Source organism: Oncorhynchus keta, chromosome 2 (assembly GCF_023373465.1).
Source record: "Oncorhynchus keta strain PuntledgeMale-10-30-2019 chromosome 2, Oket_V2, whole genome shotgun sequence".
NCBI lineage: Eukaryota > Metazoa > Chordata > Actinopteri > Salmoniformes > Salmonidae > Oncorhynchus > Oncorhynchus keta.
Genome location: NC_068422.1, coordinates 45,623,303 through 45,695,391, shown reverse-complemented (window position 1 = coordinate 45,695,391; position 72,089 = coordinate 45,623,303). Strand labels below are relative to the sequence as shown.

Sequence of the window (72,089 nt, the reverse complement as noted above, 5' to 3'; positions counted from 1 at the left end):
TTGTGTTTTTCTTCGTGTATTGGGTCAGGCCAGGGTGTGGCATGGAGTTTTTGTGTTGTGGTGTGTTTTGTCTTGGGGTTTTGGTGTGTATGTATTTGGGATTGTAGCTAGTGGGGTTATCTAGCAAAGTCTATGGCTGTCTGGAGTGGTTCTCAATCAGAGGCAGGTGCTTATCGTTGTCTCTGATTGGGAAACCTATTTAGGCAGCCATATTCTTTGAGTTTGTCGTGGGTGATTGTCCTGAGTGTCTTGATGTCCTTAGTCTGTGTTAGTTTGCACCAGTTAAGGCTGTTTCGGTTTTCACTACGTTTATTGTTTTGTAGAGTTTGTTTTGGATTCGTGTTACGTTGTGTGATTAAACATGGATCGCAATATACACGCTGCAGTTTGGTCCGACTCTCCTTCACCACATGAAAACCGTGACAGGTTGGTTGTATATGGGGCTTTGGTGACAAAACGGATGACACTGTGATAGATTGAATCCACTTTGCTGAGTAGAGTGTTGGAGGTTATTGTGTAAATGACATCGCCAAAGTCGAGGATCAGTAGGATAGTCAGTTTTACAAGGGTATGTTCAGCAGCATGAGTGAAGGAGGCTTTGTTGCGAAATAGGAAGCCAATTCTAGATTACATTTTGGATTGGAGATGCTTAATGTGAGTCTGGAAGGAGAGTTTAGTCTAGCCAGACACCTAGGTATTTGAAGATCTCCACATATTCTAAGTTAGAACCATCCAGAGTAGTGATGCTAGTCGGGCGGGCGGGTCTGGGCATCAATCGGTTGAAGAGCATGCATTTAGCTTTACAAGCATTTAAGAGCAGTTGGAGGCCACGGAAGGAGTGTTGTATGGCATTGAAGCTCGTTTGGAGGTTTGATAACACAGTGTCGAAAGAAGGGCCAGATGAATACAGAATAGTGTCGTCTGCATAGAGGTGGATCAAGGAATCACCCGCAGCAAGAGCGACATCGTTAATATATATATAGAGAAAAGTGTCGGCCCGGGAATGGAACCCTGTGGTACCCCCATAGAGACTGCCAGAGGTTCGGACAGCAGGTCCTCCAACTTCTATCTGGGAAGTAGTTGGTGAACCAGGCGAGGCAGTCATTTGAGAAACCAAGGCTGTTGAGTCTGCCAATAAGAATTTGGTGATTGACAGAGTCAAAAGCCTTGGCCAGGTTGATGGAGACGGCTGCACAATACTGTCAAGTTATTGATGGCAGGTATGATATCGTTTAATACCATGTGCATGGCTGAGGTGCACCCGTGATCACCTCGGAAACAGGATTGCACAGCGGAGAAGGTACGGTGGGATTCGAAATGGTCAGTGATCTGTTTGTTAACTTGGCTTTCAAAGACTTTAGGAAGGCAGGGCATGATGGATATAAGCCTGTAACAATTTGGGTCTAGAGTGTCACACCCTTTGAAGAAGGGGATGACCGCGGCAGCTTTCCAATCTTTAGGAATCTCGGACAATACAAAAGAGAGGTTGAACAGACTAGTAATAGGGGTTACCACACTGGCAGTGGATAATTTTAGAAAGATACTTCCTGCGCCGACAGAGATGGCCGCCTCGCTTCGCGTTCCTAGGAAACTATGCATTTTTTTTATTTTTTACGTGTTATTTCTTACATTAGTACCCCAGGTCATCTTAGGTTTCATTACATACAGTCGAGAAGAACTACTGAATATGAGATCAGCGTCAACTCACCATCAGTACGACCAAGAACATGTTTTTCGCAACGCGGATCCTGTGTTCTGCCTTTCAAACAGGACAACGGAATGGATCCCATGCTGCGACCCCAAAAAACGACTCTGAAAAAAGAGGGAAACGAGGCGGTCTCCTGGTCAGACTCTGGAGACGGGCACACCGTGCACCACTCCCTAGCATTCTTCTTGCCAATGTCCAGTCTCTTGACAACAAGGTTGATGAAATCCGAGCAAGGGTAGCATTCCAGAGGGACATCAGAGACTTTAACGTTCTTTGCTTCACGGAAACATGGCTCACTGGAGAGACGCTATCCGATGCGGTGCAGCCAACGGGTTTCTCCACGCATCGCGCCGACAGAAACAGACATCTTTCTGGTAAGAAGAGGGGCGGGGGCGTATGCCTTATGGCTAACGAGACATGGTGTGATGTAAGAAACATACAGGAACTCAAATCCTTCTGTTCACCTGATTTAGAATTCCTCACAATCAAATGTAGACCGCATTACCTACCAAGAGAATTCTCTTCGATTATAATCACAGCCGTATATATCCCCCCCAAGCAGACACATCGATAGCTCTGAACGAACTTTATTTAACTCTTTGCAAACTGGAAACCATTTATCCGGAGGCTGCATTCATTATTGCTGGGGATTTTAACAAGGCTAATCTGAAAACAAGACTCCCTAAATTTTATCAGCATATCGATTGCGCAACCAGGGGTGGAAACCTTGGATCATTGTTACTCTAACTTCCGCAACGCATATAAGGCCCTGCCCCCGCCCCCCTTTTGGAAAAGCTGACCACGACTCCATTTTGTTGATCCCTGCCTACAGACAGAAACTAAAACAAGAGGCTCCCACGCTGAGGTCTGTCCAACGCTGGTCCGACCAAGCTGACTCCACACTCCAAGACTGCTTCCATCACGTGGACTGGGATATGTTTCGTATTGCGTCAGTTAACAATATTGACGAATACGCTGATTCGGTGTGCGAGTTCATTAGAACGTGCGTTGAAGAGGTCGTTCCCATAGCAACGATTAAAACATTCCCTAACCAGAAACCGTGGATTGATGGCAGCATTCGCGTGAAACTGAAAGCGTGAACCACTGCTTTTAATCAGGGCAAGGTGTCTGGTAACATGACCGAATACAAACAGTGCACCTATTCCCTCCGCAAGGCTATCAAACAAGCTAAGCGTCAGTACAGAGACAAAGTAGAATCTCAATTCAACGGCTCAGACACAAGAGGCATGTGGCAGGGTCTACAGTCAATCACGGACTACAGGAAGAAATCCAGCCCCGTCACGGACCAGGATGTCTTGCTCCCAGGCAGACTAAATAACTTTTTTGCCCGCTTCGAGAACAATACAGTGCCACTGACACGGCCTGCAACGGAAATGTGCGGTCTCTCCTTCACTGCAGCAGAGGTGAGTAAGACATTTAAACGTGTTAACCCTCTCAAGGCTGCAGGCCCAGACGGCATCCCCAGCCGCGCCCTCAGAGCATGCGCAGACCAGCTGGCCGGTGTGTTTACGGACATATTCAATCAATCCCTATACCAGTCTGCTGTTCCCACATGCTTCAAGAGGGCCACCATTGTTCCTGTTCCCAAGAAAGCTAAGGTAACTGAGCTAAACGACTACCGCCCCGTAGCACTCACTTCCGTCATCATGAAGTGCTTTGAGAGACTAGTCAAGGACCATATCACCTCCACCCTACCTGACACCCTAGACCCACTCCAATTTGCTTACCGCCCAAATAGGTCCACAGACGATGCAATCTCAACCACACTGCACACTGCCCTAACCCACCTGGACAAGAGGAATGCTGTTCATCGACTACAGCTCGGCATTCAACACCATAGTACCCTCCAAGCTCGTCATCAAGCTCGAGACCCTGGGTCTCGACCCCGCCCTGTGCAACTGGGTACTGGACTTCCTGACGGGCCGCCCCCAGGTGGTGAGGGTAGGCAACAACATCTCCTCCCCGCTGATCCTCAACACTGGGGCCCCACAAGGGTGCGTTCTGAGCCCTCTCCTGTACTCCCTGTTCACCCATGACTGCGTGGCCACGCACGCCTCCAACTCAATCATCAAGTTTGCGGACGACACAACAGTGGTAGGTTTGATTACCAACAATGACGAGACGGCCTACAGGGAGGAGGTGAGGGCCCTCGGAGTGTGGTGTCAGGAAAATAACCTCACACTCAACGTCAACAAAACTAAGGAGATGATTGTGGACTTCAGGAAACAGCAGAGGGAACACCTCCCTATCCACATCGATGGAACAGTAGTAGAGAGGGTAGCAAGTTTTAAGTTCCTCGGCATACACATCACAGACAAAATGAATTGGTCCACTCACACAGACAGCATCGTGAAGAAGGCGCTGCAGCGCCTCTTCAACCTCAGGAGGCTGAAGAAATTTGGCTTGTCACTAAAAGCACTCACAAACTTCTACAGATGCACAATCGAGAGCATCCTGGCGGGCTGTATCACCGCCTGGTACGGCAACTGCTCCGCCCTCAACCGTAAGGCTCTCCAGAGGGTAGTGAGGTCTGCACAACGCATCACCGGGGGCAAACTACCTGCCCTCCAGGACACCTTCACCACCCGATGTTACAGGAAGGCCATAAAGATCATCAAGGACAACAACCACCCGAGCCACTGCCTGTTCACCCCGCTATCATCCAGAAGGCGAGGTCAGTACAGGTGCATCAAAGCTGGGACCGAGAGACTGAAAAACAGCTTCTATCTCAAGGCCATCAGACTGTTAAACAGCCACCAACATTGAGTGGCTGCTGCCAACACACTGACACTGACTCAACTCCAGCCACTTTAATAATGGGAATTGATGGGAATGATGTAAATATATCACTAGCCACTTTAAACAATGCTACCTTATATAATGTTACTTACCCTACATTATTAATCTCATATGCATACGTATATACTGTACTCTATATCATCGACTGCATCCTTATGTAATACATGTATCACTAGCCACTTTGTTTACATACCCATCTCATATGTATATACTGTACTCGACACCATCTACTGTATCTTGCCTATGCTTCTCTGTACCATCACTCATTCATATATCATTATGTACATATATCTTTATCCCCTTACACTGTGTATAAGACAGTAGTTTTGGAATTGTTAGTTAGATTACTTGTTGGTTATTACTGCATTGTCGGAACTAGAAGCACAAGCATTTCGCTACACTCGCATTAACATCTGCTAACCAAGTATGTGACAAATCAAATTTGATTTGATTTGAAAGAGAGGGTCCAGATTGTCTAGCCCAGCTGATTTGTACGGGTCCAGGTTTTGCAGCTCTTTCAGAACATCAGCTGTCTGGGTTTGGGTGAAAGAGAAGCTGGGGAGGCTTGGGCAAGTAGCTGTGTGTGTGTGTGTGGGGGGGGGCTGTTGGCCGGGGTTGGGGTATCCAGGAGGAAAGCATGGCCAGCCGTAGTGAAATGCTTTTTGAAATTCTCAATTATCGTGGATTTATCGGTGGTGACAGTATTTCCTAGCCTCTGTCCAGTGGCAGCTGGGAGGAGGTGCTCTTATTCACCATGGACTTCACAGTGTCCCAAAACTTTTTGGAGTTAGAGCTACATGATGCAAATTTCTGTTTGACAAATCTAGCCTTTGCTTTCCTAACTGACTGTGTGTATTGGTTCCTGACTTGCCTGAAAAGTTGCACATCGCAGGGGCTATTCGATGCTACTGTTGTACGCCACAGGATGTTTTTGTGCTGGTTGAGGGCAGTCAAGTCTGGAGTGAACCAAGGGCTTTATCTGTTCTTAGTTCTACGTTTTTTTAAAGGGCATGCTTATTTAAGATGGTGAGGAAATTACTTTTAAAGAACAACCAGGCATCCTCTACTGACGGGATGAGGTCAATATCCTTCCAGGGTACCTGGACCAGGTCGATTGGAAAGGCCTGATGCAGGCAATGAGGCAGTGATCGCTGAGATCCTGATTGAAAACAGCAGAGGTGTAGTCGGTGGGCAAGTTGGTCAGGATAATTTCCATGAGGGTACCCATGTTTACGGATTTAGGGTTGTACCCGGTGGGTTTCTTGATCATTTCGGTGCTATTGAGGGCATCTAGCTTAGATTGTAGGAAGGCCGGGGTGTTAAGCATATCCCAGTTTAGGTCACCTAACAGAACGAACTCTGAAGATTGATCGGGGTCAACCAATTTACATATGGTGTCCAGGGCACAGCTGGGAGCTGAAGGGGGTCTATAACAGGCAACAACAGTGAGAGACTTATTTCTGCAGAGATTCATTTCTTAAATTAGAAGGTCAAACTATTTTGGCATAGACCTGGAAAGTATGACAGAACTTTGCAGGCTATCTCTGCAGTATATTGCAACTCCTCCCCCCTTGGTAGTTCTATCTTGATGGAAAATGTTGTAGTTGGGGATGGAAATCTCAGAATATTTGGTGGCCTTCCTTAGCCAGGATTCAGACATGGCATGAACATCAGGGTTGGCAGAGTGTGCTAAAGTAGTGAGTAAAACAAACTTAGTGAGGAGGCTTCTGATGTTAGCATGCATGAAACCAAGGCTTTTATGGTTACAGAAGTCAACAAATGAGAGCGCCTGGGGACACACAGGGTCTGGGTTAACCTCTACATCACCCGAGGAACAGAGGAGGAGTAGGATGAGGTAGTGTGTGACGTATTACTATGACTCCATATTGCATTTGATGTAAGTAGAACAATAGTACCAATTCATGCATCTGAGGTGGAGAGACATACTTGACTTTTTAAGGTCATTGTTTAGTCATGCCTATTGCGTAATTCCATTAACCACTTACAATTTATTTGATTATTTAATTTTACCCCCTTTTTCTCCCAAATTGTGATCCAATTACGATCTTGTCTCATCGCTGCAACTCGCCAAGGGGCTCAGGAGAGGCGAAGGTCGAGTAATGACCCGCAAAATCGCGCTTCTTAACACCCGCCTGCTTAACCCAGCTGCACCAATGTGTCAGAGGAAACAGAGTTGAAATGACGACAGCCTGCAGGTGCCCAGCCCGGCACAAGGAGTCGCTAGAGCGCGATGAGTCATGTTCATCCCCCCTGGCCAAATCCAGGTGACTCTGGGCCAATTGTACGCCACCCTATGGCACTCCCAGTCACAGCTGGTTGTGACACAGCCTGGGAATGAACCCTGGTCTGTAGTGACACCTCAAGCACAGCAATGCAGTGCCTTAGACCGATGCGTCGCTCAGGAGGCCACAACTTACATTTTAAATATCAAAAAAGGCAATGAAGATCTCAAACATATCTAGGATCCTATTTTGAGCCAGTTTGCAACAGCAGGAAAAGAATCCTGCAGAAACAGGAAATGTGAGTTATTATGGGGTTTATAATTATTGGACATTTTTGTAGGTGTTGATATGTTTTTGGTAAGGAAATATGAAGTCTGAAATTTCAAAGCGTAAATTATCATCTTCAGAAGCATTTCTAAACCTTTCTAAACATCAAATACACATGTTTTAAATTACCTGCACTGTAGGAAAGTTCTCCTGCAACAGAGTGATCAAATTAAGATCCTACATCTGTTTCAGCTGCTGGATAATGCCCCATATCCTCCTTGGACAGACCCTTTGGCACCCTCTCTCCTACCCTCTTTGATTCTCTCTCTTCCTCTCCTTTCTCTCTCACACATCCCTTCTGTGGGGTGGTCAGTCTTGGCCCTCTGTTTCCTGGATTATGTGTATCATAGGAAGTCATGGACAGGCCTCCTCTCACTGTCAATTATAAATCACAGAGAGTACAAACTGGTTCAGTAATCACATTGTATTGCGATTACACTGCTGCCCTGTTCGGCGCTGATGCTAAATCTTGGAGCCATGAACTGAAGACTTGTTCTGTGAGAATTAGATGTTCAAAAGAAACACCAAACGTAGCACAATTGTTGGTAACCTTTTATTAATGAATTTGCATAGGAGCAAGAGACTATTGCTAGATTATTCCTCTATGGTATAAATGTACACACACATGAAAATGACTAAGAAACCAGCCAGTTGATCCAAAGCCCATTCACTCCGAGGTGAGTTGTGTTCTGCAGTCATCTGATCGAAGGCCTCCAGCAACTCACAAACACTCACAAAGAACTTCATTCACCATTGATTATCGCTGGCAGTGTTTTCACTGTTTAATGGGAATCCTCTTTCCTGATTATACCGGCTCCTGACTTCCTCTCTAAACCACATTTACATTACTCCAGTCACCCCTTCCCCTCTTTTCACTGCCCTATCCTCCTTCTAGCGAGAGCACCCTTCGTGCCAGCTAAGTCACCTGAATTGCACGAGACAGCAGACCTTATTAGTAAGCATGTAATCTTCTTCGTTGTCGTTGTCTTCTTCTTCTTCTTCTTTCTCTCCCTTTCACTCTCTCCTCCCCTTCTCGGACATATCATGTACACAATGATATCTCCCAACTTTAGTCACAAATCAACACACACCCATCCTCCTGGAGCAGGGCACACATTTAGACATGTATTCAGCAGCAGTCTCTGAATCGGGGAATCTGGATACGATGGGACAGTTGTGGCTGTTGTAGATGATACAATGTGTCTTTGTCAATATGTCTTTGATGCATTTTGAACAAAGACTTAGGTACATAAGGTAAAATGTAGAAAAATAGATTGTAACTCAATGGGACTAACCTGGATAAATAAACTCAACAAAATTGGCGCATACTGTATCATGCAGTGACATTTATTCATGATTCAGACAAATATACGTGTGGAGTTTACAATCACATAGCCTCTTTATGGGCAGTACCTTCCCTTTATTTAAATATATATGTTGAAAATGAGTAAACTGGTGATGGTTAAATTATGCCCTGAGTGCTGTGGTGCAGCTCTGAGCTGAGGACTTCATGTAGCTTTGAGCTCTGTGAAGGAGTGCTAAGCACTTTGTGTGACTTGGAGCTCTGTTTGAGCACTGGGGATTTTTCTGCTCTGTGAGAAACATGAAAATGTTTTGACTGGCAGAGGGTGGAGGGTTTTCTGCTTCGGGGTAATCCTGTGATTTTCTGAGACTAAAAAAAACTTCAAGATCTGCTCGGTATCTTAGCATCCACATGCCAACAACATCTCATTATGTTGTGAGGACTGGAGACATGAAGTGTGATAGTATGAAAGAAAGCGTGAGAGAGGTCTTGAGTCAATAATTTTAAATATACACTCACAATTGATACTGACCAGGGTTTGGGCGCTACAAGCTGAACAAGCATGTCCGCTAATTGAGCAAAAGCACCTTTTGTCAATCATTTGTTTATTTTAATAGGCAAGTCAGTTAAGAACACATTTTTATTTTCAATGACGGCCTAGGAACTTTCTTGTTCAGGGGCAGAAGGACAGATTTTCACCTTGTCAGTTCGGGGATTTGATCTTGCAACCTTTCGGTTACATTTCCAACACTCTAACCACTAGGCTAATTGCCACCCCATTCGCTAGCGCTTCATCATCTGAGGCGGTTCGTGATGTTTAACAAGAGGGAGGATTTTTTTATTGTTATGAGCATGGTTTTATTGCAGCATATTGAATGACTGTCATTCATATTCCATTCACCCAGTTCAATGTAACATTAATAGGTTTAGGCTAATATATGACACTCAAATTGTCCTTATACCCATCATGATGAATAGCCTATGCATTAAAGTTTACAATGTAGGTGCACAGGTCAAATTGTTTTTTTTTGTAATCAAGGTGACAGACATTGACACATTCAATACCACCTTGCACACTGTTGCTTGCATTTGCTGATCTAGGGTGTAATCATTAGTCCAACAGTTGCAAATGAGAGTTTCTATTGGATAAATGTAGGTATGTTAATCCCAGTTTCGTTATGTTGGCTTCCTTTTAAGAAACGTTTTTCAACAGAATCGGCAGAATGAATAGGGAAAGGGAAAGGGGGATACCTAGTCAGTTGTACAACTGAATGCATTCAATTGAAATGTGTCCTCTGAATCAGAGAGGTGCGGGGGGCTGCCATAATCAACATCCACGTCTTCGGCGCCTGGGGGACAGTGGGTTAGCTGCCTTGCTCAGGGGCAGAACTACACATTTTTACCTTGTCAGCTCGGGGATTTGATCCAGCAACCTTTCAGTTACTGGCCCAATGCTCTAACACCCCTGATCACATGCAAACACTGTTTACTTTCATAGCAGTCACATACAAACAGCATGATCATTTTGCTCTTTGTGGAATTCATTCTAGCATCTACACACTCTCCTCTTCTCACCTTTTCCCTATGCTTGTAGACTTCAGTGCACAACACATCAGATGTCTGTGACCAGGTGAAAAAACCTTTCCAAGCCAATCCTTCATATCATAACTGCTCACATCTACACACAGCCTACATTGTTGTCACCATATTAGCTAACCTCATAGCTGTCAACATAGCTACTAGAACTAATGTGTTAGTAAACCCACTACAATCATGCAGTACAGTGCAGAGTCAGCAAGTAGTTTAGCAGTTACATTAGTGGGCACGGGGGCAATAAATTAATAAAACCAAAAGCTTATGTCACATTCTCACAGGTGTGACTAATTACCTTGTTAATGCAGGAAGCAATCTCATTGGTTAAATTGTATGTTCCCTACTTGTATTTAACCTCTTGAAGCTAGGGGGCACTCTTTTTATTTTTGGAAAAATAACTTTCCCAAAGTAAACAGCTTATTGCTCAGGAGCAGATGCTAGAAGTTGCAAATAATTGACAGCTTAGGATAGAAAACACTCTAAAGTTTCCAAAACTGTAAGAATTATGTCTGTGAGTATAACATAACTGATATTGCAGGAGAAAGCCTGAGGAAACGCATCCCTATTGACCATCGAAAAGGGATATCATCCAGATTCCCTTTTCTATGTCTTCCCTAAGGTGTCTACAGTCTTTAGACGTAGTTTCACGCCTTTATGTTGAAGAATGAACGTAAACGACCACATTGCGTAAGTGGCCAGCTGATGGCTCTCAGAGTGATTCTTGCATAAAAAAGAGAGAGTTAGCCATTTTTCCTCCCGGTCCTACTGAAAAGCCAACTGTCCCGGTTGATATATTATCAAATAGATATTTGAAAAACACCTTGAGGATTGATTATAAAAAATGTTTGCCATGTTTCTGTCGATATTATGATATTATTAATTTAGATTTTTTTCGTTGTGACCGGTATTTCCGGAACATAACATGACAAACAAACAGAGGTATTTTGGGTATAAAAATAATCTTTATGGAACAAAAGGAACAAGCTCTGCCACCTTTCACCGCAGATGCGGAAGGGCACCATCGGTGGATGCAGTAGATTGCGATGCAGCCCAAGTGTAGCGATTGTCGTCAGGAGAAGAGGACCAAGTTGCAGCGTGGTAAGTATTCATAACTTTTAATAAATACGAATACTTGAACAAAACACGACAGACTAACGAACTGTTCTGCAAGGTGTAATACACACAAAACAGAAAACAACTACCCACAACCCATAGTGGGAAAACAGGCTGCCTAAGTGTGGTTCTCAATCAGAGACAACGACAGACAGCTGTCCCTGATTGAGAACCATACCCGGCCAAAAACACAGAAATACAAAAACATAGAAAAAAAGAACATAGAACGCCCACCCTAGTCACACCCTGGCCTAACCAAAATAGAGAATAAAAAGCCTCTTTATGGCCAGGGCGTGACACCAAGCTTAGATTTATGGATTTTGATCCGGATTATTTTATTATGCTATTTAATTTTCACTGGGCTGTGGACATTGACTGAAAGAGGTTAAATTATTTGATGATGTCACAGTAATGAGTGAAGAGGTGTGGAGTCAGGCGCAGAGAGCAAAGATGTGGGCAAAACAACACGCTTTAATGTCCCGGAAACACAACATGTACAAAGTGAAAACACAAATGAACAGAAATATAAACGGACAGCGTGAAACCCAAAATGCAAACAAAAAGCACTCAACCAACATAACAGACGAACAAGCCCGCACGAAACAGAAGCGGGCTAAACAGACTATATATACCCTATCCTAACAACCAAACTAGAAACAGGTGCTACCAATTAGACAAAACTAAACGAACACAGAACGGATCGGCGATAGCTAGTAGACCGGCGACGACGACCGCCGAGCGCCACCCGAACAAGAAGGGGAGTCACCTTCGGTAATATTCGTGACAGATGACGTAAATATATTTAGTATAGTTTTATCTAAAAAGGATAACTTTTTAAATGTTTCACTATTATTATCTTTATATTATTCACTGAGGATGGTCCTCCCTTTCCTCCACACACACTCATGGCGTTAGATATATTATTCCTGTGCTGTATATGTGGACTTTGTGTACATGCACTGCAGTAAGTTGAGCTGGGGGGGGTTAGTAATGCTGACTGTTTGACTGTACCTCCACTCTGTCCTGGTGAAGAATGGGCCTGTCACAGCCCCAGAACAGTTCCCAGCTGTGGGCCAGTGTGATTGAGACGCAGGGTTCTGGTAACTGGGCCTGACACACAGTAAGGAGAAAGCGTTCAGAGCCACATCTATCATGCTGTAGCCAGGATCTGCTAGCCCCCCAAATCAGGTCAGAAACGATCCACAGCCTGGCCTGCTAAGCCCACCGACACAGTGTTCAGTACCATTTAGACCAGGGGTGTGAAACTCATTTTGCCCCGGGGGCCTCATTTGGTATTCAATGCGTTCTGGAAGTCCGCACTGAATTTTTTTGTATATTTCTCCACTGTAAAGATTTGTAAAGAATGATCATCTTTCCATCGCTTTGGGAATTGTATATGTTCTGTGACTGTCTAGCTTTCATTTCAGTAAATATTAGAGAGCTGGACACAGTCAAGAAACTGCAGGAATGTCGGTCCATTATCATGTCTACGTAGTTTATATTTGGTTTAAGTAATTGTGTATATATACAATACCGTTCAAAAGTTTGGGGTCACTTAGAAATGTCCAGGTTTTTGAAATTAAAGCACATGTTTTGTTCATTACAATAACATAAAATTGATCAGAAATACAGTGTAGACATTGTTAATGTTGTGAATGACTATTGTAGCCGGAAAATCTACATAGGTGTAGAGGCCCATTATCAGCAACCATCACTCATCACGTTGTGTTAGTTAATCCAAGTTAGAAAACCCTTTTGCAATTATGTTAGCACAGCTGAAAACTGTCGTGCTAATTAAAGAAGCAATAAAACTGTCCTTCTTTAGACTCGTTGAGTATCTGGAGCATCAGCATTTGTGGTTTCGATTACAGGCTCAAAATGGCCAGAAACAAAGTCTTTCTTCTAAAACTCATCAGTCTATTCTTGTTCTGAGAAATGAAGGTTATTCCATGCGAGAAATTGCCAAGAAACTGAAGATCTCGTACACCGCTGTGTACTACTCCCTTCACAAAACAGCGCAACCAGAATAGAAAGAGGAGTGGGAGGCCCCGGTGCACAACAGAGGAAGAGGACAAGGACAGAGTGTCTAGTTTGAGAAACAGGCGCCTCACAGTCCTCAACTGGCAGCTTCATTAAATAGTACTCACAAAACACCAGTCTCGACGTCAACAGCAAAGAGGCGGCGCCGGGATGCTGGCCTTCTTTAATCAGCACAACTGTTTTCAGCTGTGCTAATGTAATTGAAAAATGATTTTCTAATGATCAATTAGCCTTTTAAAATTATACACTTGGATTAGCTAACACAACGTGCCATTGGAACACAGGAGTGATGGTTGGTGATAATGGGCCTCTACGCCGATGTAGATATTCCATAAAAAATCTGCCATTTCCAGCTACAATAGTGATTTACAACATAAACAATGTCTACACTGTATTTCTGATCAATTTGATGTTATTTTAATGGACAAAAAAATGTTTTTCTTTCAAAAACCTGGACATTCTAAGTGACCCCAAACTTTTAAGAGACACAGGGTTCTGGTAACTGGGCCTGACACAGTAAGGAGAAAGCGTTCAAAGCCACATCTATCATGCTGTAGCCAGGATCTGCTAGCCCCCAAATCAGGCCAGAAACGATCCACAGCCTGGCCTACTAAGCCCACCGACACAGTGTTCAGTACCATTTAGACCAGGTAGTGTATATATACAGTACCAGTCAAAATTTTGGACACATCTACTCATTCAAGGGGTTTTCTTTATTTGTACTATTTTATACATTGTAGAATAATAGTGAAGACTTCAAAACTATGACATAACACATATGGAATCATGTAATAACCAAAAAATCGTTAAACAAATCAATATATATTTTATGCGTGAGATTCTTCAAAGTAGCCACCATTTGCCTTGATGGCAGCTTTGTACACTCTTGGCATTATGGGTTATTGTGTGTAGGTGAATGAGGAAATATTTTTTTAATCCATTTATCAACGAGGACGTAATGTAACAAAACGTGGGAAAAGGGAAGGAGTCTGAATAGTTTCCCAATGCACTGTACACTACTTGAGGCCGAGGCTGTTATTCACCCAGACCCAGACCAGATTGGGATTAAACCAGACCTTCCAGCAGAAAAAGACTCTGGTTCCTGTGTTTGGTTTGTGTGTTTGGCAGGCGTCCTGAATAGGGAGGGCAGGGCAGGACGGGCGCCCATGGGAGAGATGAGACTTCCCAGTGAAAGAGCCGCAATAATGGGGAATTTCACGGCTGCTGGTTAGGATTGGAACCCCCTGAAAGGACCAGTCTGTGTGAACATCAGCCCCCGCCTGGGGGGGTCACCATTGTTGGGGTACGGAGTGGGGATATGGGAGTGACATCATCATCATTAATGCCAATGAGAACAACAGCTGTCTCATAGAGCTATTCATACTTTCTGATATTAAGTCTACAGAATCAGTTATGGTTCATGTATTACTGCTGTATTGTCAACTATCACAAACAATATCTAGCCCTTGGCAATAACTGAAATTGAGTCACCAAATGTTGGTTTGTGTGCTTGAATGGAGCTCTCTCTCCCTTTTTCGCTGTATCGCCCGCTTGGGCTCATCTCTCACTCTCTCTCTCGCTCTGAAAGGATGGGTTGTTGTACTCTGAAAAAAGCATGTGTCCCTCTTTTCTGAGCTAGAGATTCAAACAGACCTGGGGTTCTTTTAGGTCACTGCTGCCATTCTCTGTTCTGTGCACCAGCAGCCTCATCAGCCAATCAGATCCCTACATGATGTTTGAAGTTCTTTAACACAAAGAAGTTCTTTGAAGTTATTCATTGTGACAGTGCTCTGTTGAGTCAGCTGACATCGTCAAACCTTACGCACAGAAGCGGAGCTTATATTTGAGCCCCAAAGTAGGCTATGTCATGGTGGGTTTTCTACTTTTCCATCTTGGAATTGCTCTCAGACCATCTGGACAGTTTATTTTGAGACTTTTACCTTTATTTAACTAGGCCAGTCAGTTAAGAACAAATTCTTATTTATGATGACGGCCTACACCAGCCAAACCAGGACGACGCTGGGCCAATTGTGCGCTGCCCTATGGGACTCCCAATCACAGCCGGTTGTGATCCGTTGAATCTTTGTTTTTTTCCTCGTGTGAGCAGTGGGAGAAGTGGCGGAATGGGCTGATCAAACGTTGACTAGCCTGCATGATTTGTTCCGATTTGTTCCAATTTGTTCCGCTGGCTTGTACAAACACAGCCCCCTCTGGCTCCCTCAGAAAGCAGCAGAGGAAGAAAAGATGGTGTGAATATATATATATATATATATATATATATATATAAGGTGAAAGCATATACAGTACATTTCTAGGTATTTATTTGGACAGTGAAGCTAAAACGTTTAATTTGGCTCCATACTCCAGCATTTTGGATTTGACAGTACAGAATAATGTCAGCTTGTATTTGATGGTATGTTCATACATATCTTTTTTACCGTTTAGAAATGAAAGCACTTTATGTATCTTTTCCCAACCCATCTGAAGGTGTCCTAAGTATTTGGACAAATTCACTTATATGTGTATTAAAGTCTCATATTCCTAGCACGCAATGACCTTATCAAGTTTGTGACTCTACAAACTTGTTGGATGCATTTGCAGTTTGTTTTGGTTGTGTGTCAGATTACGCAATATAACTGAATGTTAGATAATGTACACTAAGTGTACAAAACATTTAAGAATACCTTCCTATTATTGAGTTGCGCTTCTGCCCTCAGAACCGCCTCAATTCGTCGGGGCATGGACTCTACAAGGTGTCAAAGCGTTCCACAGGGATGTTGGCCCACGTTGACTCCAATGCTTCCCACAGCTGTTTCAAGTTGGCTGGATGTCCTTTGGGTGGTGGACCATCTTTGATACACATGGGAAACTGTTGCGCGTGGAAAAACCTGGCACCTACTACCATACCCCATTCAAAGACACTTAAATCTTTTGTCTTTCCCATTCACCCTCTTAATGGCACACATACACAATCCACAATCCGTCTCATTTGTCTCAAGGCTTAACAATCCTTCTATAACAAGTCTCCTCCCCTTCATCTACACTGATTGAAGTGGATTTAACAAGTGACATCAACAAAGGATCATAGTTTTCCCCCGAAATTGACTTGGTCAGTCTGTCATTTTAGAGTCATTTTTATTGTAAATATGAATAGAATATGTTTCTGAACACTTCTAACGTTACTGTGAATGCTATCAAGATTACGGATATCAATGGATGAATTGTGAATAATGATGAGTGAGAATGTTACAGAGGCACAAATATCATACCAAACTCCGGTCTTGTGTCGGTAACATTATATACAATGCATTTCTTTGATCTCAGATGGTGATGCTCATTATCTGTATGGTGAATAAAGTGCTTAAATATAGTGAGTCTGTCGCCTTAGAGTTAAGGATGGCCGTCCTGCTGTAAGGTACATGTGCAAGAGGTCTTGTGTTGGCACACATTTTGTAGCAGCATGGTAAAGTGTGTCTAGAGTGTGCAGGTAACACCCTGGGCCATTCATGTACGGAACATCACCAAAGGAGACCAGAAAAAAGGCGACAACAAAGTCTTTACTTGCTTGAAATGAAAAAACAAGACTTGTTCCTAAATTAAAAGGGAGCTGTTGAGGGACATAGTTTAATCAAGGTGAAATCCCATGCACTTTTATGAGGGTCACCACCAATACTATCTCAAAGGTATTTGTCAATGGCCTTTTCTCATTTGCATTCTCCTCGTGTCCTCTGTCCTCATCTCCTTCTCAAAACTCATTGGATGAGAAAGCAAGAGGTCCCACCCCTCTGACCTTTTTCTCCAATGGGTTTTGAGAAGGAGACAAGGAAAGAGAAGAAAGGACGTGAGGAGTATACAATTGAGAAAAGGCCTGTGTGTCTGTCATTTGGCATATTCTGTATACATCAAAGGAGGTTGGTGGAACCTTAAATGGGGAGAACGGGCTCATGTTAATGACTGGAGCAGAATTAGTGGAATGGTATCAAATGCATCAAACAGGTGTTTGATGCTATCCCATTTGCTCTGATCCGGCCATTATTGTGAGCTGTTCTCCCTTCAGCAGCCTCCTGAGGTATGTGTGTGTGTGTGTGTGTGTGTGTCGAAAGTGTACATACACCTTAGCCAACTACATTTAAACTCAGTTTTTCTTCAACCAGCATGCCTACCACGTCATTCTGTAGAGATACGCCATCCCATCTGGTTTGCGCTTAGTGGGACTTATTTGTTTTTCAACAGGACAATGACCAAACACACCTCCAGACTGTGTAAGGGCTATCTGACCAAGAAGGAGAGTGATGGAGTGCTGCATGACCCTTTTCATAATCATCCAACCTCAACCCTGTTGAGATGGTTTGGGATGAGTTGGGCTGCAGAGATAAGGAAAAACAATCAACAAGTGCTCAGCATATGTGGGAACTCCTTCAATGCTGTTGGAAAAGCATTCCCCACGAAGCTGGTTGAGAGAATATCAAGCGAATGCCAAGCATTTCGCTACACTCGCATTAACATCTGCTAACCATGTGTATGTGACAAATAAAATTCTATTTGATTTGAAGCTGTCATCAAGTCAAAGGGTGGTTCCTTTGAAGAATCTCAAATCTCAAATATATTTTGATTTGTTTAACACTTTTTGGTCATTAAATGATTGCATCCTGTTTCCATTGATCATCTTTAAGATAATAATAATAATAATATGCCATTTAGCAGACGTTTCTACAACTTGATTGGAGTCCACCTGTGGTAAATTAAATTGATTGGACATGATTTGGAAAGGCACACACTTGTATATAAGGTCCCTAAGCCAAGGGGGCGGCAGGGTAGCCTAGTGGTTAGAGTGTTGGACTAGTAACCGAAAGGTTGCAAGTTCGAATCCCCGAGCTGACAAGGTACAAATCTGTCGTTCTGCCCCTGAACAGGCAGTTAACCCACTGTTCCTAGGCCGTCATTGAAAATAAGAATTTGTTCTTAAAAAAATTAAGGTAGAAGGAATTGTCCATAAAGCTCTGAGACAGGATTGTATCGAGGCAAAGATCTGAGGTAAGCTTCCAATTATTTTTTTTTGCAGCATTCAAGGTCCCCAAGAACACAGCGGCCTCCATCATTCTTAAATGGATGAAGTTTGGAAACACCAACACTCTTCCTAAAGCTGGCCGTCTGGCCAAACTGAGCAATCAGGGGAGAAGGGCCTTGGTCAGGGAGGTGAGTAAGAACCTGATGGTCACTCTGACACAACTCCAGAGTTCCTCTGTGGAGATGGGAGAACCTACCACAAGGACAACCATCTCTGCAGCGCTCCACCAATCAGTCCTTAACCTGTAGTGACACCCCATCCCGTGAACGGGACCGTTGTCATCATCTGACACTAATTAGCATAACGAAACAGACATAAATCTTCCTAGAAATTATTCCTATTCATGAAAATCACAAGTGAAATATATTGGAACACAGCTTAGCCTTTTGTTAATCACCCTGTCATCTTGTCTAGCGTTGCTTTACAGCCAACGCTAGACAAGCATTTGTGTAAGTTTATCATAGCCTAGCATAGCATTATGCCTTGCTAGCAGCAGGCAACATTGTCACGGTTTTCACTCACGAGACTCCCAGGTAGACAGCCAAAGTTCATTTTTCCCAAAATATTATTTTTGTAGGCGAAATAGCTCCGTTTGTTCTTCACGTTTGGCTGAGAAATCGCACGGAAATTGCGGTCACCACAACGGCAAAAAATATTCCAAATTAGCTCCATAATATCGACAGAAACATGGCAAACGTTGTTTAGAATCGATTCTCAAGGTGTTTTTCTAATATCTATTCGATAATATATCCGTCAGGACAATTCGTTTTTCACTAGGACCATTGGAGTAATGGCTACCTCTGTATTTTACGCGAGAGCAATGTGGCCGCCTACGGCTATTCTTCAACAGAAATGCGTAAAACTATGTCACAATGCTGTAGACACCTTGGGGAATTCGTAGAAAGTGTAAGCTCGTTGATGGTACATTCACAGCTGAATAGGGAGTCATTGGAACGCAGCGCTTTCAAAACCTGGGGCACTTCCGGATTGGATTTTTCTCAGGCTTTCGCCTGCAACATCAGTTCTGTTATACTCACAGACAATATCTGTACAGTTTTGGAAACGTTAGAGTGTTTTCTATCCAAAGCTGTCAATTATATGCATATTCTAGCATCTTTTCCAGACAAAATAACGTTTTTTTTCAAAAATGAAAATACTGCCCCCTAACACCAAGAGGTTTTAATGGTAGAGTGGTCAGACGTAAGCCACATCTCAGTAAAAGGCACATGACAACCCGCTTAGAATTTGCCAAAAGGCAACTAAAGGACTCTCAGACGATGAGAAACAAGATTCTCTGGTATAATGAAACCAAGATTGAACTCTTTGGCCTGATTACCAAGCTTCATGTCTGGAGGAAACATGGCACCTGTAACGTCGTTCTTCGTTTGTAGAAAGAGAGTCGGACCGAAATGCAGCGTGGTGGTTACTCATGACTTTAATGGAAAAAGTGAAACTACACAGAGACAGGAACAATCACTCACGAAATACACAGTGAAACCCAGGCTACCTAAATACGGTTCCCCATCAGAGACAACAAGAATCACCTGACTCTGATTGAGAACCGCCTCAGGCAGCAAAACAAAAGCAATAATCATTCACCAGGTATTGATAACGTTGTGTTTTATAAATTACAATGACAATAGTCATAATTGTATATACGTGGCACCTTTCACTCTAAAAGTCATTGTACAAATCAGTATTCCTGTGTATTAAAACCTGTTGGGGATAGGGCTGTCTACTGCCCCCGCTGGAGTAATTGCGTGCCCATAGTAAACCATTTTTTTTTTGTCAAAAGTTGCTAATATATGCAAATAAAAAATATTATTGAATAGAAAACACTCTAAAGCTTCTAAAACCGTTTAAATTATGTCTGTATGTAAAGCAGAACTCTCAGGGCAGTCATTCTCCCAAACTCTCTCTTGTCATCAGAAAAGTTGGCCCAACTTTGACGTCATCGCCCCCACCCTCCCCAAGCACCTACAGGTCTGGGAACAGTCTCTGTCTTCAGCGCGATCTCAGCTTTCAATGAGGATTCTCATTGTGAGAATCGCGCGCTCACGAGAGTTTTGGCGGGCCGAAACCTTTCGGTCACGCGAAAAAACAGGTCACTCTCATGCGCACTCTGCTCCGGTCCTGTCTTTTTTCCAAGATCGATTATACAATGCATGCGTTTCTGTTCGTCCTCACGATTGCTGTACACCTTTATAACATGTTAAAGCTTGATTATGAACTTAGTTTGATAAGTTTAGTCAACATATAATATGTAAGTTCAACGTTTTGGTGCGTATCCACTTGACTTTTGGCTACATTTCAACCGAAATGTGTCGTTTGAGAACCGAAAGACACAGACTGCAAAACTAAACGCTGTTTTTGGTAAGTATAATTCCTTCCAGGTCTTCTGATGGAAGAACAGCAAAGGTAAGGGAATATTTATGTGGTAAATGTGGGTTTATGTGGACTCCAAGATAGAGGAGCCATAATGCTACTTTTTGAGCGCCGACTCATAGTATAGCCTAGTGAACGAAACCTGTAACGTTAAAAATAAATGTAACACAGCGATTGCATTCAGAAGAAGTGTATCTAACTATATATATGTAGAACATGCATATTTAGTCAAAGATTATGATGTGTATTCCTTGTTAGCTGACGTTATCTGCCGGAGCTATCGTCATTTCTCAGGACATTTGAGTAGCATTTTTTTGAACGATGCATCATTGTAAACAGAGATTTATGGATATATATAGCATATTATTGAAAAAAACATAAATGTACTGTGTAACATGTTATATTACTGTCATCTGATGAAGATTTCAAAAGGTTAGTGCATTATTTTTCTTTTAATCCTGCGTTTGTTGATTGCATATTTTTTTCAACTTGGCTATGCAAATTAGCTGTGTCTTCGGTGGTGGTTTGACATAAATATGTGCTATGTTTTCACCGTAAAACATTTTAGAAATCTGACTTGCTGGGTAGATAAACAAGGTGTTTGTCTTTCATTTGAGCCATTGGACTTGTTAATGTGTGGAGGTTAAATATTTTTAGGAATACTTTTGCGTTCCATGCGCCACCTTCCAGCTGAACATGGGGGGTGTTCCAAAATTGGAACCCTAGTCCCCTTCTGGTTCAAGTGAATATGTTTGATGCCAGAAAGAAAACAGAAGAAGCTCTGATAATAGTAGTGCAATACTATCTCATACTAATTGTCTGGTGTCTTTATTTTAGAATGTGTATGCAGATGAACTCTGTGCAAAGTGCAACGTTTGTTATTTTCAGAGGAGAATGAAACAGAAAAAGCATGATATATTTATTGACTTTTTCCCAGTGTGTGTCTACACAGGTTGTTGTGTAAACAGAGATGAATAACCTTGCAGGTTTGATTGAATCTGACTGATAAACATTAACAACCCCAAATTCCCCTGAAATGACACTGATGACACAAGTGGAAGTTGTGTGTATATTATTCCCCATTGGTCAGTAATCATTACGCCCCTGCTAACCGTTGATTTAAAAAGAGGAAAACAGAGGAGGTTTCAGGTGAAACTGGTTTGCTTCCCTTCATCGGGATTCCCAAAAATATGGAGAGGTAATTTTCAATCCCGATGACTTCTGTGAACTCCACAGTCAATTCAGCATCATTTATACAGTTCTTTTTGCAAAGAACTCAGAATGGTTCTTGAAGGCTGATTTAATAATAGTAAGTGTGATACTGTCAGTGATTTGTTGTTCTCTTTCTACAGTGCACTCAATCTAACGGGGAAGCTGGTGTTTTTGCTGGTCCTGATCTATGGCTGTTATGGTGACCTTCAAGGTGAGAGTTTCTTTGAGAGAGATTTTATTCTTACCCTGGTAACAGTCTATGGGCAAGGTTTGACAGAAATCCATGCTTTGGTTTAGTTTACTTGGACACTGTGTTGTAGACCTGGAATAACGTTTAAACTATGTTTTGTGAATGCTACTATTTTTCAGGGGGAACAAATAGTTACTTTGGAGACGACTACAACTATTTGAATACAGATCTCAGAAAGTGACTACCTTTCAAAACTAGTTTAATACAGATCTCAGGAAGTGACTACCTTTCAAAACTAGTTTAATACAGATCTCAGGAAGTGACTACCTTTCAAAACTAGTTTAATACAGATCTCAGGAAGTGACTACCTTTCAAAACTAGTTTAATACAGATCTCAGGAAGTGACTACCTTTCAAAACTAGTTTAATACAGATCTCAGGAAGTGACTACCTTTCAAAACTAGTTTAATACAGATCTCAGAAAGTGACCACTTTTCTAAAACTATTGGATTGGCTGCCTTCAACTAATGGCGTAAATAAATAGAGCACACACAATCTCCTCTACTATTCCAATCTTCAATCTGACAGTCATTTTTGATCTACACAATACATTTCTATCTGAACATTTTGTAAAGGTCCATTCTCCTGAATGTCCATTTCCTCATGTGTACATAATACAATCAAACCAATTAACAAATGATGTTTTGTACAGATGCAGTAAGTATAAGTAAGTTGTTATACTCAACTACTTTACTGTTTGACTCTTTCAACATGCCACTGAAAAGGTTCAAGGTTCAATTCAAAGCCATTTGCAAACAGCAAGTTGGATGCTTAGCAAAAGCAACTTTGAACCCCTTTGTCATCTGAGGGTGTGCTCTTGTTTCAAACACACACTATACCAACTTTAAAGGGATAGTTTATTCAGAATACAAACTAACAGGATTGTCCACCTACCTTGGTTGTAGTCGATTCAAGAAGACAGTTTTGGGATATTTAGTTTCCTTTCGACACGTGATAGACATATTTGGTTACTGTTAGCATTCTCAATAACACTTAACATTAACCTGTTCTTGTGCCTGTGTAATAAAACTGTTACTACTTTTGGAGCAACCTGTATTATTAGCTTGTTGATACATAATACTTTGGCAATTGCATAGCAATGAGCTGAGAATTTTTGTAACTACTAGGAATAGTGACTGTTCCTTATTCCACTTATGTAATAATTACATTTTGAAATTCTGAAGCAATGTCCAATGTCCTATATAGCAACACTGTTGCTATTGTAACAATCAGAAATGTACTACACATGTATTGGAACTTGATGTCAAGTGATACTGAATTACCTTATGTCTCACTCTATGAAAATATAATTATTTGTCATTTTGAAGATGCATATCTAAAAGCTCTCCAAACCATGTGCTTATGATCATATATTTAGACTAGTTCAACTAACTGTTGTAGTTTTTTGGTTCTTCATCAAACATTTGGCAGCCATCAAATAATGTTTTATTTTGTTTTCATGTGACTTGCACATATTCAAATACCTTCAAATATTATTTGGATTTATGAGAGGTATTACAAAATAATTTATTTTTGCCTTTAGTTGAAACGCTATATAAATGATATTCGACTACCTCAAGTATGTGAAAAGTTTGTATTTACAAATAAACTACAAGATACAACTATTTTCTACCCAGGTCTGCAGTTACCAAATGCAAACTTTTTTAGTGTTGTGGCACAAATCCGATGCAAGTCAATAGTCCCGATATTAAAAATGTTTGGGCTTCATGTCCAAATTATCTAGAAGTAACTTCATCGAGCTACACAAAACATTTTAGATGATTTGGACGTAAAGTCTTAACATTTCTAATATTGTGACTATTAACTCGCATTGGACTGACTTGCAGGTTTGTTTTAACATTATTTAATGGTGAGTTTGACTCTCTCCATGTCCTACAGATCTCTCAGGTAAGGTGTTCGTAATCCCAATGACGACAACCACCTCACACGTAAAGCTCCATGCCAACGTCTCAAAGCCCATTTCTGCTATGACCATGTGTCAGAGGTTCAACTCTGAGCTAGAACGAGGCCAGTCCCTTTTTTCTCTAGCAACCCAGTCTCATGACAATGATTTGTTGTTGTACAAACGCTCCATGGGTGTGTACCGAGTGCATATCAGGGGATATATACTGGATTTCTTCAGTTTGCCAGATTCAAAAAATGAATGGATCTCCATCTGCTGGACCTGGGACTCTAAAACTGGTCTGACCCAGCTGTGGGTTAATGGCAAGCGTAGTGCACGGAGGATTCTTCAACCTGATACATCTGTAACTGGCACACCAAGTATAATGTTAGTCCAAGAGCAAGACAGTTATGGCGGAGGTTTTGATGCCTCACAATCCTTTGTGGGGGAAGTTACTGACGTCCACTTCTGGGACAGTGTCATCTCTCCCTGTGAAATACAAATGTATATGGAGGTGAATAGATTTACTCCAGGAAATATTCTCAACTGGAAAGACTTGCAGTTCAGTATTGAGGGGAAAGTGTTCATAGAGAAAAGTGAATTTAAAAATGAATGTCATAATTATTAGCAAAAAAAAAAATGCTCAGATGTGATCAGCATTCACAAGTAGATAATGTAACATAAGATGCATGTTTGTTGTTCTGCTGTGTCATACTGTTGTTTATGTCTTGAATCAAATCAATAAATCCTTGATTTTAGATGTTCTCTGCTCATGACTCATTGCTGACATAAAAAATAAATAAACAAAAATGATAATGCTGTTATTATGGATGACCAGTCCTTGCATCCATAGCTCTGCCTTCATGGCTCTGTCTATGAATTTGAGAGCGGTTACAGATCTCCAGGCCCATCCCTCAGCTTTTTACCAAATCAGAGGTGGGGTGACCGCTTTGTTAGTGTTAAAAGGATTCTAGCTTTAAAGACCTAAAGGTTGACTCAGAAATGCATGAAGTGAGGCTAGACTTCTCTGTTACGTTGGTACTGTAGCTACCACATTGTAGGTCGCTTTCCCCTGCTCAGACGTTGCATGCATCAAACATTAGTTTCGTGCCACGTAATTGACTGTGTCATAGGGCACCAGATTGCTGTAACATTTGATGTAAAATACCTATCAAGGCGTTTTAAGATGTGGCATGCGTCAGCAACGCCTGGACAGAGGAACGCGCTCCACATGTGACTGTGTGAGAGCCAAGTCTGGCATCTCTCTCATCTCATCAGTATCGATGTAGCTGTTGTTGGAGAGAAAGTCTGCCAGCCGCCTAGCTACAGTGCTGAAGAAGAGCTTCCCTTCGATACTGAGCAAGGAGATGATCCTGCACTGGTCTATTAGGGTTGCAAAGTTCTGGTAATGTTCCCAAAAGTCCCAGGGGTACCAGAAATCCTAGATCTCTCTAAATAATAAAGGATAATATCAAAAAATATACAGTGCTTTCGGAACGAATTCAGACCAGTTATTCTAAAATGTATTAAAAACAAACATCAGCAATCTACACAAAATACCCTATAATGACAAAGTGATAAAAGGTTTATAGAATTTGTTTGCACATTTATATATATATATATATATATATATATACTGTATATTTATATATATATATATATATATATATATATAATCTTATTTACATAAGTATTCAGACCCTTTTGCAATGAGACTCAAAATTGAGCTCAGGTGCATCCTGTTTCTATTGATCGTTGTTGAGATATTTCTACAACTTGATTGAAGTCCACCTGTGGTAAGTTAAAATGATTGCACATGATTTGGAAATGCACACACCTGTCTATATAAGGTTCCACAGTCGACACAGCATGTCTGAGTAAAAACCAAGCCATGAGGTCAAAGGAATTGTCTGTAGAGCTCCGAGAGAGGATTGTGTCAAGGCAAATATCTTGGGAAGGGTACCAAAACCGTTCTGCTGCACTCATTTTCCTCAAGAACACTGTGGCCTCAAGACTCTTCCTTGAGCTGGCCGTCCAGCCAAACTGAGAAATCCGGGGAGAAGGAGTTTGGTCAGGGAGGTGACCAAGAAACAGATGGTCACTCTGACAGAGCTCTATAATTCTTCTGTGGAGATGGGAGAACCTTCCAGAAGGCCAAACATCTTTGCAGCACTTCACCAATCAGCCCTTAATGTTAGAGTGGCCAGACGGAAGCCACTCCTCAGTAAAAGGCATATGACAGCCCATTTGGAGTTTGCCAAAAGGCACCTAAAGGACTCTCAGATCATGAGAAACAAGATTCTCTGATATAATGAAACCAAGATTTAACTATTTTTCCTGAATATCCAGAGTCACGTTTTGAGGAAACCTGGCACAATCCCTATTGTGAAGCATGGTGGTGACAGCATCGTGCTTTGGGGGTGTTTTTCAGCGGCAGGGTCTGGGAGACCAGAGGGAAAGATAAATGGAGCAAAGTACAGAAAGATCCTTGATGAAAACCTGCTGCAGAGCGCTCAGGACCTCAGACTGGGGTGAAGGTCCAAGTTCCAAAAGAACAACAACTCTAAGCACACAGCTAAGACAACACAGGAGTGGCTTCGGGAGAAGTCTCTGAATGTCCTTGAGTGGCCCAGCCAGAGCCCAGACTTGAACCCGATCGAACATCCCTGAAGAGACCTGAAAATAGCTGTGCAGCGATGCTCCCATCCAACGTGACAGAGCTTCAGAGGATCTACAGAGACGAATGGGAGAAACTCCCCAAATACAGATCTGCCACGCTTATAGCGTCATATCCACAAAGACTCGAGGCTGTTATCGCTGCCAAAGGTGCTTCTACAAAGTACTGAGTAAAGGGTCTGAATACTTATGTAAATGTACTATTTCAGTTTTTTATTTGTGATACATTTGCAAAAAAATACATAAACCTGGTTTTGCTTGGTCATTATGGGGTATTGTGTGTAGATTGATAGATTAGATTTGATTATAACAAGGTTGTAATAAAAAAATTTTGGGGAAAATTCAAGGGGTCTGAATACTTTACGAATGCACTGTATGATGCGACTATAGGCTATTGAGGATTTGAAAAAGTCACAATAAAAGTTTGCCTCAGGTTGCATACGCTGTTCCCTTATCAAGTGATCATATTTTCACCCATCAGCCTGCTCTCAAAAAGTACAGAAACGACACACGTCAAATAAGCAGCTTGCTCAACTAAATCTTTAGTTTTAGTGGAAATTGGATCACAAAAATCTACCTGTCTATATTTGCAGACAGATCTTTGAAACCTCGAATTTGATCATCCAACTCATGAAACAACATGATTTCTCTTGGATCTGTTACATCTGTCTATTGAATCCTTTGTCATACCAGACTGATATGTTAAGGGTGGTTCAGACATTCAAATGACAATTTCTTATTTTACTGGCCACAGTCTGCTTGGTGGTTGGTTATAGTTGGCCTATAACTACACAATCAAAGAATGAGGGTTGGGAAAGCTTTCTCTGGAACTTGACAGTGAAGCTGACCTTTTAGCAGTAATGCCATTTAATTATTTGGGCTCCATGAAAAACACAAAACACGCCAAGTAACGAAACACGGATTCACTGATAGACAAGAGCAGTCACACAAATTCTAAATACAACCATATACAAACAATGCAACAAAAAACACAATAATCATAGGAACAACACAACTTAACCAGTAACGTGTGTGTTACCTAGGGCTGTGGTGGTGATCATATTACCGCCATATCGGCGGTCATGAGTCACGACCACGGTCAAATTCCACGTGACCGTTGAGTCACGGTAATCTCCTATTATGCACTCTGGATATGCGTTGGGAATACCCAACTCGCTAACGACCGGCTAATGGCCTGGGAATCCGTTTTCTGTTGTCCCTCTAACCATGATGACTAATTCAAAGCATTTAAGACATTGCATGTAGACCACCCATACACATATTAAAGGTTATGCATAAGCATAGGCCTATACTGTATACGAGCACAAGCCTGACAAAAAAAAACTGAATTCAAATATTGATCGTGCCGTTTATACAATACACTGTCTAATAGCCTACTGGATATTACGCATGGCAGAAAAACATAAACAATATACAGATTTAAGATGTCTTTGGTACATCATTTGTCTATCCTATACTCTAAAATGAATCACCGTTGAGTGTGGACTGCATTATTATTCATACTTCTATCCATGAGTTTGGGAGAGAAAGTATAGCCCTAGGCGATGCTGTTGGTTCACTGATTGTGCAGGGTGCCTTACAGAGTTAGCTTACAATTATAATGAATTCGTAGTTGATTTTGAATAGCCTAGTAATAGGGCATTATTATATTTTCATAATTATTAGGCTGACACATTACCTCATCAGTGTATGTTTCCATCTTCTCCTCTCGCTCCTCCATTCCTTTCTTGAGCACACAGAGATATGGGCTGTCACAGTTTAATTAAACATGTTTCGTTGTATAAACATGTCGCTATCGATGTTCCCTGAACAAATTTCACTTGGTTTGCCAAATGAAGCTTTGGGTAGCTGCAGGGACACTGTTTGAGAGCCCACAGCATACAGAGTTTGGGCAGAATATCACCTGTCACGAAGCGAGAGTTTGCTCCTCAAACAGCGGTTGATGTATGAAGTGAAACCAGTGTTCTTATAAGCCCAGACATTTCTATTTATAAAGCATTTCTATAAGTAAAGTATTCAGACTCCTTGGATTTCTCCCACCAATAAATTGCTTCACAGCCTTATTCTAAAATGGATGAAATTGTTTTTCACTTATCAATCTACACACAGTACCCCATAATGACAAATCAAAATCAGGTTTTTAGAAATGTTTGCAAATGTATTACAAATAAAAAACTGTATTCAGGCCCTTTTTTCAGTAATTTGTTGAAGCACCTTTGGCAGCGATTACAGCCTTGAGTCTCCTCGGGTATGACACTATGAGCGTGGCAGATCTGTTTTTGGGGAGTTTCTCCCATTCGTCTCTGCAGATCCTCTCAAGATCTGTCACGTTGGATTTGAGCGTCGCTGCACAGCTATTTTCAGATCTCTCCAGAGGTTTTCGATTTGGTTCAAGTCTGGGCTCTGTCTGGACCACTCAAGGACATTCATAGACTTGTCCTGTGTTGTCTTAGCTGTGTGCTTAGAGTTGTTGTTCTGTTGGAACACCATCACCTTCACCTTACATTACATTTACATTTAAGTCATTTAGCAGACGCTCTTATCCAGAGCGACTTACAAATTGGTGCATTCACCTTATGACATCCAGTGGAACAGTCACTTTACAATAGTGCATCTAAATCTTAAAAGAGGGGGGGGTGAGAAGCATTACTTATCCTATCCTAGGTATTCCTTAAAGAGGTGGGGTTTCAGGTGTCTCCGGAAGGTGGTGATTGACTCCGCTGTCCTGGCATCGTGAGGGAGTGTGTTCCACCATTGGGGGCCAGAGCAGCGAACAGTTTTGACTGGGCTGAGCGGGAACTGTACTTCATCAGTGGTAGGGAGGCGAGCAGGCCAGAGGTGGATGAACGCAGTGCCCTTGTTTGGGTGTAGGGCCTGATCAGAGCCTGGAGGTACTGAGGTGCCGTTCCCCTCACAGCTCCGTAGGCAAGCACCATGGTCTTGTAGTGGATGCGAGCTTCAACTGGAAGCCAGTGGAGAGAGCGGAGGAACGGGGTGACGTGAGAGAACTTGGGAAGGTTGAACACCAGACGGGCTGCGGCGTTCTGGATGAGTTGTAGGGGTTTAATGGCACAGGCAGGGAACCCAGCCAACAGCGAGTTGCAGTAATCCAGACGGGAGATGACAAGTGCCTGGATTAGGACCTGCGCCGCTTCCTGTGTGAGGCAGGGTCGTACTCTGCGGATGTTGTAGAGCATGAACCTACAGGAACGGGCCACCGCCTTGATGTTAGTTGAGAACGACAGGGTGTTGTCCAGGATCACGCCAAGGTTCTTAGCGCTCTGGGAGGAGGACACAATGGAGTTGTCAACCGTGATGGCGAGATCATGGAACGGGCAGTCCTTCCCCGGAGGAAGAGCAGCTCCGTCTTGCCGAGGTTCAGCTTGAGGTGGTGATCCGTCATCCACACTGATATGTCTGCCAGACATGCAGAGATGCGATTCGCCACCTGGTCATCAGAAGGGGGAAATGAGAAGATTAATTGTGTGTCGTCTGCATAGCAATGATAGGAGAGACCATGTGAGGTTATGACAGAGCCAAGTGACTTGGTGTATAGCGAGAATAGGAGAGGGCCTAGAACAGAGCCCTGGGGGACACCAGTGGTGAGAGCGCGTGGTGAGGAGACAGATTCTCGCCACGCCACCTGGTAGGAGCGACCTGTCAGGTAGGACGCAATCCAAGCGTGGGCCGCGCTGGAGATGCCCAACTCGGAGAGGGTGGAGAGGAGGATCTGATGGTTCACAGTATCGAAGGCAGCCGATAGGTCTAGAAGGATGAGAGCAGAGGAGAGAGAGTTAGCTTTAGCGGTGCGGAGCGCCTCCGTGATACAGAGAAGAGCAGTCTCAGTTGAATGACTAGTCTTGAAACCTGACTGATTTGGATCAAGAAGGTCATTCTGAGAGAGATAGCGGGAGAGCTGGCCAAGGACGGCACGTTCAAGAGTTTTGGAGAGAAAAGAAAGAAGGGATACTGGTCTGTAGTTGTTGACATCGGAGGGATCGAGTGTAGGTTTTTTCAGAAGGGGTGCAACTCTCGCTCTCTTGAAGACGGAAGGGACGTAGCCAGCGGTCAGGGATGAGTTGATAAGCGAGGTGAGGTAAGGGAGAAGGTCTCCGGAAATGGTCTGGAGAAGAGAGGAGGGGATAGGGTCAAGCGGGCAGGTTGTTGGGCGGCCGGCCGTCACAAGACGCGAGATTTCATCTGGAGAGAGAGGGGAGAAAGAGGTCAGAGCACAGGGTAGGGCAGTGTGAGCAGAACCAGCGGTGTCGTTTGACTTAGCAAACGAGGATCGGATGTCATCGACCTTCTTTTCAAAATGGTTGACAAAGTCATCTGCAGAGAGGGAGGAGGGGGGGGGGGAGGAGGATTCAGGAGGGAGGACAAGGTGGCAAAGAGCTTCCTAGGGTTAGAGGCAGAAGCTTGGAATTTAGAGTGGTAGAAAGTGGCTTTAGCAGCAGAGACAGAAGAGGAAAATGTAGAGAGGAGGGAGCGAAAGGATGCCAGGTCCGCAGGGAGGCGAGTTTTCCTCCATTTCCGCTCGGCTGCCCGGAGCCCTGTTCTGTGAGCTCGCAATGAGTCGTCGAGCCACGGAGCGGGAGGGGAGGACCGAGCCGGCCTGGAGGATAGGGGGCATAGAGAGTCAAAGGATGCAGAAAGGGAGGAGAGGAGGGTTGAGGAGGCAGAATCAGGAGATAGGTTGGAGAAGGTTTGAGCAGAGGGAAGAGATGATAGGATGGAAGAGGAGAGAGTAGCGGGGAGAGAGAGAGCGAAGGTTGGGACGGCGCGATACCATCCGAGTAGGGGCAGTGTGGGAAGTGTTGGATGAGAGCGAGAGGGAAAAGGATACAAGGTAGTGGTCGGAGACTTGGAGGGGAGTTGCAATGAGGTTAGTGGAAGAACAGCATCTAGTAAAGATGAGGTCGAGCGTATTGCCTGCCTTGTGAGTAGGGGGAAGGTGAGAGGGTGAGGTCAAAAGAGGAGAGGAGTGGAAAGAAGGAGGCAGAGAGGAATGAGTCAAAGGTAGACGTGGGGAGGTTAAAGTCTCCCAGAACTGTGAGAGGTGAGCCGTCCTCAGGAAAGGAGCTTATCAAGGCATCGAGCTCATTGATGAACTCTCCGAGGGAACCTGGAGGGCGATAAATGATAAGGATGTTAAGCTTGAAAGGGCTGGTAACTGTGACAGCATGGAATTCAAAGGAGGCGATAGACAGATGGGTAAGGGGAGAAAGAGAGAATGACCACTTGGGAGAGATGAGGATCCCGGTGCCACCACCCCGCTGACCAGAAGCTCTCAGGGTGTGCGAGAACACGTGGGCGGACGAAGAGAGAGCAGTAGGAGTGGCAGTGTTATCTGTGGTGATCCATGTTTCCGTCAGTGCCAAGAAGCCGAGGGACTGGAGGGAGGCATAGGCTGAGATGAACTCTGCCTTGTTGGCCGCAGATCGGCAGTTCCAGAGGCTACCGGAGACCTGGAACTCCACGTGGGTCGTGCGCGCTGGGACCACCAGATTAGGGTGGAGCGTTTGTATGGTCTGTGCAGAGAGGAGAGAACAGGGATAGACAGACACATAGTTGACAGGCTACAGAAGAGGCTACGCTAATGCAAAGGAGATTGGAATGACAAGTGGACTACACATCTCGAATGTTCAGAAAGTTAAGCTTACGTAGCAAGAATCTTATTGACTAAAATGATTCAAATGATACAGTACTGCTGAAGTAGGCTAGCTGGCAGTGGCTGCATTGTTGACTTTGTAGGCTAGCTGGCAGTGGCTGCGTTGTTGACACTACACTAATCAAGTCGTTCCGTTGAGTGTAATAGTTTCTACAGTGCTGCTATTCGGGGGCTAGCTGGCTAGCTAGCAGTGTTGATTACGTTACGTTGCGTTAAAAGAACGACAATAGCTGGCTAGCTAACCTAGAAAATCGCTCTAGACTACACAATTATCTTTGATACAAAGACTGCTATGTAGCTAGCTATGTAGCTAGCTACGATCAAACAAATCAAACCGTTGTACTGTAATGAAATGTGATACTACCTGTGGAGCGAAGCGGAATGCGACCGGGTTGTTGAGTTCTATCCGGAAGACGTTGGCTAGCTGTTGGCTAGCTAGCAGTGTCTCCTACGTTAAGGACGACAAATAGCTGGCTAGCTAACCTCGGTAAATTAAGATAATCACTCTAAGACTACACAATTATCTTGGATACGAAGACAGCAAAGACAGCTATGTAGCTAGCTAACACTACACTAATCAAGTCGTTCAGTTGAGTGTAATAGTTTCTACAGTGCTGCTAATCGGTGGACGTTTGCTAGCTGGCTAGCTGCTGGGCAGAGCAGTGAAGACTACGTTAGGACGACGAAATACGATAATTACGCAATTATCTTTGATTCAAAGACGGCTATGTAGCTAGCTAAGAAGACATTGCTAAGATTAGACAAATCAAACCGTTGTACTATAATGAAATGTAATGAAAAAGTTATACTACCTGCGGAGCGAAATGCGGATGCGACCGCTCGCTCCAACCCGGAAGTACTACCTTCACCCAGTCTGAGGTCCTGAGCACTCTGGAGCAGGTTTTCATCAAGGATCTTTCTGTACTTTGCTCCATTTATCTTTCCCTCTATCCTGACTGGTCTCCCAGTCCCTGCCACTGAAAAACGTCCCCACAGCACGATGCTGCCACCACCATGCTTCACCATAGGGATGGTGCCAGGTTTCCTTCAGACGTGACTCTTAGCATTCTGGCCAAATAGTTAAATCTTGGTTTCATCAGACCAGAGAATATTGTTTCTTATGATCTGAGAGTCCTTTAGGTGCCTTTTGACAAACTCCAAGCAGGCTGTCATGTGCCTTTTACTGAGGAGTGGTTTCCGTCTGGCCAATTTATCATAAAGGCCTGATTGGTGCAGTGCTGCAGAGATTGTTGTCCTTCTGGAAGGTTCTTCCATCTCCATAGAGGAAATCTAGAGCACTGTCAGAGTGACCTTCTGGTCCTTGGTCACTTCCCTGACAAAGGCCCTTCTCCCCGGATTTCTCAGTTTGGATGGGCGGCCAGCTCAAGGAAGAGTCTTGAGGCCACTGTGTTCTTGAGGACCTTCAATGCTGCAGCAAGTTTTTGGTACCCTTCCCCAGATCTTTGCGTTGACACAATCCTCTCTCGGAGCTCTAAAGACAATTCCTTCAACCTCATTGTCACGCCTTGGTCTTAGTATTTTGTGTTTTCTTTAATTATTTGTTCAGGCCAGGGTGTGACATGGATTTATTGTGTTGTCGTATTGGGGTTTTTGTAGGCATTGGGATTGTGGTTGATTAGGGGTGTGTCTAGTATAGGCTTGGCTGCCTGAGGCGGTTCTCAATCAGAGTCAGGTGATTCTTGTTGTCTCTGATTGGGAACCATATTTAGGTAGCCTGGGTTTCACTGTGTATTTCGTGGGTGATTGTTCCTGTCTCCGTGTTAATGTTCACCAGACAGGCTGTATAGGTTTTCACGTTCCGTTTGTTGTTTTGTATATTTATAAGTTATTTCATGTATCGCGATCATTCATTAAAGAACATGAGTAACAACCACGCTGCATTTTGGTCCGACTCTCTTTCGACAAACGAACGCCGTTACACTCATGGCTTGGTTTTTGCTCTGACATGCACTGTCAACTGTGGGATCTTATATAGACATGTGTGTGCCTTTCCAAATCATGTCCAATCAATTAAATTTACCACAGGTGGACTCAAGTCGTAGAAATATCTCAAGATCGATCCATGGAAACAGGATGCACCTGAGCTCATTTTCAAGTCTCATAGCAAAGGGTCTGAATAGTACTTTTTGTCTGATTCTCTGTATGGTAATAACATTTGATAAAAAAATAAAAATAAATGAATTGTAAAGTGCTTTCTTGCATCATATAACACAACACACTTTTCACCTATTTGGTATAATAGATCTTATTTTCTTGTTTAAAAATCTGTGTGTGGGTGGGGGGATTTGTGTTTTCAGGGACATATACCAAACCCAAACAAACACCAAATGAGGGTTAGGACATTTGAGCAATATTTGCTGGTCAACAATGCAATGAGATAATGTTGAAATCATTGAGCAATTTCAAGGATTTAACATTTCATCCTACGAACTGAATCATTCTATCTTTAGAATTTGATCAAAGTGTGTCAATGTCAGTAAATAAAGAGATTGGTCAAAATAAGCCATTCGAGATGTGCATTTATGCATATTTGAGTATAAAAAAACAATACTACTCCATACTTCACTCATCTTACTGGTTCGCTTGTTCTCAGTGACTGTCTGTTTACACTCTGTGTAAATGGTTGATATTTAAGTTTAGGCATTAATTCCAAGGGTACATTTTTGCTAAAGGGTTAAAACAGAAGAATAAAGAAATGTGTCTTGCACTGGGTTTTGAACTGGCAATCCTCTGAATCGTAGCTCGCAGATCAAGCCCTTCCTTTATCCCCATCCACAACGCCTTAGCAAGCCGCGAGCCCTGTCCACATCCTGGCATCCTGGCGTCCTGGACACATGTCTAATACTGCTACAGGCTTGATGAAGAAATGCTGGCTGATCCCCAGTCAGGGAGAAGCTCTTCCTGAAAGATGGGAGAGTATAATAAAACAACAATTAATAACAGGAGGGTGATATGCATATCATAAACTTCATAAACAGTGCTAAGAAGTTGTGGGGGACCGGCGAAACTGCGGTACACCACTGCCCCAGACCCCAGTGCCAGATAAACCAGGTCTGAAGGGGTTCATTAAAGTCTGAAAGAGTGAGAAACTGGTCGCTCCACTGCTTGACCTCTGACTCTGACCAGCAGCCCTGACCTCCCCGACCACATTCCCCTGATAATACGGGGAAGATAAAGAGAGAGGAGGAGGGGGGAGGGAGGGAGGGAGGGAGGGGGGGGTTGTGTCTAGAGGGGTGGAGAGGGAAGATGGAAGGGGTGAGAGAAGGGGATGTGTGTGTAGAGAGGTGGAGGTGAGGTAGGGGTGGAAGAGGGAAAAGGGGGTCGAGTGGAGAGGGGGGAGGAGAGACTGAGTGGGTGAGAGATGAGGGAGGAAGATAGATGGAGTCTGCTAAAGAGGAATAGAGATGGAGTGGGTGAGAGAGGGGAGAGAAAGAGATGAGTTTAGGAGGGAGGACAGTGTCCATTTCAGCTTTCAGACAGGCTGCCCTGGAGGCAGTATTATCAGACCTGTCACTACACACTGATAAGCCACAAGTTCTGGTTGTCCCCGGCTCCAAACGACACATGTAAGAATTCAGTGTTCGTGCTTCCAGTGATAGTGAGGAAGATACTGGAGGTAAGAGTCCTGGATTGATTAGTGTCTCGCTCACATGAAAGCATATATACACACACACACACACACACACACACACACACACACACACACTTAAATACTTTATTGGAATCCAAGAATCAAATTTACAGGTTGACCACCATTGTTTTTGTAGGTCAGGACTCACGGCATGGGGACATGGCCATCTAAACCTAAATAATCCAAGTTGATCATTTATTGGTGTTTGGGAGATGTGGTCCCACTATACCAAGTTAGTTTTGTGTATGTGCCATCTCACACCAAGAAGTGACATTCCATTAGTGGCTCAGTGAGGGTAAACTGACCTGGGTCCATATCCACAAAGTGTCTCAGAGAAGGAGTGTTGATCTGATTTTAGAGGCTACTTATATAGACAATTTGTATAAAACCCATAAACTGTATTTATGATTATATGACAATATTTTAGGTTGACAATAATTATATCACACACACACACACACACCCCTCCTCAGAGGAGCCTCCACAGAGGAGCCACCACATCCTACTAAAATGTCTTTTTTTTCAGATAGAACTATTGTAACGGCTGTCGTGGGTTGAAGAAGGTGAAGAGGACCAAAGTGCAGCATGGTACGTGTTCATGATGTATATTTATTTGAACTCAGAACACTACAACCAAAATAACAAAAATAGATCAACACGAAACAGTTCTGTCTGGTGGAGAACACAGAGACAGAAAACAAATGAACAAGCGAATAAAGGAAAACTGAAACAGTCCCGTTTGGTGAAAACACTGAAACGGAAAATAACCACCCACAAACAAGAGTGGGAAAACAGGCTACCTAAGTATGGCTCTCAATCAGAGACAACTATTGACAACTGCCTCTGATTGGGAACCATACCAGGCCAAACACATAGAAATATAAACACAAGAACAAAACATAGAATGCCCACCCCAACTCACCAACCTAAAATAGAAACATACAAAAGGAACTAAGGTCAGGATGTGACAACTATACTAAATATAGTCATGTCAAACACCTGAATAAAACAAACTGTTTTGCAATAGTCTCAACAGTCTCAACAGCACCCTGTAGGATAGCACCATGGTGTAGCCAGAGGACAGCTATTTTCTGTCCTCCTTCAGCTACATTGACTTCAATACAAAACGTAGGAGGCTCATGCTCCTCACCCCCTTCCATAGATCTACATGGTTTAGTTTAGTTTATTAGGATCTGCATTAGCTAATGCACATGAAGCAGCTACTCTTCCTGGGGTCCACACACAAATTACAAATACATGAGATAGTACAGAACAATAATAGACAAGAATATAAAATATTACATGAAATAAATACAAAAATATGTAAATAAAATATTTAAGATTTATTTAACCAGGAAAAGTCTATTTTTCAAGAGATACCTAGCCAAAGCAGCAACAATCAATACATAACCGAATAAAAACATACAGCAATAGAATATGATCCAGCCTAAAAAAAAGCATTTACACAGACTCTTCCATTAATATTTTTTATTCATTCAGTGGCACTAACATATCTAGATGAAGCATGGATTGTAGATTATTCCATGCGTCTGGTGCACAAGAAGAGAAGGCAGTCTTGCCTAATACTGTGAATGTCCTGGGGACTTTAAGTAGCAACCACCTAGCAGACCTGGTAAGACAGGAGTTTGCCCAAAAGGGCTTTGTAGATGAACACATACAATTGTAGCTTTCTGCACTTATAAAGTGAGGGCCAACCTACCATTTGGCACAAGGTGCAATGGTGGGTGATTGACTTGCCATTTGTAATAAAGTGCAAGGATGCATGATAAACAGAGTCTAGTCTCTGTAAGACAGAGGAGGTTGCATGCATATACAACAAGTCACCATAATCAATTACAGAGATAAAAGTGTCCTGAACAAGATTCTTTCCAGCCATAAGCAGGAAGCAAGCCTTATTACGAAAATTAAAACCAAATTTCAAGTTAAGCTTCCTCACAAGATTATCCATATGTACTTTTAAGTACAACTTCTCATCCAAACATATACCTAGGCATTTGTAGGATGACACTTTTTCAACAGATAAGCCACCAGATGTGACAATGCTAACCTTCTCTGGCAGAGTTTGAACTCTAGTAAATGTCATGAACTTGTTTTTGTGTACATTCAAGACCAATTTGAGACCATAAAGGGAGGCCTGTAGTGAATGAAAAGAAGTCTGGAGCTCTTCAGCAGCCTGAACCAGAGAAGGAGCACATTAATATATGACTGTATCATCTGCATATACAGTTGATGTCGGAAATTTACATACACCTTAGCCAAATACATTTAAACTCAGTTTTTCACAATTCCTGAGATTTAATCATAGTAGAAAATCCCTGTCTTAGGTCAGTTAGGATCACCACCTCATTTTAAGAATATGAAATGTCAGAATAATAGTAGAGAGAATTATTTATTTAATTTTAATTTATTTCATCACATTTCCAGTGGGTCAGAAATGTACATACACCAAATATTAGTATTTGGTAGCATTGCCTTTAAATTGTTCAACTTGGGTCAAATGTTTTGGGTAGCCTTCCACAAGCTTCCCACAATAAGTTGGGTGAATTTTGACCCATTCCTCCTGACAGAGCTGATGTAACCGAGTTAGGTTTGTAGGCCTCCTTGCTTGCACACGCTTTTTCAGTTCTGCCCACACATTTTCTATGGGGTTGAGGTCAAGGCTTTGTGATGGCCACTCCAATACCTTGACTTTGTTGTCCTTAAGCACAACTTTGGAAGTATGCTTGGGGTCATTGTTCATTTGGAAGACCCCTTTGCGAACAAGCTTTAACTTCCTGACTGATGGCTTGAGATGTTGCTTCAATATATCCACATAACTTTCCTTCCTCATGATGCCATCTATTTTGTGAAGTGCACCAGTCCTTCCTGCAGCAAAGCACCCCGACAACATGATTCTGCCACCCCTGTGCTTCACGGTCGGGATGGTATTCTTCGGCTTGCGAGCCTCCCCCTTTTCCTCCAAACATAACGACGGTCATTATGGCCAAACAGTTCTATTTTTGTTTCATCAAACCAGAGGACATTTCTCCAAAAAGTATGATCTTTGTCCCCATGTGCAGCTGCAAACCGTAGTCTGGCTTTTTTATGACGGTTTTGGAGCAGTGGCTTCTTCCTTGCTGAGTGGCCTTTCAGGTTATGTCGATATAGGACTCGTTTTACTGTGGATATAGATACTTTTGTACCTGTTTCCTCCAGCATCTTCACCACGTCCTTTGCTGTTGTTCTGGGATTGATTTGCACTTTTCGCACCAAAGTACGATCATCTCTAGGAGACAGAGCATGTCTCCTTCCTGAGCGGTATGATGGCTGCATGGTCCCATGGTGTTTATACTTGTGTACTATTGTTTGTTCAGATGAATGTGGTACCTTGATGCGTTTGGAAATTTCTCCCAAGGATGAACCAGACTTGTGGAGGTCTACAATTTATTTTCTGAGGTCTTGGCTGATTTCTTTTGATTTTTCCCATGATGTCAAGCAAAGAGGCACTGAGTTTGAAGGTAGGCCTTGAAATACATCCACAGGTACACCTCCAATTGACTCAAATGATGTCAATTAGCCTATCAGAAGCTTCTAAAGCTATGACATCATTTTCTGAAATGTTCCAAGCTGTTTAAAAGCACAGTCAACTTAATGTATGTAAACTTCTGACCCACTGGAATTGTGATACAGATACAATTGTTGGAAAAATGACTTGTGTCATGCACAAAGTAGATGTCCTAACCGACATGCCAATACTATAGTTTATTAACATGAAAGTTGTGGAGTGGTTGAAAAACGAGTTTTAATGACTCCAACCGAAGTGTATGTAAACTCCCGATTTCAACTGTAAATGAATGAATGGCAACATAGGTAACTAGCTAACACTGTAATTCATAATAGACTGGTACTATGTAGTCAGCTAGCTAACTATACCTATTGCCAGACAGGAAAAAAATGATTTAGCTAAATTAGAATCTAATTTGTGTTTATAAGCTAACCCCATCATTATTACATTTTTTACATTTAAGTCATTTAGCAGACGCTCTTATCCAGAGCGACTTACAAATTGGTGCATTCACCTTATGACATCCAGTGGAACAGTCACTTTACAATAGTGCATCTAAATCTTAAAAGGGGGGTGAGAAGGATTACTTATCCTATCATAGGTATTCCTTAAAGAGGTGGGGCTTCAGGTGGTGGTATTTGGTCATATGATTATGGCAGGGTTCAGTGACAAGCAATAGAGAGAGCGAGAGAGAGAGAGAGCACCACCCATGTTGAGGCAGGGAGAGGACGAACAGGCCATCAGGTGAGAATTTGAGTTACAGTGTTAGGCACTATCAGTTCAACTCCTCATCTTTGCTGACTGTAGCCCAAGTGCTATAACAAAACAGTCGTTGCCTGCATTCTGATTTCATAAGGTTGTCATGGCAGGGATCAAAGACAGTCACTAAGGAGAGGGAGAGCACCGCCCACGTTGAGGCACAAGGAGATTACGAACAGGTCATTAGGTGAGCATTTGATTTATAAGGGTGTCTGGTAAAGCACGTTGCACAGCAATTCACATTGCATACAGATTGGGACAATCGGTTCAACTCCTCATCTTTGCTGACTGTAGCCCAAGTGTTACAGTATAACAAATGCTCTTGCCTAAATGTAGATTTCATTTGGATGTCATGGAGGTTGAAAACGGGGCTGCACTCAACAATGCCACAAACCATGTTGCCGTTTGTCATATCCACTAGGAGAACCTGGATACCGTTGATAGGAAAACAATATGCCCAAATATGCTTTCTGGCAGTGTCATGGGTAAACAGGTATTTGGTGCATTTAAGTGAGTTGAAACTGAAGATCTGACCCCTCTCTCTACCACTATATGCCCACCTTTGTATAAGGTTGCAACCGGTTATTGACTGTTATTGAATGTGTATGTTTTTTACTTGATGGTCAATGACAATGAGTTGTGGCTATGTATTTTTTTTAACCTGTTGCGACAAGCAATCCCGTATCCGGGATCCTATTTATAGCCTCAAGCTCATTACCATAACGCAACGTTAACTATTCATGAAAATCGCAAATGAAATTAAATAAATATATTTCCTCTCAAGCTTAGCCTTTTGTTAACAACACTGTCATCTCAGATTTTCAAAATATGCTTTTGAACCATAGCTAAACAAGCATTTGTGTAAGAGTATTGATAGCCTAGCATAGCATTAAGCCTAGCATTCAGCATGCAACATTTTCACAAAAACAAGAAAAGCATTCAAATAAAATAATTTACCTTTGAAGAACTTCAGATGTTTTCAATGAGGAGACTCTCAGTTAGATAGCAAATGTTAAGTTTTTCCAAAAAGATTATTTGTGTAGACAAATCGCTCTGTTTTGTTCATCATGTTTGGGTAAGAAAAAACCCGAAAATTAAGTCATTACAACGCATACTTTTTTCCAAATTAACTCCATAATATTGACAGAAACATGGCAAACGTTGTTTAGAATCAATCCTCAAGGTGTTTTTCACATATCTATCGATGATAAATCATTCGTGGCAGTTTGGTTTCTCCTCTGAAGAAATGGAACGCGCATGGACCTGGAGATTACGCAATAATTTTGACGCAGGACACCGGGGGACACCTGGTAAATGTAGTCTCTTATGGTCAATCTTCCAATGATATGCCTACAAATACGTCACAATGCTGCAGACACCTTGGGGAAACGACAGAAAGTGCAGGCTCATTCCTGGCGCATTCACAGCCATATAAGGAGACATTGGAACACAGCGCCTTCAGAATCTGGGGCATTTCCTGTATGAAATTTAATATTGGTTTCGCCTGTAGCATTAGTTCTGGGGCACTCACAGATAATATCTTTGCAGTTTTGGAAACGTCCAGTTTTTTTCTTTCCAAAGCTGTCAATTACATGCATAGTCGAGCATCTTTTCGTGACAAAATATCTTGTTTAAAACAGGAACGTTTTTTATCCAAAAATTAAAAGAGCGCCCCCTATCTCGAAGAAGAAGACGTCTATTGCTTGAGCATGGCACCAGACTGACTGGTTTATTTTGAAGTCTTCTGATTGAGCATTATGCCACACTGATTGGTTAATTTTGAGTTCTATTGTTGAATTATTTTATGAATTAATACTGCAAAAAACGTTTCCAGATTGCCTCGACTCCTTTTATGTTAATTGGTTATAAGAAATGAGTAATTCAAGACCATGTACTAGCCAAGTGTGATGAAGGGTACAGAAATATAAATGACGGATTTTGACATTTAAATGTAGTTAAAGAAGGGGTGTGGTGGTGACTTTCTGAACATGTTAAGAGTCGGAAAAAAGTTTAAAGTATTATAGAAAAATGTTGCTATTTCAATTGGGATTGGGGTGTATTGACCAATCAGGATATTTTGGGGTGTATTTTCCCTTCAAACTTCACCAGAAACAACCATTTCACATACCCCGGACGGGTGTTGACACTGGAACCCAATGACCCTGACCCCCCCCATATCTGACACAGAGTTAGGCCCTTGCCTCAACTCATGTCTCATACCCTCATTCAATCACTGCTGTGATTCCTTCACAACACTGTGTAAGTAACCCTCTCATTCCCATTCCCCATAATATTTTACTACATAATATGTGTTTGTAGCCCTCTCATGTTTGGATAAATACCATAGTAGGCCGGCAATTAACACAATCTAATTATTAAACATACACATCAATAATTTTACTCCTTGCTTGGACTCATTCTTAGCTCTTTTGTCTAACTGTGTTGTGTTGTTGTTTTTTGTCTTCCCAGTAAAATCCTGTCCTCAGTGAAAGTGTTGAGCTCCCTGAGGTCTGTGACCACCTCAACCCCTGTCCTGCACTGAAGTCAAGCCTCTGAACACCTCAACTCATTCCTCATATCCTCCAGTGATGCAATCACTGCTGGGATCCCTTCTCAACACGGTGTAAGTAGCCCTCTCATTCCCATTCCCCTTAATATTCTACTATAAAAAATGTTTTAGGTAAAAGTGATTTATGTCTTTGACGATTTTTTAAACATGCTTTGTGTCTCTGTGCTTGTCCCTGTCTGTGCCTATATCGTGGGTCTCCCATCCTCATAAACTTATTTTTCAATTCACCAGCCTCCACCGATACGCACACACACACACACACACACACACACACACACACACACACACACACACACACACACACACACACACACACACACACACACACACACACACACACACACACACACACACACACACACACACACACAGATTCCCAAATGCATTCAGAGACATACACACTCCCTGAGACACAAATAAACATTCTGGTCCTCCCCATACTCCACACGCTGATCTCACAAACACACCCGGAGAGCCTCCTTGATGATTCATTCATTGTGCAACATTAGAATTGGACAGTTTCACTGTAATAGTCCAGGGGAGATAGATTCATGAAGAAAAAAGGGAATGCAACCAGTGGTCTCTGACAGTTAGATATGACTTATTACACAGAGGTCGAGATGAGTGTAAATCAATGTTGTTTCCAGGCCTGTGAGGGAGTTAGGAAAATAGAGTTGTTTGCCAGGGAATGCATCGGCCCAGTACAGGGAGTTAAAATATGATCTTACTTCCTGGCTTGCACACACATTCGCACACACACACATGCCTGCGCAAGTGAGATTTGGTTGGGTGGGCCCCACCTTCCAGCAAAACATTTTAGTTGACCCCTCTTGACAGCGGAGATAAAGCATTTTATAAAGTTCATTTCCATGAAGGCCTGTTTCACGTAGTCTCCTCTGAACAGTTGATGTAGAGATGTGTCTCTTCCTTGAACACTGTGAAGCATTTATTTGGGCTGCAATTGCTGATGCTGGTAACTCTAATGAACTTGTCCTTTTTGGGGTGGCAGGTAGCCGAGTGGTTCGAGCATTGGTCCAGTAACCCAAAGGTTGCTAGACCGAATCTCCAAGATGACAAGGTAAAAATTGGTCATTCTGCTGCTGAACAAGGCAGTTAACCCACTGTTCCTAGGCCATCATTGTAAATAAGAATTTGCTCTTAACTGACTTGCCTAGTTAAATTGAAGGTTACACATCCTCTGAAACAGCGGTAACTCTGGGTCTTCCTTTCCTGGGGCGGTCCAATTAAGAGCCAGTTTCATCGCAGCTCTTGATGGGTTTTGCATCTGCAAAACCCTACCTTGTCACAACACAACTGATTGGTATTAAGAAGGAAAGAAATTCCTCAAAATTTACTTTTTACAAGGCACACCTGTTAATTGAAATGCATGGTTCAGAGACTGCCAAGGGTGTTCAAAGCTGTCATAAATACTTTGAAGAATCTCAAATATAAAATACATTTAGATTTCTTTAACACTTTTTTGGTTACTTCATGATTCCATATTTGTTATTTCATAGTTTTGATGTATTCACTGATATTCTAGAATGTATTCATCATTTGCTATGAGACTCGAAATTTAGCTCATCCTGTTTCCATTGACCATCCTTGGGATGTTTCTTCAACTTGATTGGATTCCACCTGTGGCGAATTCAATTGATTGGAGGTGATTTGAAAAGGCACACACCTAAGGTCCCATAGTTGACAGTGCATGTCAGAGCAAAAACCAAGCCATGAGGTCGAAGGAAATGTCCATAGAGCTCCGATTGTGTCGAGGCACAGATCTGGGGAAGGGTACCAAAAAATGTCTGCAGCATTGAAGGTCCCCAAGAACGCAGTGGCCTCCATCATTCTTAAATGGAAGAAGTTTAGAACCTCTAAGACTCTTCCTATACAGTGTATGGCTGCCCGGGCCAACTGAGCAATCGGTGGAGAAGGGCCTTGTTCAGGGAGGTGACCAAGAAGCCGATAGTCATTCTGACAGAGCTCTAGAGTTTCTCTGTGGAGATGGGAGAAACTTTTAGAAGATCAACCATCTCTGCAGTACTCCACCAATCAGGCCGTTGTGGTAGATTGGCCAGACGGAAGTCACTCCTCAGTTAAAGGCACATGACAGCCTGCTTGGAGTTTGCCAAAAGGCACATAAAGACTCTCAGACCATGATGAAACCAAGATTGAACTCTTTGGCTCAAATGCTAAGCATCACGTCTGGATGAAACCGGGCACCTTTCCATAAGGTGAAGCATGGTGGTGGCAGCATCATGCTGTGGGGATGTTTTACAGCAGAAGTAACTGGGAGACTGTCACCATTGAGGCAAATATGAACAGAGCAAAGTACAGAGCGATCCTTGATGAAAACCTGCTCCAGAGCGCTCAGGGTCTCAGACTGGGGGTGATGATTCACCTTCCAACAGGACAATGACCCTAAACACACAGCCAAGACAACGCAAGACTCTGAATGTCCCTGCGAGGCCTAGCCAGAGCCCGGACTTGAACCCAATTTAACATCTCTGAGGAGACCTGAAAATAGCTGTGCAGCATTGTTCCCCATCCAACCTGACAGAGTTTGGGAGGATCTGCAGAGAAGAATGGGAGAAACTACCCAAATACAGATGTGCCAAGTTTGTAGCATCATACCCAAGAAGACTCGATGGTGTAATCGCTGCCATAGTAGCTTCAACAAAGTACTGAGTGATAGGTCTGAATACTTACATAAATGTGATATATAAAAAAAACTGTTATTGCTTTGTCATTATGGGGCATTGTGTGTAGATTGATGAGGGAAAAAAATGATTTAATACATTTTAGAATATGGCTGAAACCTAACAATGTTGTCAATGGTGTATTGGAGGCGAAGTCAGGTGCAGGAGAGCAGAGTATAATGAACAGACATACTTTTATTAAAGTTCCAAAAATGAGAGCACTACATAAATCAAACGCGCTCAAAAAACAGAACATAAATGTAAAGTGCGTAAACTAACACCACATAACAAGAAACAATTACACACAAAACATGATGGGAAAGAGAGGGTTAAATACAAGTAGATTGATTGGGGAAATGAAAACCGGGTGTTTATGGAAACAAGACAAGACAAATGGATATATGAAAAATGGAGCGGCGATGGCGAGAAAGCCGGTGACGTCGATCGCCGAACGCCGCCCGAACAAGGAGAGGAGCCGACTTCAGCGGAAGTCGTGACAGTACACCCCCCTTGACGCGTGGCTCCAGCGGCGCCGACACCGGCCTCGAGGACGACCCGGAGGACGAGGCGCAGGGCGATCCAGCCGGCGATGGTGAAAGTCCCGCAGCAGTTCAAGATCCAAAACATCTGCAACCGGAACCCAGCACCTCTCCTCCGGTCCGTACCCCTCCTGGAGCGGACCAGCCACCACCGGCCTGACGAGAGACACATGGAACGAGTGGTTAATACAATAATCAGAGAGAAGCTGTAATCTGTAACATACCTCGTTCACCCTCCTCAGGACTTTAAATGGCCCCACAAACCACGGACCTATCTTCCGGCAGGGCAGGCCGGAGGGGCAGGTTACGGGTCGAGAGCCAGACCCGGTCCCCCAGTGTTTGTCTCACTGGGGTGACGGTCCGGGCTGGCTTTCTGACTACGCGTGGCTCGCTGGAGATGGACATGGGCGGCCTCCCATGTCTCCTCCGCGCGCCTAAACCAGTCGTCCACCGCAGCAGTCTCGGTCTGACCCTGATGCCACGGTGGAGGAACCGGCTGGTACCTCAATACGCACTGAAAGGGGGAGGTTAGTGGAGGAGTGGCGAAGCAAGTTCTGTGCCATCTCGGCCCAGGGCACAGATCCTGGTTGACTGTCTCTACCTGCCCGTTACTCTCGGGGTGACCTGAGGTAAGGCTAATTGAGACCCCCAGACGTTCCATAAACGCCTTCCAAACTCTCGACATGAACTGGGGACCCCGATCCAACACTATATCCTCAGGCACCCGGAATACGTGTGTAAACAGGGCCTCTGCAGTCTGTAGGGCTGTAGGGAGACCAGGCAGAGGGAGGAGACGACAGGACTCGTGGTATTTCCTTGTGAGGGAGGAAGTTCCATTAGGAAATACACTGACAGATGTGACCAAGGTCGTTGTGGAACAGGTAAGGAATGTAACTTACCTCTGAGCAGGAGTCTCGAAGCATTACACTGGGCACACACTGAGCAGGAGGAGACATAAACCCTCACGTCCTTAGACAAAGACAGCCACCAGTACTTCCCAGTCAGACAGCACACCGTCTGACCGATCTCCGGATGACCAGAGGAGGGAGATGTGTGGGCCCAAGAGATCAACTGGTCACGGACAGCAGACAGAAAGTATATACGCCCAACGGGACAGTGGAGGGGAGCGGACTCTGTACGCAATGCCTGCTCGATGTCCGCATCCAGATCTCACACAACCGGCGCTACCAGGCAGGAGACCATGAGTATGGGAGTTTGATCTATGGGCCGCTCCTCTGTGTCATACAGCAGGGACAGTGCGTCTGCCTTCTTATTCTGGGAACCTGGTCTGTAGGACAGGGTAAACCCAAAAGGGGTAAAGAACATGCCCACCTTGCCTGACGAGGATTCAGTCTCCTCGCTGCCCGGATGTACTCCATGTTGTGGTGGTCAGTCCAGATGAGAAAAGGGTGTGTAGCCCCCTCAAGCCAATATCTCCACGCTTTCAACACTATCCACAGCCAACAACTCCCGGTCCCCCACATCACAGTTATACTCCGCTGGGCTAAGCTTCTTCGAGAAGAAAGCACAGGGGCGGAGTTTCGGTGGCGTGACCGAGCGCTGTGAGAGCCTGGCTCCTATCCCAGCCTCGGACGCGTCCACCTCTACTATGAACGCCAAAGAGGGATCCGGATGGGCCAGCACTGGAGCCGATGTAAACAGAGCTCTTAGTTGCCCAAAAGCCCTGTCCGCCTCAGCCGACCACCGCAACCTTACAGGACCCCCCTTCAGCAGTGAGGTAATGGGGCGCAGCAACCTGGCCAAAACCCCGGATAAATGTCAGGTAGTAATTGGCAAACCCTACTTCCTTTACCGTGGTTAGAGTCGGCCAATTTACCGTGGTGGGAGTCGGCCAATTACGCACGGCTACAACGCTGTCACTCTCCATCTCCACCCCTGATGTGGAATTGTGATACCCTAGGAAGGAGACGGCCTGCTGAACGTACAGGCATTTCTCAGGCTTGACGTACAGGTCATGCTCCAACAGTCATCCAAGAACCTTGAGCACCAAGGACACATGCTCGGCACGTGTAGCGGAGTAAACCAGAATGTCAGCGATACACACCACTACACCCTGCCCGTGCAGGTCCCTGAAAATCTCGTCTACAAAGGATTGGAAAACTGATGGAGCATTCATCAACCCGTATGGCATGACGAGGTACTCATAATGCCTTGTGGTGGTACTGAACGCTGTCTTCCACTCGTCTCCCTCCAGGACACACACCAGGTTATATGCACTCCTGAGATCCAGTTTCGTGATGAAGCGCGCCCCATGCATTGACTCAATCGCCTCACAGTGATTTGATTCAGACCTCTATAGTCAATGCACGGGCGTAAACCTCCATCCTTCTTCTTCACAAAAAAGAAACTCGAGGAGGCAGGTGAAGTAGCGGGCCGAATGTAACCCTGACGCAGGGATTCAGAGACATATGTCTCCATAGCCACCGTCTCCGCTTGCGACAGGGGATACACGTGACTCCTGGGAAGTGCAGCGTCTGTCAGGAGAATTATCGCACAATCCCCCCATCGATGAGGTGGTTATTGAGGTGAGGTGGTTATTCTTTTTACAGAAGGCGAGAGCCAAATCGGCATATTCTGGGGGGATGGGGGGGATGACCTGGTCTGGACTTCCCACCGTCATAGCACCAACAGAAACCCCTACACGCCTCCCCAAGCACTCTCGCGACCACCCCGTGAGAGCCCTCTGTTGCCAGCAAATAGTGGGGTTATGCAGAGCCAACCAAGGAAGACCTAGTACCACAGGAAACGCAGGAGAGTCACTGAGAAAGAGACTGATTATCTCCTCATGATTCCCCTGCATAACCATGGCCAATGAGATGGTGGCCTCCTTGATTAGCCCGGACCCTAATGGTCGACTATCTAGAGCATGTACCGGGAAGGGCCTAACTATAGGACAAATGGGGAACCCTAACCTAATGGCTAATGCTCTGTCTATAAAATTCCCAGATGCGTCTGAATCGACGAGCGCCTTATGCTGGGAATGTGGGGGAAACTCAGGGAAACAAACAGGCACAAACAGTTGATCAACAGAGGACTCTGGATGAGTGTGGTGCAAACTCACCTGGGGTGACGCCAGAGTGCCCTGCCTGTTGCCTCGACTCCCAGAGGTACCAACACGGCACGGGTGGAACGGGTGGAGACATCCCTAGTTGTGCTGGTCGAGGCACTGGAGAGACTTCCTGTCTCTCCCAGCGGTCCGTGGTCTGAACAGCTCGATCCATCATGGCACCTAGATGATGTAGCATGGCCGAATGTTCCTGGACGCGCTCCTTGACTCCTCTAACCGGGGTCCCTGCTCCTGCTGACTCCATTGGAGGTGTGTAATTCTGTCAATGTTGTATTGGAGGTGAAGTCAGGTGCAGGAGAGCAGAGTATAATGAACAGGCACACTTTTATCAAAGTTCCAAAACCGAGAGCACTATATAAATCAAACGCACTCAAAAAAACTGAACATAAAAGTAAAGCACGTAAACTAACACCACATAACATGAAACAATTACACACAAAACATGATGGGAAATAGAGGGTTAAATACAAGTAGATTGATTGGGGAAATGAAAACCAGGTGTGTATGGAAACAAGAACAATGAAAAATGGAGCGGTGTTGGCTAGAAAGCCGGTGACGTCGATCGCCGAACGCCGCCCGAACAACGACAGGAGCTGACTTCAGCGGAAGTCATAACAAATGTGGAAAAAGTCAAGGGGTCTGAATAATTTCCGAAGGCAATCATATACAGTGTGGCAAAAAAGTACTTAGTCAGCCACCAATTGTGCAAGTTCTCCCACTTAAAAATATGAGAGAGGCCTGTAATTTTCATCATAGGTACACTTCAACTATGACAGACAAAATGAGGGGAAATAATCCAGAAATTCACATTGTAGGATTTTTTATGAATTTATTTGCAAATTATGGTGGAAAATAAGTATTTGGTCACCTACAAACAAGCAAGATTTCTGGCTCTCACAGACCTGTAACTTCTTCTTTAAGAGGCTCCTCTGTCCTCCACTCGTTACCTGTATTAATGGCACCTGTTTGAACTTGTTATCAGTATAAAAGACACCTGTCCACAACCTCAAACAGTCACACTGTCAAAGGACACCAAAAACAAAATTGTAGACCTGCACCAGGCTGGGAAGACTGAATCTGCAATAGGTAAGCAGCTTGGTTTGAAGAAATCAACTGTGGGAGCAATTATTAGGAAATGGAAGACATACAAGACCACTGATAATCTCCCTCGTTCTGGGGCTCCACGCAAGATCTCACCCCGTGGGCTCAAAATGATCACAAGAACCAAAAAACAAAAAACAAAAAATCCCAGAACCACACGGGGGGACCTGTGAATGACCTGCAGAGAGCTGGGACCAAAGTAACAAAGCCTACCATCAGTAACACACTACGCCGCCAGGGACTCCAATCCTGCAGTGCCAGACGTGTCCCCCTGCTTAAGCCAGTACATGTTCAGGCCCATCTGAAGTTTGCTAGAGAGCATTTGGATGATCCAGAATAAGATTGGGGGAATGTCATATGGTCAGATGAAACCAAAATAGAACTTTTTGGTAAAAACTCAACTCGTCGTGTTTGGAGGCCAAAGAATGCTGAGTTGCATCCAAAGAATACCATACCTACTGTGAAGCATGGGGTGGAAACATCATGCTTTGGGGCTGTTTTTCTGCAAAGGGACCAGGACGACTGATCCGTGTTAAGGAAAGAATGAATGGGGCCATGTATCGTGAGATTTTGAGTGAAAACCTCCTTCCATCAGCAAGGGCATTGAAGATGAAATGTGGCTGGGTCTTTCAGCATGACAATGATCCCAAACACACAAGGATTTGAAGGTCCTGGCGTGGCCTAGCCAGTCTCCAGATCTCAACCCCATAGAAAATCTTTGGAGGGAGTTGAAAGTCTGTGTTGCCCAGCAACAGCCCCAAAACATCACTGCTCTAGAGGAGATCTGCATGGAGGAATGGGCCAAAATACCAGCAACAGTGTGTGAGAACCTTGTGAAGACTTACATAAAACGTTTGACCTCTGTCATTGCCAACAAAGGGTATATAACAAAGTATTGAGATAAACTTTTGTTATTGACCAAATACTTATTTATTTGCAAATAAATTCATAAAAAATGCTACAATGTGATTTTCTGGATTTTATTTCCTCATTTTGTCTGTCATAGTTGAAGTGTACCTATGATGAAAATTACAGGCCTCTCTCATCTTTTTAAGTGGGAGAACTTGCACAATTGGTGGCTGACTAAATACTTTTTTGCCCCACTGTACATGTATATATATATATATGTATATATATGGTTGAGTGCCTCCTAGCGTCTTATATCGCTTATGCTTGGGGTTTGGCCTCCACACACACACACACACACACACACACACACACACACACACACACACACACACACACACACACACACACACACACACACAGTGTGACTAAAACAACATGATATTTACTGTAAGTAACGATACACAGCTCATTTCTCTATATATGACACAGCTTCGGGAAAGAGGAAGTCCAATTTCTCGCTCCCCTGAACCACTTCCCCACCCCCGACACCCCTCACATGGCTATTGCTTTACATTTCCAATGTGTCACTGGAAATTCTAACCACAAAACATTCTCAAGGACCTAATAATTTATAGGAAAGATTTTAAAAATTCAGTAAAACTAAACAAATTTGTCCAGACAGCTGATCATAAGTTTGAATCTAAGGTACAGTTTGAAGTTTATATTTTTTCTTTCCAACTCACCCTTACCCACGCCCTTTCTGTCTGTCTGTCTGTCTGTCTGTCTGTCTGTCTGTCTGTCTGTCTGTCTGTCTGTCTGTCTGTCTGTCTGTCTAGTGCACACTGGGCAGTGCAGGCACAATAAACTCTGATGCCCTCGACCTGGGTGGCATGGCTGCGGGCACTGGGTGCCCAGACAGTGCCCTGTATGCTCACGGTGTACTGATTACTTAATTGTCAAGAGACAGTCACCCACAATGCCCTCTGATAGCATCAGGACTGATGGGAATTTGGTGGGACTTTTCCCGAATCCATGCTACTCTATGGAATTCCTCTTTCTTAGTGAAAAGTATATGTTTTGGTTTGTTAAAGAACTGTTCAACCTGTTTTTTCACAAAAAATGTTTTCTTTGTTGTCACAATTTTTTTTAGAATTGCTTTGTGATATCGATGTCTCTGTGTTTGGTGTGTGTTGGTGGGTGGATGTGTGTGTTTGTGTGTGTGTGTGTGTCTAATAACTTGAAACTTGAAACTGTCTGTCTGTCTGAATGTGAGTGTGTGCGTGTCCTTCTCCCTCAGTCTGTAGTATCTGTGTGTGTGAGTGTACAATGCAGGGCTGTATAGAGAGCTGAGGAAAGGGGGAGTCATGAGAACCTGGGTGACTGCCAGACGACCCTGAAATGACCCCTGACTTCATCAAACAGAGAGACAGACAGAGTGAGTAAGAAAGAGAGAGGGAGAGAGAGGGGCAATTCAGAGCTTCCATTCTACTCCCCCTCTCCCTTGTCACCTTTTCTGCGGCACACACTTGTTGCAGCCTTGTAAGCCTGGCGCCTTCTGGGCACGGATATTAGGGCATTAGGGATGAAAGGGTAAGGGCCGCCACCCTGACTCCCTTGAGTTTGTGTGTCTCTCTCACATTCCCTCAATCACATGTTTGTCGGTATGTATCTCTCTCTCTCTCTCTCTCTCTCTCTCTCTCTCTCTCTCTCTCTCTCTCTCTCTCTCTCTCTCTCTCTCTCTCTCTCTCTCTCCATATCTCACTAGTTACCTGTCAAAAACTGTAATCAATAATGTAACGTTTGGATTACCCAAATTCAGTAATGTATTCTGATTACATTCCATTCATTTAGTATACTTAACCGGTCAGAGGCATTAGAAGAAGACAAATGTATGTTACCAATTGAAACACATCTATTGCAGGATAAATCCATGTTAAAGTTTACATAGCTGGCCATATATGGATGTTAAATTTTTTGTTGTCATGGAGGACTATTTATTGAAAAATAAATACTGAGCACTACTGAAAAGTGCTATTTATATGTGACAAATTTGCTATAGGACTATTGTTAAACTTTTTATTGGTGACAATTTAATATCTTGATACAGATTTAACAATAAAAAAAAAACAATGTTTCCCCGCCTCTGTTTTTGTAAAAACAAACTGAGGGATGTAACCACTCTCAGATTAATAGACAGAGCTATGAATGCAAGGACTGACCAGCCATGATATCAAAATGATTGTTTTAACCATGTTATTAGGCTATATAGTGTTTGTTTTTTCTACATTTACTACGTTTACAAACGTTGGAGAAAAACAAGCGTATATTTTGGGTTCTCGTGAGGTGTGACAGTTTGAACTAAGCTCATGAGCCATTTATAAGTTATATTCTTCAAGAATCAATGGAGGTATATAATCTAAAAATGGACGTAGCAACTACAGATTGCCCCTTTTAAGTCTATCAAAAGTGTGCGAGTGTCACGAATCCCACGGAAGATGGTGCCTCTTCATGTTCGGGCGGTGCTCGGCCGGCCTACTAGCTGCCACCGATCCCCTTTTCTGTTTCAGTTAGTTTTGTCTGATGAGTTTAACTTCTTTCTTGTTTGGGTTTTGTTTTGGGCTATTTAAACCCGGTAGGCCCGCCAGCTTTTGTGCAGGCTTGTTGTTCTGTTCATGGTGTGTGGATTATTGTGGATTCCGTTTTTCCGGACAGTTCCGTCCTGTTTGTTGGACTGGGTATTTATGTGCCCTTGTGTTTGGCGTGACCATTACTCTGTTCTTGGAATAAAGATCCACGTTTTGAACTACCCTGCTCTCTGCACCTGACTCCTCCACCCACTACTCCTAGAATCCATTACAGCGAGTTTGAACATGTGTCCATTAGGCCTGTGGATTAAATGTTTTTATCAGCATGAATTAGATTGAGCAATAAAAGCCCCACTTTTATTCCATAAACTGGAATCCGCACTGTGCAGCTGTTGAAAGAGTGCATTTTTCACTGGCTGATAGGAAGCTTAAACTTCTTGAATTCAATCATTATTGCGTTCAAATACACATTTAGATTTGTGAACAGCCATCCACAACAACCACAATCCGTAAGGCGCAAATGGCTAAATGAGAGAGCAACAGTGTAATTCACATCAATTCGCTATGTAGATAACAATAATGAGTGATATCCGTATCGCCGTAGACTACACCACTGCTGTCATCCTTACCTCAACTGTTCAAGTTGGATAATCTTTGGAATGCCGACAGCAGTCGTACCACTGGAAGACATAGCTTGGACTGTAGCCTAGAAAAGCCTACTCCTGCTCTTTGCCCGCGATCCATCAAACCCATTTGTTGTGTCATCATAGTGGTCTCTGACTTGTGGTCAGATACGCTCAGGTGGAGCAAACTTAAACTTGAGCCTTTTTTCAATGCTGATATGAATGTCATTGAGAAAAAAGAGAAGTGTCAAAGATTTTTTTTTCTCGTAATGCTCCTTTCTGAATTTAAAAGTAATCCTCAAAATTGAGTTTTTCAAAAGCATCTGTAATCTGATTACAATTTTTTTGCTGGTAATGTAACGAATTACAGTTAAAAAATGAGGTAATCCAGTACTCCCCAACCCTGCACATACACAAACACCACAGGAGGTTGGTGGCACCTTAATTGGGGAGGATGGGCTCGCGGTAATGGTTTAAGCGGAATAGGTGGTGCGTTATCAAATACATCAAACAGATGGTTTGACGCCATTCCATTTGCTCCGATCCAGCCATTATTATGAGCCGTCCTCCCCTCAGCAGCCTCCATTGACACACACAAACACACACACACACAAACTCAGTACATGATGGATCCATGGAAAAGAAAAACACCGTCAGACAGTAAATGGACATAATGATGGGACGGAGGTAGGTGATAGGTGATAGCTCTGACTGTCACTAGATAATCCTGGAGCTCCATCCTCAGTGAAACCAACATTTCCCTGCCTGTCAGCTGCTTGCTCTCTATCTGCTCCATAGTCAGGGATCTGTCTCTGGGGACACACTTGCTCTCTCCCCTCACAAGGTGTTGACAGTCTGTTAACACAGTACTCAGCGGGGTTCCTGGTAATACATCTCTCCTTCTCTCACATTCTCTATTCTCTATCTCTGGCAGGCTACGCTAGCTGGCCACACAGCCAGCTGAGCTAGACCCATTAGGTCACTGGCTCCATGTCTTACGCTGTCAATGTATGTTTACATTAGTTGTGAGTTAATATATGTCTTGTTCTCCCATTGGATAGTCTGTCTTGTTTAGATCGCATCATATTCCATATATGTATATATATATATATATATATATATATATATATACAGTGGGGATAACAAGTATTTTATATACTGCCAATTTTGCAGGTTTTCCTACTTACAAAGCATGTAGAGGTCTGTAATTTTTATCATAGGTGCACTTCAACTGTGAGAGACGGAATCGAAAAATCCAGAAAATCACATTGTATGATTTTTAAGTAATTCATTTGCATTTTATTGCATGACGTAAGTATTTCATCACCTACCAACCAGTAAAAACTCCGGCTCTCACAGACCTGTTCGGTTTTCTTTAAGAATCCCTCCTGTTCTCCCCACATTACCTGTAATAACTGCACCTGTTTGAACTCGTTACCTGTATAAAAGAAACCTGTCCACACACTCAACAGACTCCAACCTCTCCACAATGGCCAAGACCAGAGAGCTGTGTTAGGACATCAGGGTTAAATTGTAGACCTGCACATGGCTGGGATGGGCTAAAGGACAATAGGCTTGCAGCTTGGTAAGAAGGCAACATCTGTTGGCGCAATTATTAGAAAATGGAAGAAATTCAAGATGACGGTCAATCAGCCTCGGTCTGGAGCTCCGTGCAAGACCTCACCTGTGGGGCATCAATGATCATGAGGAAGGTGAGGGATCAGCCCAGAACTACATGGCAGGACCTCGTCAATGACCTGAAGAGAGCTGGGACAACAGTCTCAAAGAAAACCATTAGTAACACACTACGTCGTCATTGATTAAAATCCTGTAGCGCATGCAAGGTACCCCTGCTCAAGCCAGCGCATGTCCAGGCCCGTCTGAAGTTTGCCAATGACCATCTGGATGATCCAGAGGAGGAATGGGAGAAGGTCATGTGGTCTGATGAGACAAAAATAGAGCTTTTTGGTCTAAACTCCACTCACCGTGTTTGGAGGAAGAGGAAGGATGAGTACAACCCCAAGAACACCATCCCAACCGTGAAGCATGGAGGTGGAAACATCATTCTTTGGGGATGCTTTTCTGCAAAGGGGACAGGACAACTGCACCGTGTTGAGGGGAAGATGGATGGGGCCATGTATCGCAAGATTTTGGCAAACAACCTCCTTCCCTCGGTAAGAGCATTGAAGATGGGTCGTGGCTGGGTCTTCCAGCATGACAACGACCCAAAACACACAGCCAGGGCAACTAAGGAGTGGCTCCGTAAGAAGCATCTCAAGGTCCTGGAGTGGCCTCGCCAGTTTCCAGACCTGAACCCAATAGAGAATCTTTGGAGGGAGCTGAAAGTCCGTATTGCCCAGCGACAGCCCCGCGACAGCCCCGCGACAGCCCCGAAGGTCTGCATGGAGGAGTGGGCCAAAATCCCTGCTGCAGTGTGTGCAAACCTGGTCAAGAACTACAGGAAACGTATGATCTCTGTAATTGCAAACAAAGGTTTCTGTACCAAATATTAAGTTCGGCTTTTCTGATGTATCAAATACTTATGTCATGCAATAAAATGCACATTAATTACTTAAAAATCATAAAATGTGATTTTCTGGATCTTGTTTTAGATTCCATCACTCACAGTTGAAGTGTACCAATGATAAAACATTACAGACCTCTACATGCTTTGTAAGTAGGAGTACCTGCAAAATTGGCACTGTATCAAATACTTGTTCTCCCCACTGTGTATATATATATATATATCAAATGACAGGTGTGGGTTTTCTAGTGGGTGATAAGTAGGTATAACCTTGGCTTCTCTCTGCAACACCACATCCGGTGTCTATGTCTCTTAGGTTTTTACAGTTTTTACAGACTTCTAAATCACTTTAAAGCTACTGGTTGAAGTGAATGTGTGTAATGGTTTGGAAGTTTTGTAATCAGGTGGACTCTTTACGAGGAGACATTTCTTGGAATATAAACAGTCATTAAAGTGCTAAAAACACACAGTAGACCTCGGAGCTGGTCAGCTGACCTCTATACCAGGCGGTGACTCCTGAACAGCTCTTCAACGGGCTACCCAGGCCACTCTTTTACTCTGCTGTTACTCTCTATTTATAATCTATGCATAGTCACTTTAACTCTACCTACATGTACATATTACATCAACTACCTCAACTAACCGGTGCCCCCGCACATTGACTCTATACCGGTACCCCCTTGTTATTTTAATGCTGCTATTTAATTATTTGTTACTTTTTTTTTTTTTTTTTTTTTTACTTATCTATTTTTTACACTTAAAAAAAAATCTTAACTTCTTAAGGCATTGTTGGTTAAGTACTTGTAAGTATGCATTTCACTGTAAGGTCTACTACCTACACCTGTTGTATTCGGCACATGTGACAAATACAATTAGATTTGATTTGATTTGATTTGCAGCAGACCACAGGACAATTCACGCCAGCTTCTGGTTCTGTGTTTCTGTGCTCCCATCAGAGACTCCAAGAACCTCCATCCGAAGTAGCAATCCAGATAATTAGCCTTGCCCAAGTGTGAGCTGAGAAAAGCAAGTGTTACTGGTTTTTGGAAATGTGTGTGTGTGAGGGTTGCCTGCCTACCCAAACTCCTTGCTCCGGCCAAACGCTATGCCACACCCACAGACGTTAGTTCCTCCTTTGCAATGAGTCTGGATCTGAATAGCTCCCGATTTCTAGAATGCAAACACATTCTAACCAATTTTTAAAATTCACCATTGGCTTTGATACTCTGATTGGTTAGAGATGATTCAATCGCTGACGACACACCTCATTTTGACAGGGGGGTGCTTGTGTGTGTGTGAGACAGCGAAAAAAAGGTAGCGAGTGAAAGACATAAAGAGGAAGAGAAAACAGAGACAGTGCAGGTAATACCACTTTCCTCTATATCCTGCCGTCCTCCCCCACCTCCAGCCCACTTGATGCCCAGATGCTAGAGGCTGGTTTTGAGAGCTCCTGTGACAGAAGACAATGCTGCTACTGTTGTGGGTGGGGCCTACGGGGCAAGTGCAGCCAGCAGCCACGTGAGGTGCAAATCAAGACACACACACGCATGCACACACATGCACACATCCACACACACACCATGCACATACACACACACACACATAACACACACTCCGACGGATGTTCTTCATTGAAGCGCGTTTCATATGCTGATCTGGCAACAATGTCATTTCCTAATGTCCAACTGTCATCTACCTCCACCCCTGCAACTGTACCCTGTTCCTGTTTGTCTCTGACTCAGCTGTCTGTCTCTCATTAGCAGCCATTAGCCCTGAGTAGGCGCTTTGGTCCTCTCTACCCCTGCCCCCCACAACCCCCATCTAGTACCCCCTGGCCCCCAGGCTTTACCCCAGGAAATGCCCTAATCCCCCAGGCCAATAAAACACAGACGCTGCCCCTCTCTCTGGAGACACTCCCTCGCTCTTCCTGTCCCTCACATGAATGACGCTAGGCTAGCAGGAGGTTAGTCTCTCTTTCTCTCTCTTTTTCCATCTCTCTTTTCCTCTCTCTCTGCCCCCCCCTACTCTCTCCTCTCTCTCTCTGTATCTCTCACTCTGTCCTTCTCCTCCTCTCCTCTCCTCTCCTTGCCCAATTTTAACTGGCACCAAAGCTAAAACGTTTTCCCTCTAACATGAAAACAAGCTATTTCTGACTGATCTCTCTTGATATGAAGCACATGGCAGGTCTCTTGTTTGTTTTGTGCCCAGGAGCAAGAAAGCGGTCTAGTTTATATACACAGCAATTACGCACATTCATGCATCAACAGCCACATACAGTGCATCCTTAGACAGACAAACATACTCTGAACAAGTAGTTAGGATCACCACACACACACACACACAGGCACACACACAGTCACGCCCACACAGGTGACACATTTTGCCAGTTGGTTTGTTTTGGAGCGGTGGTTTTTGTGGATGAATGGCCCTGGTCTACTGGCAGTTAGCTGGCCTCCATGAACACAGTGTTGTAACAGGCTGGCTGTCAGCTGGGGCCCCGAATCCAATTCAGGAAATTAGGACTTTCCTACGCACTTCTCAGTTGTTGTTATTCAGACTTACCGTATACAGCTGCGTAATGGGCTTTGCAGGTGTGGTTCCCTCTTGGAGTTTTCATTCAATAGGGTTTTCAGTACATTTATCTTAAGCCATCCCTTTATATACAGTGTACCTTAAATTAGAATTTTGTCTACATTAAAAAATATATTTAAAAAAATGTAATTTAAGCATTTCGCTACAAGATACACTTGCATTAACATTTGCTAACCATGTGTATGTGACAAATAACATTGGATTATTTGACTAAGCAAGTCAGTGAAGAACAAATTCTTATTTACAATGACAGCCTACCCCGGCCAAACCCAGATGATGCTGGACCAGTTGTGCGCTGCCCTATGGGACTCCCAATCACGGCCGGATGTGATACAGCCTAGTTTCAAACCAGGGAATGTAGTGACACCTCTTGCACCGAAATGCAGTACATTAGACCGCTGCGCCACTCAGGAGCCCAACAGACTAGAATACATTGAGCAAACAAATTCAGAAAATAGTAATGCCGTCTACTGCATCTTCGTCTCCGTTTCAGCACCAATTGGTACATTTAAAAATTCTCTGATCTTGTAGATTATTTAGGCAATGTTTGGTGTAAGGAAAGTTTTATGAATCAAAGTGGTAGATCTGTGAGTGTGCAGATCTACTCATGTTAACAAGAATCACTTTATTGTGTTGACCTTCCAGAATGTCTGAGGGTCTGTGTGTGTGTGTAGTGTGAGTGTGAGTTGTGTGCAGACCACATGCCCTTTTGCCCTTCCAGTCTCCAAAGTGCCCTTTTGGGTGGTGGTATAACTTCCCGGTTTTACCATTGATGTTCAGAACCCACTGCCAGTGAGTTGTTGTGATGTCCTCAAGTTCACCTGTTGATCTTCCATGTATGGATCTCCCGCTCCCGGTTGTGCCTGTTTCCCAGTCTGCCCTGTACAGAGATCGTGGGCTCCCGATATCCAGACATGCATGGTTTGAGAGATGAGTGTGTGTAGCTAGTTAGTTACCTAGTTTAAATATAAAAATTGCTTAACATTTTTTTTAACCCTTTTTCGTGGTATCCAATTGGTAGTTGCAGTGTTGTCTCATCGCTGCAACTCCCGTGCGGACTCGGGAGAAGCAAAGCTCGAGAGCAGTGCGTCTTCTGAAACACAACCCAACCAAGCCGCACTGCTTCTTGACACAATGCCCACTTAACCCAGAAACACCAATGTGTCAGGGGAAACACTGTACACCTCGTGACCATGTCAGCATGCACTGCACCTGGCCCACCACAGGAGTCACTAGTTCGCGATGGGATAAGGACATCCCTGCCGGCCAAACCCTCCCTCATCGAAGCTGGGTCAATTGTGCGCCACATGCTGATCTGCAACAACGTCATTTCCCAATGTCCAACTGCCCTCTATCTCCAACCTGCCTTTAGCTACCATGTTTCTGTTTGTTATTTTGAGCACCTACCTCCTGAAAGGTCTTTGCACGGCCCTGTGTTTGTGTACGCGTGTGTGTATTGCGCATGTGCACGTGTGCGCTTGGATGTGTGTGCGCTTGGATGTGTGTGCACTTGGATGCACGAGAATGTCCATATTATGTTTGTCACTTCCGGTATTTCTACCCAAGTTTCCTTGTGACCAAAATCCCCACTGATTAAGTTGTAGAGAGTATGTGTGTGTTGACAGAAGCACCCTGCTTTGAACACCCAATGGGAAAAAAGGATTCCCCTCTATAGAATGCTCACTGAGTCACATGGCCTCCCTCTCCCACTGTTTAACAGCTTTTCCCTTTGTTCTGCCCAGTCTGGGGTCAAAAGGTTAGGGTCCAACGGTCACACAGACCCATTTCTGCTGGAGCAGTCAGACAAAGAGCCTCACTCACACACCAACACCCAAACACACAAAGTTGCGTGTGTACATACAGGCCCTCCTGACCTCCACACTTCATTAAGAGTTGGGGGAGTAAACCAAAGAGTCTGTGTTCTCTTCATTAATATGTTGTTTTCTTTCCTGGGTGCTTGAGGGGCCCCTTGAGGGTTTCCTTTGGGGCCCCTAGCCCCCCGGCCGGGCCCCCTGGCTGACTTGGCCCTCCACTCCCCCAGTCCCCCTAGCTCTGTGCAGCTGTTTGAGCCAGTGACCCAGGACCGGTCCAGATGGGCTGCAGGCCCATGCCAGCTCTAAGGGCCTCTTTGACTCACACTCCGTCCAAATAGTTCCATGATTGTAAAATTGCGTTTGTTCTCAAAACACTCGTTCTCTCCTTTTTTTTGCTCCTTTTTCCTTTGGCTTGCATTTCCCCCTCTGGAAGTGAAGAATCAGAAACACAGCTCCATGTGTTTCTGTGTGTTTTTGCATGTTTTGGTATTCTGATACATGGGCCAGCACTCTGGGCTGATCCCTGAGAAATGTGCCCTCAATCTTTTCATTAGATGACAGATACAGTGGATTTATAGTCAGATGAGATGGGCTTCGACTAGGCCAATCATCACCATCAAAGGCTGTACAGTATGTACTTCTACTGGACAAACCTGTCATGTTTACGAAACTATTCTCTGCATTGTGCATTTCAGACACGAAACGCCACATATTCGTTTAACCACTTATTAGAAAAGATTACAGTACATTCACAACATTATCGTGGCGTTAGGCTCTGTTCCTTCTTGGTAGCTCACCACCAGAGTGTGCATCGATTTTATACACCTGTCAGGAATGGGTGTGGCTGAAATAGCCTAATCCAGTCATTTGAAGGGGTGTCCACATACTTTTGTAGGTACAGTGCATTCGGAAAGTATTCAGACTATTTTCCTTTCTCCAAATGTTGTTACGTTACAGCCTCATTCTAAAATGAATGACATTTTTAAAAACTCATCAATCTACGCACAATACCCCATATTTCTGAAAGTTTTGATAATGTGTTAAAAAAAATAAACAGAAATACCTGATTTAGCTAAGTATTCAGACCCTTTGTTATGAGATCGTTGAGCTCAGGTGCATCCTGTTTACATTGATCATCCTTGAGATGTTTCTTCAACTTGATTGGAGTCCACCTGTGGTAAATTAATTTGATTAGACATGATTTGGAAAGGCACACACCTGTGTATAGAAGGTGATAAACAGTTGACAATGTATGACAATGCATGTCAGAGCAAAATCCAAGCAATGAGGTTGAATGAATTGTCCGTAGAGCTCAGAGACAGGATTGTGTCGAGGCAGGATTGTGTCAAGGCACAGATCTGGGGAAGGGTACCAAAAAATGTCTGCAGCATTGAAGGTCCCCAAGAACACAGTGGCCTCCATCATTCTTAAATGGAAGTAGTTTGGAACCATGAAGACTCCTCCAAAAGCTGGCCGCCCGGTCAAGCTGAGTAATCGAAGGCCAATCATCTCTGCAGCATTCCACCAACCAGGCCTTTATGGTAGAGTGCTCAGACAGAAACCTCAGTAAAAGGCACATGACAGCTCACTTGGAGTTTGCTAAAAGGCACCTAAAGGACTCTCAGACCATGGTAAACAAGATTCTCTGGTCTGAGGAAACCAAGGTTGAACTCTTTGACCTGAATGCCAAGTGTCACGTCTGGAGGAAACCTGGCACCTTCCCTACGGTGAAGCATGGTGGTGGCAGCATCATGCTGTGAGAGGGTTTTTCAGCGGCAGGGACTGGGAGACTAGTCAGTAACGAGGGAAAGATGAACGGAGCAAAGTACAGAACCCTGAAGAAAACCTGTTCCAGAGTACTTAGGACCTCCTACTGGGGCGAAGGTTCACCTTCCAACAGGAAAAGCACACAGCCAAGACAGCGCAGCAGTGGCTTCGGGACAAGTCTCTAAATGTCCTTGAGTGGCTCAGCCAGAGCCCGGACTTGTACACGATTGAACATCTCTGGAGAGACCTGAAAATAGCTGTGCAGCGACACACCCCATCCAACCTAACAGAGCTTGAGAGGATCTGCAGAGAAGATTGGGAGAAACTCCCAAAATACAGGTGTGCCTAGCTTGTAGCGTCATACCCAAGAAGACTCAAGGCTGTAATCACTTCCAAAGGTGCTTCAGCAAAGTACTGAATAAAAGGTCTGAATACTTACGTAAATGTGATATTTATTTTTTTATTATATAGTTATTGCAACAAACAAAACATGTTTAATCAATTTTTGAATAAGGCTGTAAAGTAATAAAATGTGGAAAAAGTCAAGGGGTCTGAATACTTTCCGAATGCACTGTAGCTACTGAACCATGGGGCTGACAGTCATGACAAAATGAGCAAATACTGCAGGAACTCATCTTGGCTTCCACAACGCAGAACATTTAATCAAATGTAACGCTGAGACCAATTGAGAAGCAGTAGCACTGCCCGTGCTGGAGTGAGATGTACAAAGCACAGTGCTGGCAAAGGAACCGGAGCCATGATAAGTTCCAGTATTTCTATATGTTGCCAGCATCAATGTTGAACAGAAGTTCGCCTGTGGTTGGCATGCAGGTAGCATAACATGAAAGGGAAGATGAAAAGCAGTGTTAGTTGTAGTGATTAAAACCAATATTCCATTGCAAGTCTTAAATTCTTGGAGTGTATGAGAATCCGATTAACATGTGAGTGTCCATTAAACAAACAGAACTGAGAGAGGAACGGGATGGGACCCCTAAAAGCCATCATGTAGACAGCCTCTGGAATAGCATCTGTGTAAACCCAACAACATTGCAATAATGTGAAACTCAAACCTGTGCTACTGAAAGAATAGAAACACTTTTTGATATGTTAGTTGCTGCTACGTAAGCCATGAAGTGTAGTGGTGAGATGGATTCCTGAAACCCTGCTATCGGACCATTAATAGAGGGAGGCTGCATTTGTTTGACTGACATTGAGAATAGAAAGCATAGAACGCATACAGTACCAGTCAAAAGTTTGGACACACCTACTCATTCAAGGGATTTTATTTTATTTGACTATTTTCTATATTGTAGAATATTAGTAAAATAAAACATCAAAACGATGAAATAATACATATGGAATCACACGAAAGTAACCTCAAAAGTGTTAAACAAATGTAAAAAATATATTTTAGATTTTAGATTCTTCTTAGATTCTTCAAAGTAGCCACCATTTGCCTTGATAACAGCTTTGCACACTCTTGGAATTCTCTTGGCATTCTCTCAACCAGCGTCACCTGGAATGCGTTTCCAACAAATCAAGGCAAATGGTGGAGACCTTGCAGTGAAATGCTTACTTCCAGTCTTGAAGGAGTTCCCACATATGCTGAGCACTTGTTGGCTGATTTTCCTTCACTCTGCAAGCCCAACTCATCCAAAACCATCTCAATTGGGTTGAGGTCGGGTGATTGTAGAGGCCAGGCCATCTGATGCAGCACTCCATCAGTTCTGCCCACAAATTTTCTATGGGATTGAGTTCAGGGCTTTGTGATGGCCACTCCAATACCTTGACTTTGCTGTCCTTAAGCCATTTTGCCACAACTTTGGAAGTATGCTTGGGGTCATTGTCCATTTGGAAGACCCATTTGCGACCAAGCTTTAACTTCCTGACTGATGTCTTGAGAAATTGCTTCAATATATCCACATAATTTTCCTCCCTCATGAGCCATCTATTTTGTGAAGTGCATGGTTGGGATGGTGTTCTTTGGCCTGCAAGCCTCCCCCTTTTTCCTCCAAACATAACGATGGTCATTATGGCCAACAGTTATATCTTTGTTTCATCAGACCAGAGGACATTTCTCCAAAAGTACTATCTTTGTCCCCATGTGCAGTTGCAAACCGTAGTCTGGCTTTTTTATGGTGGTTTTGGAGCAGTGGCTTCTTCCTTGCTGAGCGGCCTTTCAGGTTGTGTCGATATAGGACTCGTTTTACTGTGGATATAAATATTTTTGTACCTGTTTCCTCCAGCATCTTCACAAGGTCCTTTGCTGTTGTTCTGGGATTGATTTGCACTTTTCACACCAAAGACAATTAATCTCTAGGAGACAGACGCATCTCCTTCCTGAGCGGTATGACAGCTGCGTGGTCCTGTTGTGTTTAGACTTGCGTACTATTGTTTTTACAATTGAACGTGGTACCTTCAGGTGTTTTTGAAATTTCTCCCAAGGATGAACCAGACTTGTGGAGGTCAACAATGTAAACGTCTAACCCACTGGAATTGTGATACAGTGAATTATAAGTGAATAAATCATCTGAAATAATCTGTCTGTGAACAATTGTTGTAAACCACTTGTCATGCAGAAGTAGATGTCCTAACCAATTTACCAAAACTATAGTTTGTTTACAAGACGTTTGTGGAGTGGTTGAAAAACAAGTTTTAATGACTCCAACCTAAGTGTATGTAGTTCTGACTTCAAGTTCTGAAGTTCTGACTTCAACTGTATTTGGGCTGCAATCTGAGGTGCAGTTACAATACAATACAATTCTGTACAAACTGTCCCTAACTACCCCACTGTGTCTCTCACAGCTTGTTTGAGTTCAGTGTGTACTGGCGGCTATCTATTGTTCCACAGGAAGGTTCTTCACAAACAACAGATGACCTAATAAACATGAGAGCAGTGAACCAAGCCTTGAAGAGTGAGCGGTCTCTAATTTATGTCGCAATGCTCAATCCCTCTATCTTCTTCAAATTACTAAACACATCGCATTATTAGATTGCTCTCTGAAAGCCAATTACTATTCACTTTGTTACTTTCACTAGTCTCCATAATCTGTTTCCTTCAACTAGGACTCCCTTCTTCCCAATACTCAAACAACATTCTGCTTTTCCCCCTATTGCAAGGTTTAAAACAAAAAACAAACATGATAACTTTCTCCATATTGGAAGGCAATGTTTTTTACTTTAGTATACCTTCAAAAAGTTAATCTATATTATTATTACCAATCTCTATTGGATATTCACATTCTGATTCAATATTTATTAAATGTCAATTATTTTCATATTCATATGTAATGCTTTGGAGGGATCAACATGTATTAACTGGGTTGGCACAGTCCAAATATTTCACCATTTATGTATGTCTACGTGCGGGTGTACAGGTTGTATATTATTTGTATTTTTATATTCTTACTTCATCAGATCATTATAATAACCCATTTAACAAATATGATGTTACTTTATTTCTAGTGACCCATGATGCATTTGTGCAACATCACAAATTCATCTTCTACACCAGTGTTCTATTCACACGTGGGTTTAAATATTCACTATTTAACAGCCTATTGGGAAATAGTTATCTCTTCTTTCTCCGTACATTACGTTATACATAAAACTCCACTTCTGAGTTGTTTTATCCAAATTTCAATCAGCTTATTATCCTAATATCAATCTTTCAGCTTATTATCTAGTCCCCTGACAGTTCTCATTCACTCAATGTTTAATAGCTTAATTTCAATCCTCTTGTTATCCAAATTTCAATCAGCTTATTATCCCAATATCAATCTTTCAGCTTATTATCCCATATCTCACAATCACACAACTTTCACATCCACATTCACTATTCCTCATTACCACGTGCATCGTCAACGGTTTTCTCTTGTCATTACTTGCTATGCACCATATGTATCGTCAACGGATCTCTTGCTATACATATAAATGCCACCCCGTATTAAAAAATACCTTGTGTTATTTTTTTAGAGGCTGCAGACCACATAGACATTTCTTCTAAATGCCTACAGACAGCTATCAGTGGGACTTTCCATGGTACCGTTACGCCCTCGCTCTAGTTCTCATAAAACTAGTGAATGGCCTTCTCTCTATAAGACGATGGGTACATTTTAATGCATTAGTCGCCTTGATTATCTTTTTTTTAATACAGATTCATTTAAATTGACTTACTGAAGTCAGGTACCGTCCCTCAATTGTTCGTGGATTACGTGTCTCCTCCTGTGCAGCTCACAGTAAGGGTCTGTTCTGGGTGGGTCTTGTTGTCTTTTGGTCAGACAGGAATTTCCCTCACGCTTCATAAAATGCGCCATCGGTTTTCCTCGCAGACCCCCACCGCAAAGCTCCGCAGGCAGAATCAATCATTGACACCAAATTGTCATGGAAATTCTTACAAAGGGACACTCGAAGTCAATCTTAAATGAATCATTGTTTATTTGTCTTGGTGTTTGACAGACACCTAGATAACGGTTGGAACCTCTGGAGACGTTCCAATCAACTCAATGCACCATAGAACACATATCAATCAGAAGCTCTGCCTGGGCAGTCCCAGCAGTTGTCTTATATATGGCTATACACAGACAAGTTATATTTGCATTATTTAGCATAATTACTCATTACCGTTTTGTTTCATTCATGTGACCGACCAATACTGGTTCATCACATGTGACAGACCAATACCTCACAAGGCTTTTTCTCTCTAAGCTGAGACCTTGAAACTGAGATATATTTAGCAGTTGGTTTATAGAACAGAACATAAAAAGAACACAGAGATTAGTTATAAGAAAAGCACAAACATTACTATTTCCATTATAATGTCTTCACAATTATTCTACAATGTAGAAAATAGTACAAATTCAGAAAACCTCTTGAATGAGTAGGCATCTCCAAGCTTTTTACTGGTACAGTATTTGATTATTCAAACAATAAAACATCATACAGAGAGAAGATGAGACATTAAACTAATGCAGAGTAGCACATCTCAGCCATGACATACCATGACGGAGCATAAAACTAAATACAATATAGTACCGAACCCAAAAAGCAGCAACCAACGGTGGCTACACATAACCACCAGTACTATGTAAATAGCAAAACGTCACTACTGATACTGTTAAGAAGTGCAGTTGAAGTCGGACGTTTACACTTAGGTTGGAGTCATTAAAACTAATTTATCAACCACTCCACAAAATTCTTGGAAACAAACTATAGTTTTTGTAAGTCGGTTAGGACATCTACTTTGTGCATGACACAAGTCATTTTTCCAACAATTGTTTACAGACTTACAGACACTTATAATTCACTGTATCACAATTCTAGTGGGTCAGAAGTTTACATACACTAAGTTGACTGTGTCTTTAAACAGCTCGGAAAATTCCATAAAATGATGTCATGGCTTTAGAAGCTCCTGATAGGCTAATTGACATCATTTGAGTCAATTGGAGGTGTACCTGTGGATGTATTTCAAGGCCTACCTTCAAACTCAGTGCCTCTTTGCTTGACATCATGTGGAAATCAAAAGAAATCAGCCAAGAAATCAGAAAAAACATTGTAGACCTCCACAAGTCTGGTTCACCCTTGGGAGCAATGTCAAAACGCCTGAAGGTACCACGTTCATCTGTACAAACAATAGTACGCAATATAAACACCAGCGGACCACACAGCTGTCATACCGCTCAGGAAGGAGACACGCTCTGTCTCCTAGAGATGAACGTACTTTGGTGCGAAAAGTGTAAATCAATCCCAGAACAACAGCAAAGGACCTTGTGGAGATGCTGGAGGAAACAGGTACAAACGTATCTATATCCACAGTAAAACAAGTCCTATATCGACATAACCTGAAAGGCCGCTCAGCAAAACCGCCATAAAAAAGCCAGACTACGGTTTGCAACTGCACATGGGGACAAAGATCGTACTTCTTGGATAAATGTCCTCTGGTCTGATGAAACAAAAATAGAACTGTTTGGCCATAATGACCATCATTATGTTTGGGGGAAAATGGGGGAGGCTTGCAAACCGAAGAACAACATCCCAACCGTGAAGCATGGGGGTGGCAGCATCATGTTGCGGGGGTGCTTTGCTGCAGGAGGGAATGGTGTACTTCACAAAATAGATGGCATCATGAAGAGGGGAAATTATGTGGATATATTGAAGCAACATCTCAAGAGATCCGTCAGGAAGTTAAAGCTTGGTCGTAAATGGGTCTTCCAAATAGACAATGAACCCAAGCATACTTCCAAAGTTGTGTCAAGGACACCAAAGTCAAGGTATTGGAGTGGCCATTGCAAAGCTGTGACTAGTTTCTTTATTTATATGTTTTCTATTTCTTTGTGTTTGGCCGGGTGTGGTTCTCAATCAGAGGCAGCTGTCTATCGTTGTCTCTGATTGAGAATCATACTTAGGCAGATTTTCCCACCTGTGTTTTGTGTTTGCACCAGACAGAACTGTTTCATTTTGTTATTTTGTTTCAGTGTTCAGTTTGAATAAATAATCATGAACACGTACCACCCTGCGCTTTGGTCTTCTTCTTCAGACGAGCGTTATAGGAGCCCTGACCTCAATCCTATAGAACATTTCTCAAGCTCTGTCAGGAGGAATGGGCCAACATTCACCCAACTTATTGTGGGAAGCTTGTGGAAGGCTATGTGAAATGTTTGACCAAAGTTAACCAATTTAAAGTCAATGCTACCAAATACTAATTGCGTGTATGTAAACTTCTGACCCACTGGGAATGTGATGAAAGAAATAAAAGCTGAAATAAATCATTCTCTCTACTATTATTCTGACATTTCACATTCTTAAAATGAAGTGGTGATCCTAACTGACCTAAGACAGACATTTTTTTGCTAGGATTAAATGTCAGGAATTGTGAAAAACTGAGTTTAAATGTATTTGACTAAGGTGTATGTAAACTTCCGACTTCAACTGTAGCTGATGCATCTGCGGCATGCACAATAAGAGAGACAATGATCATCTACAACCTAGGCCTGCAATAGAGTGTACCTCAACTGTGGGCTTATGGCAAATTTTAAATGCCAGTAAGCCATCAGAGAAGAATAGTTGACCTGATAACTAGAGAAATATGCCCCGTAGATTACTAGATTAGGTTTGCAGACTACAGTTGTCTGGATTAGCTCTCTCGAAAAGAATGTGTCATTAAAGTGATTACAACTCTTGGTCAGTGGGGAGATGTAGAAAACTAATGTCATATTGCTTTTTATTTTGTGATGTTATTAAAAACTGTATTTACCAAATACTGTAACTTGGAATGGATACCCCCTTTATCTGTCAAGTTTGCATCCAATACACGGTGCATAGGATATGAAAAATGATGAAGATATTTGTGTTAAGATAGGAATGTGATTTTAGAAGTCAAACGAGATAATTATATCCTTTGCACAGTCACTAGCCACACCCCGAGTGAGGTCAGAAAAGCATGTCAGTGTGATGGAACCACTCTTTTCGACCAGAGTGCTTAAAAGGACTGGCTAAGAATTAACATATCAGACCAGAATGTCATGAGACCGTAGTCCACACGTTTGAAATGGTTGGAACTCTCAACCTCAACACAAAGTGAAGAAAATTACCTTACCAGACCAGGATATCGCCAGTCTGCAGCTAAATTGGTTTGGAGCCTTGACTCTTCCTTGAGAAGAAAACTCTCCTCTCATACAATCACTGGTACGGCTAAGTAGCTGTTCTTAGGAAACAGCCCATTGGAGACTGGACAACTAAGAAGAAGTACATTGTGATCTTTGGTGGACAATCAAAGCATGTACAAGTAGCCCACAGGAAAGGCTCACCAAACCAACAGTCTTCTGAAGGAGGGCTCGTTCCGATAGAGAAAAGGTGAACGGCATTCAACACGTAATTACATTCTTTACTTCTCATTCCAAATGTGCGGCGGTTCGTGTGCAAGTTATGTGATTAATGTGAGGACAGTCCAATAATTTATCCTCTATAAATGTCATTTTCTTTTCTCCACCCCTTCTCTATATGTGTAACAAGCCATCCTATCTTGTCTCATGTAAGTTTGTATGTGTATTCTGTGTTATTATTTAGTTATCTAGTAAATAAATAATTAAACTAATTTGTGTAGTACTGAATAGTGCTCAAGGCTGGGGTTTTTGCAGATCGAAGAAGGTTGCGACCATTCAGATTATGAGACTGGTAGGTGGTAATGATTAATAAGGGACTGTTGTCGATATATAACTTATATATCTATATATCTAGTTTAATTCGGGAGATGGCAACTCGTTAAACAACTTCTTCCGTGGTGCCCCAAATCCTAATGAGTTAATTGTTACATGATTAATTTAATTGAGTAACAATTAAACATGTATTTAATCCACTAACTGTCACCAGATTAATGAAAGTCACAACAAAAGTGGTTGTAGATTATGATTGGTGCAATGTCGCTGAAGCCAATACTCAAGTTCCCTCCCTTAATAATATAGTAATAGTAATAGTAGTTTATTTAATTTTTACATTTAGGCCATACTAGGAAGCTAAAAGCTGAATTGCAGTACAGAAGTACACAAAAACCAAAATATGACATTGCTTTAAACGTAAAACAAACAAGCATCAAGTCTATATCTTCAGAGGGAGCCTGCGATTGGTGAAGGCATCTACCAGTATTCTGCTAGCAGTCTACTTCGATAGTAGCCAAGTTGTATGGTAGGGACAAGGTTGGTGATGACAATGGTGGTGGTGATGGAGTTGGCTCACTTGAGTTGTCCTCAGAGGTTGTTTTCATCATTCCTCAGCTCTCTGTAGCTACTGGACGATACCTCCACCAGAGACGTGTAGTACCCACTCGGGTGACGCTTCTTCTGCTGCCTATTCTGGAGCTTAAAGCTCACCACACATATGTCCAATGTATAAAGTAATCCAATAAAAGGGAGCCCTCTTCCGTCTCCACACTGCAGGCCTCAAACTTTGGATGGTGAAACAAGAAGCTGGGTCAAGAATGTGTCTTTTGAATGCAAACAGGCAGCTTGCTAGCTAACAAGCTAACTAATTAACTAAC

The 72,089-nt window shown here is 43.1% G+C and overlaps 1 protein-coding gene and 1 long non-coding RNA gene across 3 annotated transcripts; one reads left to right on the top strand and one right to left on the bottom strand.

Moving 5' to 3' along the window:
* The first annotated feature begins 21,701 nt into the window (after positions 1 to 21,701).
* Positions 21,702 to 24,722, top strand: LOC118401245 (serum amyloid P-component-like). Its single transcript, XM_052477581.1, has 3 exons — positions 21,702 to 21,798; positions 21,953 to 22,023; positions 23,961 to 24,722. Exons 1-3 carry the CDS (start codon positions 21,791 to 21,793, stop codon positions 24,590 to 24,592), a joined length of 711 nt encoding a protein of 236 aa, XP_052333541.1. The 5' UTR covers positions 21,702 to 21,790; the 3' UTR covers positions 24,593 to 24,722.
* A 21,029-nt stretch (positions 24,723 to 45,751) lies between these two features.
* LOC118361891 (uncharacterized) lies at positions 45,752 to 61,477 on the bottom strand. Of its 2 annotated transcripts, XR_008077904.1 has the most exons (5): positions 60,299 to 61,477; positions 59,736 to 59,900; positions 59,448 to 59,539; positions 49,198 to 49,462; positions 45,752 to 46,271 (listed from the first exon to the last, which is right to left on the bottom strand). It is a non-coding gene; the product is annotated as an uncharacterized LOC118361891 (long non-coding RNA). The 2 variants fall into 2 exon arrangements; XR_004821084.2 differs by having other exon boundaries at positions 59,736 to 61,477.
* Positions 61,478 to 72,089: the final 10,612 nt, after the last annotated feature.

Coding starts and splice junctions, on each gene's coding strand:
- LOC118401245 (XM_052477581.1), top strand. Junction 22,024..23,960: donor CTGTTATGGTGACCTTCAAG/GTGAGAGTTTCT, acceptor CATGTCCTACAG/ATCTCTCAGGTAAGGTGTTC.